Here is a 72,089-nt window from a genome sequence, read left to right on the forward strand (position 1 = left end):
TTAGGGTTTAGGATATATGTATTTATATAATTTATGTAAACCCTAATTTTGATATAAACTTCTTATGCAAGAAACTTGGGCAAAAAGATGTGCAAACACTTCTAGAATCTTCTTTCACGGGTTAGGCGGGCTTGATTAGCGGGCTCTCAGTCTATTTTATAAAAAATACAAACATCGACCCTCTTAACCTCTAACTTGTTGGGGGTTAAGTTTGTTTGTCCTTCTGCGTCGATCGCCGTTGACGTAACTTGCCCCCAAACGTGAGTAGAGATATTATAAAGTAACCTACAATAAACTTGCTCACGTGCTAGGCGAGATTTTTTGCCAAGTATTGGACTTGTGATGCTCGAGAGCTAGTTGAGTCTTGAATGGAATGTAGTGTGCTTGTGGTTGTGGCCGAAGGATTTTTGCTCGCAACATAAAAAGGATGTAGCGCTCGTTTCTCAGGTAGGTTTGTTGTTGTTTGTGTACGAATGCTTCGACCAATATCGGGCGTTAGGCTGTGGTTGAGACGAGACTTTGTGCCTACATCGGTGCAAGTATTTATACTCGTGTGCAAGGCGATATATTTTTCTTGCGATAAAAGAAAAACTTAAGTGCTCACGTGCAAGGTGAGGCTTTAGTTGCTTGCGATGTGATGTAAGGCTAAATATTGAATTGACTAAGCAATCCTGATCTCAAACTCGATCATTGATAGACACGTTTTTGTGTCTGATAAAAGCAAAACTTTAGTGCTTGATTTTATTCTTATTATGGTGTTTTTGTGTTTGTATAGGTGTTTTTAGAGAAATACACTTGTGTGGAAAAAGTTGCTCAAAAAGTGCTATTTGGACCCCCGTAGAAAATTATTAAAGGCACCCCAGAAATGCACCGGAGGCGTCCTAGAAATATGTTGGAAAAACACCAGAAAAAGTGTTAAAGGCACCCCATAAAAATGCGTTAAAGGCACCCTCATTTTGGATAAAGGCACCCCAGGCACCCAGAGGATAAAGGCACCCACGTTTTGGATTCAGGGCACTTCATCTTCAAACATTTAAGAAAATTGATTTTTTTGCGGGAAAACGAAAAACAATTCTGGCAGATTTTGGGTTTGATTTTTGAGCGATCTAGAAGGAGATTCAATGGATGATTTTTGGTGGATAGTTGTGATATGACCTAGTAAACATGTTGTGGGCTTTTGGTTCGACCAGAATTGGCTAGAAAATCCACGAGCAGGGAACAAAGCAGTACGTGCAGGAAAGAGTTGTTCACGTGATTTGGAGAAGTTTGAACGTGTTCTGCTCATGTCTGATGACTCGAGCAACATTATGGAACTTGCATAACCCTTTTAGAGTGTTCTGGCAGAAGAAAAACGCGTGGAGAAGCTAAAACAGGAAAGAAAATATCCAAAAATATTTTCTTTTACACCCGAGTTTTGGAGGATTGGGTGAGATTTTATGGGTCTGATGAGTATAAATAGGATGCTTAGACCATAGAGAAAGGGGTCGAGAGTTTTAGGAGAGAGTTTGGAGAGATTGGGACCAACAAAGCTGAGAGAAAAAAATCGCAGGAAAGTTCTCTGCTGCTGCAACAAGGAAGAACACGAAAAACGGACCAGCCGGAGCAGTCGTTTATGAACAGCGTAAACGACAAGGAGTGAGGTTCTTAAAACTAGCGTTAGCAACGATAACCTTTTATCGTTCTTGTAACAGTGTTATGCAACATTTATAAGCGTTGCAAACACCCGATTTTCTCAATTTTTCTCATTTCATCAGTTGTAGAACACCTTGAGCAATGAAATCATATTTTGAGTGTTTTTCCAACATGATGAGAGGCTAAATACCTGGTGACTGAGGCAATGGAGGAGCTATTCACTCATGGTTGATTGGTAACATGTTTTTCCAATTTCTTTAATTATTTATCTTATTCAATTCACTTGGATTAAAATTAAAAAAAATGATAAAAATGGTTTTCTTAATTAGTTGTGAATCAATTTGATGTTTTATGCATATAATTAATTCTTTGATAAATCATGCTTAACGATTACAATTCAATATTTGGACACCTTATAGATTAATAAGTGATTTAATGGAAAAAAGAGCTTAATAATAATTTCTGAAATATTATTTATAATCAATCAACTTGAAGTAATTGTGAATCCGGAGCCTTAGTCCATTTAAAACCTTGACCACACTTTTCAAATTAAATTTGCTTTAACTTATTAGTTTTATTAAATCTAATATTCTTATCTTCACAAGTCTATGGACGAACCTCTTACCACAATTACTACAACCATATTTTAAAAACCCATCAAATTTTGGCGACGCCGACGCGGATTTGTGTTTATGTAGAATTCCTTTTAGATTTATTTTCATTTGTTCTTTTTTACGTTTCTTTTGGTGTCTTTGCATTACAGGTTTGGAGTTGGATACTAAAGACTTGGAACAAAGATTAAAGCTAAAAGAAAAGAAAAAAAGAAGACAAATAATATTTTTTTTAGGATTTAATTTAATTTTTTTAATTTTTTTATTTTGAATTGTATTAGTAAATATTTGTAATTTTTTTTCTTTTTGCATTTAATTTGGACTTTTGGACTTAATTTTTTTTTAAAAACCCTACGGAAGGGTTATAATAATAATAAAAAAATAATTATTAAATTGTTTGCAGGGAAGGACAACGATTATGACATAGTCTTGGCCCCTCGGGTTCGCACACTGACACCAGAGTCAGTGGCCCGAGTCGACTACAGCGGTTCTCCGGCCGTATGGTACGGGAGGTAAGTCTTTCGAAACAACCGCGAGTCCCCTGCCAGCGGGTTTACTGTCTTCCTTAAGGTGAATATTTGTTGAGTACTGAACCGGCTATTTTAATTTCCTAGTTTAGGGAAAGGAATGGCCATATAAGATAAGGGTTCGGATTTCATCACCGTTCTCTTCTTTCCTGCCTTAGGAAAACGTTACCTAACGCGAATCCAAGCTTATAATTTGAATAAAACGATACCAATAGGGTAACGATCTTGACAGGAAACTCGTTCGAAAAATATTGGTTGCTCTTTAAGCATTTTTCGATGTTCATGAAGGTTTTTATAAGTTGAAACGTGCCGCCTTGTAATGCCGGTGAGACCTTGGGTATCAAAGCTCCATTGAGCTTCCCTTGTCTCTGTTTCACTTAGATTTGCTCGGATTGATTCCAGAGAGGTTTTCTCAGATTGTAACGAATTCCCATTCGAAAGATAAAAGCTGGTCTATAAACAATCTAATTGGAGCCATCATGCTTTTTGTTTGCTAGAAATATTTAGGTTTGATTTGGTGGAGTCATCCTGCTGTGTGTTTGTTAGAACAGCCTTCCTTGTTAGGATTTTTATTCTTTTTGATTATTTTTTTTAGTGTATGCCCGATTTTGTTAAAGAACGGGCTTGGAAAAGAGATAATCTAGGTCGTTTGATTAGTGAAAAACCTAGTAGTCTTTCTTGTAGAAGCGGGGAGCTCGAAGATTCTTCTTTTGAGAGCCCTGTTTTCTGAAATTTCAGCTTTGAAAACTTGACGCTTAGTGAAGAGAACACTCATATTTCTTTGGTAGTATCAGAAATGACAACTTTGAAAGCTTTGTTAAACCCAACTAGGACCCCTCGTCCGTCATGTACCAAGTTAGCTGAAACTGAGGCAACTTATGAATTAAAACCTGGGACCATACAGATGCTCCCAATCTTTTTAGGGAAAGAAAATGAAAACCCATATTTTCATATTAGGGATTTTGAGGAAATTTGTAGTACTTTATGAATTAGAAACCTAGATGATGATGCTTTGAAACTTAGGTTATTCCCTTTTTCCTTAAGAGATAAATCCAAATCTTGGCTATACAGCTTGCCTCCTGAGTCAATTGAAACCTATGACCAACTTACATTTTCCTTTTTACATAATTTTTTCCCTAGGCACAAAATATCGTCTATTAGGATGCAGATCTGTACTTTTTCTCAACAAGAGGGGGAATCTTTACATAGGTATTTGGAAAGGTTTAATGACTTGTTATCCCAAAGTCCTCAACATGGTTTAGGGACGGATAGGATAGTTCAGATCCTTTATGAGGGCTTAAATTATTCGACAACTACCATGGTTGAGTCTTTATGTACTGGTGGGTTAGAAAATAAAACTGTTGATCAGGCGATGACATTTTTGAATGAAATCGCGAAAAAGACCCAACAATGGGAAGATAATATGGAACCCAAGAAAACAATTCTTCTAAATAGAGGAAATGTGATAGACGCATTTATGTGTCTATTTTCATCTCTTTTTTGTATTTTGTTAGTACCCATTTTTTTCTTATTATGGTGTTTTTGTGTTTGTTTAGGTGTTTTTGGAGAAATACACTAGTGTAGAAAAAGTTGCTCGAAAAGTAGTGTTTTACACCCCCGGAGAAAATTACTAAGGGCACCCCATAAATGTATAGGAGGCACCCCAGAAATGCACCGGAAGCGTCCCAGAAATAGGCCATAGGAACCCAGAAAAATTACTATTTCCACCCCAATTGCTATTCGCACCCCAGTCATGGTTAAGGGGCACCCTTAATCCCTTTAAATTCAAAAACTGTTTTTTTGGCGGGAAAAAAATATTCAAGAACTGACAGATTTTTGATCGAGAAAATGAACGTGTTCTATTGCGCTTTAATCGCTGAAAATTTGTGGGAAGTTTTGATATGACATAAGTAAGCTAGTGTGAGTGTTCATTTAGCCCAGAATTGGATAGAAAATTCATGAACTCAAAACAGAGTTACACGTACAGGGAGAAGAAAATCACGGGTTCTGGAAGAATTGATGCGTGTTATGATGATGTGTAATGGCTCGAGCAACACTCTGGGGGATGACAAGATGATTTGGAGCGTGTTGGAAGAGATTTAGAGCGTGAAGAAGTTATTTTTGGAAATTATTTTCCGAAATAAGAAAAAAAATATTCCGAGTAAAGAAGGATTTTTACGAGTTATTGCGGGGATTTGATGATGCATGTGAGTATATAAAGGCTCCTTGGGTCGAGTATAACGTTCAGGAAGTGTTGGGAAATAGTTTAGTGCATCAGAGAGACCAGGAGAGGCGTGAGAAAAATTCCCAGAAAAAAATACTTTCTGCTACTGCAAGAACGAAGAACGCGAAGAATGGACTCGCAACAGCGTCAGCGACACTTCACCGTGGGTCGTATTCAACCAGAGAAAAACACTTCGCTTTTATCGCTATCGTAACAGCGGTTTGTAACGTTTATATGCATTGCGAACCCGGTTTTTATTATATTTTCTCTTCATTGTAAACACTATTTGAGCTTAATAAAATATTTTGAGAGGTATTTCAACATGATGAGCTAAACCCATTCTCTGGGGCTACGGATGAATCCATTCCGCCAATGAAAAAATGGTAATTTTTATTTTAATTATTTATGCAATTTAATATTTAATTATTTGCTTGAATAAAAAAAAATTCCAAGGATTTTTATTAAGTAATTGTTATTTTAATTGATGGTATATGCTTAACTTAGAGTTCTTGATATTCCATGCTTTCAACTTACAATTATTCTTTATAAAATCAATTTTTGCAATAATTAAAATTACTTAAAAGGAAAAACTTGCATATTAATAATAAAAATATCATTTTAAATTGGTAGAAAAGTGGAATTCTTAGCCCAGTTTCTCCAAAAATATTTCACATCACTTTGCTATTTTTGCTTCATTTCTAAAATTTATTTAAAACAAAACAAAAAAAATTATTCTCTTCACAAGTCTGAAAAGAACCCAGTTTTTGCCAATATTTACTACATCATTTGAAAATACACCAAATTTTTGGTGCCGCCGACGCGGACCTGTTCTTAGGTAGAATTTCTTTTTTTAGGTTTATTTTTTTATTATTATTTTTTTTTTGTGTCTTTGATTTACAGGTTCGAAGTGGAGTGCTAAGGACTTTGGAAAAAAAAAAGCTTAAAGCGAAAAGAGAAGAAAAGAAGACAAATAATTTTTTAGGATTTAATTTATTTTATTTTTTTTAATTTTTTTTTAGAAATGTATTAGGAAATATTGTAATTTTTCTTTATGAACTTTAATTTGGACATTTGGACTTTAATTTTTTAAACCCTACGGAAGTGTCATATTAATAAAAAAAAATACTATTAAATTGTGTGCAGGGAAGGAAGGCGATTACGATATCGTCTCAGCCCCTCGGGTTCGCACAATGACACAGGAGTCAGTGGCCCGAGTCGACTACAACGGTTCATCCCCTGTCTGGTACGGGAGGTAAGTCCAATCGAAACACCCGCGAATCTCCTGCAAGCGGGTTTACTGTCTTCCTTAAGGTGATTATTGATTGAGAACTGAACCGGACTGTTTTTAAATTCCTACTAAAGGGCAAGGCCTGGCCAATACAAGATAAGGGTTCGGATTTCATCACCGCTCCCTTCTTGCGCGCCTTAGGAAAACGAAAACTAACACGAACCCAAGCTTAAAACTTGACTAGAACGAGACTGATAGGGTAACGAGCTTGTTAGAAAATTTTTTTTGAAGGATATTGGTTACTATTTTAAGCCCACCTCAAATTTCATGATGGTTTCTGTGAGTTGAAACGTGCCACCTTGTAACGCCGGTGAGGCCTTGGGTATCAAAGCTCCTTTGAGCTTCCCTCGCCTCTGTTTCACTCACATTAGCTCGGATTGATTCCAGAGGGGTTTGCTCAAATTGTAACGAATTCCCTTTCGAGAGATAGAAGCTAGTCTAGAAACAATCTAAGTGGAGACATCATGCTTTTTGTTTGCTAGAAATCTTTAGGTTTGCTTTGGTGGAGTCAGCCTGCTGTGTGTTTTCTAGAACAACCTTCCTTGTTAGGATTTTGATTTCTTTTTGATTTTTTTAGTGTATGCCCGATTTTGCTAGGGCTTGGAAAAGAGATACTCTAGGTCGATTGATTAGCGAAAAAACTAGTAGTTCTTCTGGTATAAGCAGAGAGCTCAAAGATTCTTATTTTGAGAGCCCTGTTTTCGGAAATTTAAGCTTTGAGAACTTGAAAATTAGTGAAGAGAGCACTCATATTCCTTTGGTAGTATCAGAAATGATAACTTTGAAAGCTTTGCTAAACCCAACTAGGACCTCTCGTCCGTGATGTATCAAGTTAGATGAGACTGAGGCAACTTATGAATTAAAACCTGGGACCTTACAGATGCTCCCAGTCTTTTTAGGAAAAGAAAATGTAAACCCCTATTTTCATATTAGGGAATTTGAGGAAATTTGTAGTACTTTACGAATTAGAAACCTAGATGATGATGCTCTGAAACTTAGTTTATTCCCCTTTGCCTTCAAATTTAAAGCCAAATCTTGGTTATAAAGTTTGCCTCCTGAGTCAATAGAAACCTATGGCCAGCTTACATTTGCCTTTTTACAAAAGTTTTTCCCTAGGCACAAAATATCGTCTATTAGGACGCAGATATGTACTTTTTCTCAACAAGAGGGAGAATCTTTATATAGGTATTTGGAAAGGTTTAATGACTTGTTATCTCAAAGTCTCCAACATGGTTTAGGAATGGATAGGATAGTTCAGATCCTTTATGAGGGTTTAGATTATTCGACAACTACCATGGTTGAGTCTTTATGTAGTGGTGGATTAGAAAATAAAACTTATGAGCAGGCATGAACATTTTTTAATGAAATCGCTGAAAAAACCCAAGAATGGGAAAATAATAGGGATCCCAAGAAAATAATTCTTCTAAATAGAGTAAATGTTAACAGGGTAGAAGGATCTTATGAGTCTGATGCTAAAATTGCTGCTATAGCAAGGAGGTTAGAAGCCCTGGAATTAAATCAGCCTAAACATAAGTCTCATGTGGAACCTGATGATAGGAATAGAGTCTCTCAAGTCTCTAGTTGCGGAATAGAACCCAATAATTCTTTTTAGGAAGATCAGGTTAGTGAGGAGCAAGCCTATGCTACCTATAACAACTCTAGGTTTGAAAACCGTCAGAAGTTTGACCCGTACTTAGAAACCTATAATCCTGGTTGGAGAAACCATCCAAATTTCTCTTGGTCTAAGGGCCAATCTAGTAATTCTCAGCTTCCCCCAGGATTTTGTTTTAAGAACTCTTAAGATCAAACCCAGTTTCAGAACCCTTCAGATAAAAACATCACAAGTTTGGAAGACGCCCTCTTCTCGTTTATTAACAACTCTGAAAAGAACAACCAAGTGATTACTCAAGGAATAGAAGAGAGTGGTAGGGAAATAGTCAGACTCAGGTTAAAAATCCAGGTTAGCCAGATAAACGAGACTTTGAGAGAAAAGGGCAAGTTTCCTAGTCAGACTCAACCTAATCCTAGAGGAGTTCATGAAATAGGAGGAAGATCATCTGATCATGTGAATGCAATCAAAATCCTTAGGAGTGGTAGGGAAATAGACAACAAGGTTGCCATGCCTGATAGTGAACATGATGTAGTTCACCCTTCTGAACCAGAAAATGAAGAGACTGATAGAGTCTCTAAAGAGACCAATGAGGGTCCTGTTGAGCCTGGTTTTTCCGCCAGATCCCCATTCCCACAACTGCTAGTTCCCACTAAGAGGGAATCCAAATTTAATGATATAATGGAAGTGTTTAAGCAGGTCACTATCAACCTTCCATTATGAGATGCAATTAGGAAGATTCCCTCTTATGCCAAGTTCCTTAAGGACTTGTGTACGCGAAAGCGTAAGCTCAGTGTCCAGAAGAAAGCCTTCATAGCTAATCATGTGAGTTCTATTATTCAAAATACCACTAATCCTAAGTATAAAGACCCGGGGTCCCCTACCATTGCTTGTACAGTTGATAAGTACCGTGTCGAAAAAGCATTGCTTGACTTAGGAGCCAGTGTGAACTTACTGCCATACCATGTGTACCTTAATCTAGGACTTGGTGAGATGAAAACTACCCAGATAACACTCCAGTTTGCTGATAGGTCTGTTAAAATTCCTCGTGATGTTATCGAGGATGTTCTTATTGAGGTCGAAAACTTTATATATCCTGTGGATTTTGTTATCCTGGATACCCAACCTGTCCCTGACCCAGAGAACCAAATACCGGTGATTTTAGGTTGCCCATTTTTAGCTACATCCAATGCGATCATTAACTATCGAAACGGTATAATGAATCTGTCTTTTGGTAATATGACTATTGAGATGAACATTTTTAATATTAGTAAGCTACCCTCCGAGCTAGATGAATCGAGCGTATAAGAGGTAAACATGATAGGAACATTAGTCGAGGAGTCATTACCAAACACTTTATTAGAAGATCCATTAGGGAAATGCCTAGCTCACTTTTGGATTGATTTTGATGATGATAAGGTGATTGATGAGGTGAATGCTTTGTTAGATTCAACCCCTTTGTTAGACACTAGTAATGGATGGAAGCCTAGGTTCGAACCACTACAAGTTTCTAAGTCTACCCTAGTTCCTTCATTAGAAGAGCCTCCTAAGTTGGATCTTAAAAAACTCCCTGATACTCTGAAGTATGTGTTTTCAGGCCCATCTGAAACTTTACCTTTAATTGTAGCATCCGACTTGGATAGTGATCAGGAAAGTAGGTTACCAACCGTCCTTCAAAACAACAAGGAAGCTTTAGGGTGGACCATAGCAGACATTAAGGGTATAAATCCTACTATTTTTATGCATTAGATCTATTTAGAGAGTGACACCAAACCTTCTAGGGAGATGCAACGTCGACTGAACCCTAATATGAAAGAAGTAGTTCGAGCTGAGGTTCTTAAGTTGTTATATGCTGGCATTATCTATCCCATTTCAGACAGTAAGTGGATCAACCCCGTTCAGGTTATCCCCAAGAAATACGGTATTACTGTAGTCCGGAATGATGACAATGAGTTAATACCAACCCAAGTGACCATGGGTTGGCGTGTTTGTATTGACTATAGGAAATTGAACAAGGTCACTAGGAAGGACCACTTTCTCCTTCCCTTCTGATAGACGCATTTATGTGTCTATATTCATCTCGATTTTGTATATCCATCTCTTTATCTGTCCATATGATTTGTTGACTCTGAATATGATGTCCATTGTGAAACTATCTTAGTAGAGCTCTGTCACTTATATATGAATTTTAGTATGCTTGGGTGAAAACTCGTGTACAGCAATTTGAATTTCGCATCAGGGTTCTTCCTCCAATAATCAATAAGTATGCCAACCAAGGAGGTTCTTTAGTTCTTTCCAAGGTTCTGCGTAAATAGAGAGGGTCTGGAGTAAAGATTTTGTGGGTATGTCTCTGGTAAACCCTCCCAAGATTAACTCGGTCTTTAGGGACACCTAGTGAGTTAGGATTTTATTTTTTGATTTTCTCGGGACTACCAAATAATAAGTTTGGGGGTATTTGATAAACGCATTTATGTGTCTATTTTCATCTCGATTTTGTATAATTTTAGTACCCATTTTTGTATTTCTTATGGTGTTTTATTTATTTGTAGGTGTTTTTTGGAAAAATAAGGTTTTGCGGCGAAATTGGATAAAAATGTGGCATTTGGACCTCCGTTGATAACGTACCGGAAGCGCCCCAGAAGTGTACCGGAAGTACCCCAGAAATACCTCGTAGGAACCCCGAAAAAATGCGGAAAGTACCCCAGAAAAATCGCTAAAGGCACCCAAGAAAAATTGCTAAAGGCACCCATCATTTGGATAAGGGCATCCCAGGACAACCAACTGCTAAAGGCGCCCAACTTTTGGATTAGGGGCACCCCTTTCTTATTCGCAATTTTCAAACTGAAAAATGGCGGGAAAAAAGGGTACACAACGAGCAGATTGGAGTTGGATTTTGAGCGAGTTTTGAGGAGATTCAATGGGTGTATTTGGTATGTATTGACTCTAGAAGACATAAGGGGCCTGTTTCAATCGTCTAGACCCATCCAATTGGGATGGATAACTCGGAAAAATCACACAAAGTCCCAACAGAACACGGTTTCTCTGTTTAGGGTTCAAAGATATTTGGAGAGATTTTTAGGAGATTCTCTCGTGGGATATACATCTGTTCAGTTGAGTCCAAGTCATAGAAGATTTTGGTGACGAGAGAATAGCTAACAACACAAGCGTACGCAACAGAAAGGAAATTTATCTCCCAACTGCCCGAGAAGAATAATGGATTAATTCTCGAATTCAATCGAGTTTCTAGGGAGTTTGATGGCTATAAATAGTTGGGTTTATCTCAGAGAAGGGTTAGAAACCCTTAGGAGAGAGTTTGAAGTTCAGGAGAAACGAGAAGAAGAAGTTACAGGAGATGTTGTTGCTGCTGCTGCCGCCATTGAAGACCTTCAAGAACACGAAGAACAGACACTCAAAGGCAGTCGTTCTGCAACAGTTCTTACAGCAGTCAGTTTGTGTCGTTGTTCCACAGCGAGACACAACTATCGTTTATAAACAAAATTTTGAGCTTTGTAACAGTGACGTTGTAACACTTATACGGCGTTGCAAACTTCTTTTTATACCATTTTCATCAATAAAAACACATATTAAGCCATGGATACATCTTTTGATTATGTTTTTGGGATGAGGAGCTAAACCCATTAGCCGAGGCGACGGAGGAAGCCATTGTTCCTTATTGATTGGTATAATTCTAATTTTATTATTTATTTGCAATATTTTCATATGATTATTAGCATGGAATTGATATAGAAATATTAATTTTTATTGAGTAGTTGTGAATTATGTTGATGAAGCATGCTGGGTTTTAAAAACTTTTGATGTTTCATACTCTGTAGTTACAATTATTACTTCAAAAATTTATCAGAGGCAAATATTAGAATCATTTTAAAAGATAGAATTGTATGAATAATAGTTAGAGTTTATCATTTAATTGGTCAATGGTGGAATCCAAGTCTTGGTGATTTTCTCTATAACTTTGAACAACTTTATTTATTTGCCTGTTTAATTTAAATCTGAAAATTGTTTTCTTCACAAGTCTGAAAAGACCCCTTTTTACCACTACAACTACAATCATTATTGATAAAACATCAATTTTTGGCGTCGCCGACGCGGACCTGTGTTTAGTTAGCATTTTATATTTATTATTTTATTTTATTTATTTGTTCTTCTTTACGTTTCTGGGTTTTTGTCTTTTTCTTTCAGATTTTTGAAGTTGGAGCGAAAGAAAATTTTGCCAAAGTTTTTGGTGGATACTTAAAGACTTGGAGTAAAAGGGAAAAGCGAAAGGAGCGAAAGAAGAAGAGTTTTATTTTTATTCGATAAAAAAAAGAGAGAGAAAAAAAAGAGAGAGACATTTTTATTTATTTTTTGGACTTTAATTTTTCTTTTGCATTTTTTTTATGGACTTTGGACTTTAAATTTTGGGACATTATTTTTTTTTATACCCTACGGAAGGGTACCCTTAAATATAAACTGTGTGCAGGGAAGGACGACGATTACTATATTGTCTCGTCCTCTCGGGTTCGTACATGACATAGGAGTCGTGGCCCTAGTCAACTTCAGCGGTTCATCGCCCGTCTGGTATGGGAGGTAAGTCCAATCGAAACACTCATGAATCTTCTGCAAGCGAGTTACTGTATTCCTTAAGGTGATAATTGATTGAGGACTGAACCGGTTGCATTAAATTCCTAGTAAAGGGCAAGAAATTGGCCATATAAGATAAGGGTTCGGATTTCATCACCGTTCCCTTCTTGCCCGCCTTAGAAGAACGAAACCTAATGCGAACCCAAGCTTAAAACTTGACTAGAACGAGACCGATAGGGTAACGCGCTTATTAGGAAAAAATTTCGAAGGATATTGGTTACTCTCTTATGCACACCTCAAATTTCAAAAAGGTTTTTGCGAGTTGAAATGTACCGCAGTGACGCCGGTGAGGCCTTGGGTATCAAAGCTCCATTGAGCTTCCCTCGCCTCCGTTTCCTTACATTAGCTCGGATTGATTCCAGAGGGGTTTGCTCAAATTGTAACGAATTCAACTTCGAGAGATAAAAGCAAGTCTAGAAACAATCTAAGTGGAGCCATCATGCTTTTTGTTTGCTAGAAACCTTTAGGTTTGCTTTGGTAGAGTCGAGTCAGCCTGCTGTATGTTTGCTAGAACAACCTTCCTTGTTAGGATTTTTATTTTCATTTTTTGAATTTCTTGTAGTGTATGCCCGATTTTGTTAATAGGGCTTGGAAAAGAGATACTCTAGGTCGATTGATTAGCGATAAACCTAGTAGTTCTTCTGATATAAGCAGGGAGCTCGAAGATTCTTCTTTTGAGAGCCATGTTTTTGGAAACTTCAATTTTGAGAATTTATCTCTGAGTGACAAAATACCCCTAGTACTTCAGTCGTGCCAACGATGGCAACTTTGAAAGACTACATGTTTCCAACTAGGGCCAACCGACCTTCGTGCATTAAATTGCCTGCCACTACGGCACATTATGAGATAAAACCTAGTATTATTAACATGGTTCCTATAATTCTAGGAAAGGACGGTGAGAACCCTTATTTTCATATAAGGGACTTTGAGGAAATTTGTGGAACAATCAGAATTAAAGACCTTAGTTATGAAATCCTAAAACTTAGGATGTTCCCTTTTTCCTTAAAGGATAGAGCAAAGTCATGGTTGCATAATCTGCCGTATGAATCGATAGAAACTTAGGATGAACTCACTGCTGCATTCTACCTGAAATGGTACCCCAAGCATATAACTGCATCTGTTAGGAAGAAAATCAGTTATAGTATGCAACAAGAAGGAGAATCTCTTTATAGGTTTTTAGAGAGATTCAATGATCTCTTGTCACAATGTCCCCACCATGGGTTTGATAAAATGAAACTAGTAACCATCCTTTATGAAGGTTTAGACTATTCGACCAAATCCATGGTTGAATCTCTATGTGCTGGTGGGTTCACAAGTAAAAGTGCTGAAGATGCATATACCTTCTTAGAAGATGTAGCTGAAAAATCCCAACAGTGGGAATCTAGTGTTGAACCCCCTAGAAGACTCTTGGTCAATAAGAGTAGCACTAATGTGGTGGATACTAGCTATGGGCCAGAGGCTAAGTTTGTTGCTTTGTCTAGAAGGTTAAAGGCCCTGGAATTAAATCAGTCCAACCATAGCTCTCCTGTGGAAACTGATGGTAGGAATAAAGCCTCTCAAGTCTCTAGTTGTGGAATAGAACCAAATGATGCTTTTTGGGAAGGTCAGGATAGTGAGGAGCAAGCCCATGCTGTCTATAACAACTCTAGGTTTGAAAACCGTCAGAAGTTTGACCCGTACTCAGAAACCTACAATCCTGGTTGTAGGAACCATCCGAACTTCTCTTGGTCTAAGGGACAGAATCAAGGCCAATCTAGTAATTCTCAGCCTCCTCCAGGATTTGGTTTTAAGAACTCTTCAGGTCAAACTCAATTCCAGAACACTTCCGAGAAAAAGATCTCTACCTTAGAAGAGACTCTCACTATGTTAGAAAATAACCATCAAATTCTAACAAAGAACCACATGATCTTTCAACAAGAATAATTCCCAAAGTCTTGCCAAGTTGGAACTTCAAGTAGGACAAATAGCTAAGTTTATAAGTGAGAGAGAAGATGGAAGGTTCCCTAGTCATACTGATCCTAACCCTAAAGGAGATAAATCGTACAATCATGTGAATATCGTTACAACCCTTAGGAGTGGAAAGAAAGTTGACAACAAGGTTGCCATGCCTGATAGTGAACATGTTGTAGTTCACTCTTCTGAGCCAGAAAATAAAGATACTGATAGAGTCTCTAAAGAGACCAATGAGGGTCTTGTTGAGCCTGGTTTTGTCCCCAGAGCCCCATTCCCACAACTGCTAGTTCCCACTAAGAGGGAATCCAACTTTAATGATATAATGTAAGTGTTTAAGCAGGTCACTATCAACCTTCCATTATTAGATGCAATTAGGAAGATTCCCTCTTATGCCAAGTTCCTTAAGGACTTGTGTACGAGAAAGCGTAAGCTCAGTGTCCACTAGAAAGCCTTCATAGCTACTCATGTGAGTTCTATTATTCAAAATACTACTCCTCCTAAGTATAAAGACCCGGGGTCCCCTATCATTGCTTGCACAATTGGTAAGTACCGTGTCGAAAAAGCATTGCTTGACTTAGGAGCCAGTGTGAACTTACTTCCATACCATGTGTATCTTAAGCTAGGACTTGGTGAGATGAAACCTACCCAGATAACACTCCAGTTAGCTGATAGGTCTGTGAAAATTCCTCGTGGTGTTATCGAGGATATTCTTATTGAGTTAGATATGTTTATATATCCTGTGGATTTTGTTATCCTGGATACCCAACCTTTCCCTGACCCAGAGAACCAAATACCGGTGATTTTAGGTCGCCTATTTTTAGCTACATCAAATGCGATCATTAACTGTCGAAATCGTATACTGAATATGTCTTTTGGTAAAATGACTATTGAGCTGAACATTTTTAATATTAGTAAGCTACCCTCTGAGCTAGATGAATCGAGCGCAAAAGAGGTAAAAATGATAGGAACTTTAGTCGAGGAGTCATTACCAATCACCTTATTAGAAGATCCATTAGAAAAATGCCTATCTCACTATGGGATTGATTTTGATGATGATAAGGTGATTAATGAGGTGAATGCTTTGTTAGATTCAACCCCTTTGTTAGACACTAGTAATGGATGGAAACCTAGGTTTGAACCGTTACCATTTTCTAAGTCTACCCTAGTTACTTCGTTACAAGAGCCTCCTCATTTGGAACTTAAACAACTTCCCGATACTCTGAAGTATGTGTTTTTAGGCCCAGCTGAAACTTTACCTGTTATCATAGCATCCGACTTGGATAATGATCAGGAAAGTAGGCTAGTAACCGTCCTTCAAGACAACAAGGAAGCTTTAGGCTGGACCATAGAAGACATTAAGGGTATAAGTCCTACTGTTTGTATGCATCATATCTATTTAGAGAGTGACACCAAACCTTATAGGGAGATGCAACGTCGACTGAACCCTAATATGAAAGAAGTAGTTCGGGCTGAGGTTCTGAAATTGTTAGATGTTGGAATTATCTATCCCATTTCAGAAAGTAAGTGGGTCAGCCTTGTTCAGGTTTTCCCCAAGATATCCGGTATTACTGTAGTCCAGGATGATGACAATGAATTAATCCCAACCCGAGTGACCACGGGTTGGCGTGTCTGTATTGACTATAGGAAATTGAACAAGGTCACAAGGAAGGATCACTTCCCCCTTCCTTTTATCGACCAAATGCTAGAGCGATTAGCTGTACTTAGCCACTATTGCTTCTTAGATGGCTACTCTGGCTATAATCAGATCGTTATTGCCCAAGAATACCAAGAGAAAACCACTTTTACCTGTCCCTTTGGTACCTTTGCGTATAGACGCATGCCGTTTGGGCTTTGGAATGCCCCTGCAACTTTTCAACGTTGCATGATGAGCATATTTTCTGACATGGTAGAACGGTTCTTAGAGGTCTTTATGGATGACTTTTCTGTGTTTGGTTCGTCTTTCAATGAGTGCTTGCATCATTTGTCATTAGTTTTGACTAGGTGTAAGGAGAAAAATTTAGTGCTTAATTGGGAGAAGTGTCACTTCATGGTTCGTTCAGGAATTTTTTTAGGGCATGTCATATCTTCAAAGGGTATAGAGGTAGATAAAGCCAAAGTTGACCTTATTAAAACTCTACAGGCCCCAAAAACCGTAAGAGATATTAGGTCATTCTTAGGGCACGCAGGTTTTTATCGTCGATTCATCAAAGACTTCAGCTTAATTTCTAGACATATTTGCAATTTGCTTGCAAAAGATGTTAAGTTTGTCTTTGATGATGCGTGTTTAGAGGCTTTTGGAGAAGCTTAAGAATTTACTTACTACTGCCCCATAGTCCTGGCGCCCAACTGGAACCTACCCTTTGAGATCATGTGTGATGCTTCAGATTATGCTATTGGTGTTGTGTTAGGTTAGCGAGAAAACAAATTACTTCATGTGATTTACTATGCTAGAAAAACTCTGAACGAAGTCCAGTTAAACTATACTACTACAGAGAAGGAACTTTTAGCCATCGTGTTCGCTCTATACAAGTTTAGACCCTATCTCTTAGGTTCTAAGATCGTAACCTATATTGCTCATGCTGCTTTGAAATACATTTTGTCTAAGAAGAATGCCAAACACAGATTGATCAGACTGATCCTATTTTCCCCAGACATTAGAGACAAAAAGGACGCAGAAAATGTAGTAGCAGACCACTTGTCTAGGCTAGTTGTTAGTGCCCCTAATGACTCCCTTCCTATAAGGGATAATTTTCCTGATGAACAACTGTTGTTTGTTACCCAATCACCTTGGTACGCGAATATAGTGAATTATCTTGTTACTGGTCGAATGCCCCAACATTGGGGTAAACAAGATCGTTCTAGGTTTTTAGCCGAGGTTAAGCACTTCTTTTGGGATGATCCTTATTTTTTAAGTATTGTCCAGACCAGATAATTAGGAGATGTATACCTGAGAATGACCATTCCAGTATTATTTCCTTTTGTCATGATCATGCTTGTGAGGGTCACTTTAGTGCTAAGAAGACTGCTGCTAAGATATTGCAGTGTGGATTCTATTGGCCGTCGTTGTTTAAAGACTCCCACAATTACTGTGCCACTTGTGAGCGATGCCAGAAATTATGAACCATTTCCCGTAGGAACATGATTCCCTTGAACCCTATTTTGATAGTTGAGGTCTTTGATGTGTGGGGTATTGACTTTATGGGTTCGTTTCCTAATTCTTTTGGTAATCTATACATCCTTGTCGCTGTAGACTATGTATCTAAGTGGATTGAGGCAGTTGCGTGTAAGACCAATGACCATTGGGTTGTGATAGAGTTCTTGAAAGAAAACATACTTACACGTTTTGGTACACCGCGAGCTATAATTAGTGATGGAGGGTCACACTTTTATGATGGACCTTTTAGGCTTCTAATAAGGTAGCTACCCGATATCATCAATAGACTAGTGGTCAGGTTGAGGTTTCCAATAGGGAAATTAAAAGTATTTTAGAGAAAACAGTTAATCCTAATAGGAAAGATTGGTCGTCGAGGCTTACTGATGCCTTATGGGCTTACCGTACTGCGTTCAAGACACCCAATGGAATGTCACCTTATCGACTAATATTTGGAAAGGCATGTCACCTGCCTGTTGAGTTAGAGCATAGAGCCTATTGGGCTACTAAGCAGGTTAATTTTTCACTTGACAAGGAAGGAGCTCACAGAAAGCTCCAGCTCAATGAGTTGGACGAGATTCGTAGAGATGCATATGATAGTGCGAAGGAGTATAAGAACAAAATGAAACTTGTTCATGATAAGAATATTTTACGAAAGTTATTTTCTCCAGATCAAAAAGTTCTTCTGTATGACACTCGTTTGCATTTATTTCCCGGGAAGTTGCGCTCTCGGTGGACCGGTCCTTTTGTGGTCCGTACTGTTTTTCCTCATGGCGCTGTTGAGATTGAGTCACCAGATGGTAGTAGTTCTTCAAAGGTTAACGGTTAGAGATTGAAGCCCTTTTTAGAGCCTTTTCCTATAGGTGATGTTGAGGAGGTCCCTCTGGAGGACCCTGTTTACCTTGATTGACCATCGAGGCAGTTTGTATGTTGTATAATATTTCTGTTTTTGGTTCCACTCCTTTTTTTTTTAACCCAGGTACTATCTTTCCGAACTTCTCTATTTACTGATTCCTCATGTTATTTACATTTTTGCTACTATTCTTTCATTAGAAACATTGAGGACAATGTTAGATTTAAGTTTGGGGGTGGGGAAGAAACACTTTTTGGCTTTTAGTTGCAATAAATAAACTCCAGAACCTAGAAATTTATGCCTATTAAGGATAGCACTAACCAATCTAAGCGGATGGAAGCATTTTGGTTTTAGGAGTTGAGGGACCAATCTGACTAGATGGAAACATCTATAAGAGTCTATTCATAAAAGCATAGAGCTCATGTGTTAGAAATAACATGATATTTTCGCCATATCTCGTTGAGTCCTTTTCATTTTTGTTTCTATTTTATTTTTACACTATGTTTCTCTAGGTGATTAGGTGGGGCTCACGATTCAAGTTGTTACCATTGCTAGGGTGAAATAAAGTAATTGGGATACCCAAAAAAAAAAATTGAGACCAGACCAATAGACCAAAAGGAATAAATACTAACACTTGGATAGCATTAGGTGTGTGTTCTCCCTGTCTCCGTCGACTAAACAAGCGAGGAATGCAGGATCCACGGGAATTTCCATGTAATCTGCTGACAAGAATCATGCGCTTGGATCCACAAGATCTAATCATGTTGTTAGTTGTTAAATAAATAAAAAAATGTGTGTTCAATAAAATCGACCGCTGGTTCCCTTGTATATGCCAGACGAGTTGATCCAGAATTAGGATTATCGACCACTGGTTCCCTTGTATATGCCAGTGAGTTGATATTAGTCAGACTAGTATCTCAGTCATTTAGGATAGGTTATTCTGGCATCGGCCTTCATACAGATATGAGAAACACCGTTCACCTAGTTAGCATCAAAACGATCTATATTTTTCTATATCCATCTCTTTATCTATCCATATGATTTGTTGACTCCGAATATGATGTCCATTGTGAAACTATCTCAGTAGAGCTCTGTCACTTATATATGAATTTTAGTATGCTTGGGTGAAAACTCGTGTACAACAATTTGAATTTCGCATCAGGGTTCTTCCTCCAATAATCAATAAGTATGCCAACCAAGGAGGTTCTTTAGTGCTTTCCAAGGTTCTGCGTAAATAGATAGGGTATGGAGTAAATATTTTGTGGGTATATCTCTGGTAAACCCCCCCGAGATTAACTCGGTCATTAGGGACACCTAGTAATTTAGGATTTTATTTTTTGATTTTCTCGGGACTAGCAGATAATAAGTTTTGGGGTATTTGACTGGCGCATTTATGTGTCTATTTTAATCTCCATTTTATATAATGTTAGTACCCATTTTTGTATTTCTTATGGTATTTTATTTATTTGTAGGTGATTTTTGGAAAAATAAGGTTTTGCGGTGAAATTGGCTTAAAATGTGGCATTTGGACCTCCGTTGATAACGTACCGGAAGCGCCCCAGAAGTGTACCGCAAGTACCCCAGAAATACCCCGGAGGAACCCCGAAAAAGTGCGGAAAGTACCCCAGAAAAATCGCTAAAGGAACCCAAGAAAAATTGCTAAAGGCACCCATCATTTGGATAAGGGCATCCCAGGACACACCAGCTGCTATAGGCGCCCAACTTTTGGATTAGGGGCACCCCTTTCTTATTCGCAATTTTCAAACTGAAAAATGGCGGGAAAAAAGGGTACACAACGAGCAGATTGGAGTTGGATTTTGAGCGAGTTTTGAGGAGATTCAATGGGTGTATTTGGTATGTATGGACTCTAGAAGACATAAGGGGCCTGTTTCAATCGTCTAGACCCAGCCAATTGGGATGGATAACTCGGAAAAATCACACAAAGTCCCAACAGAACACGGTTTCTCTGTTTAGGGTTCAAAGATATTTGGAGAGATTTTTGGGAGATTCTCTCGTGGGATATACATCTGTTCAGTTGAGTCCAAGTTATAGAAGAGTTTGGTGACGAGAGAATAGCTAACAACACAAGCGTACGCAACAGAAAGGAAATTTCTCTCCCAACTGCCCGAGAAGAATAATGGATTAATTCTCGAATTCAATCGAGTTTCTAGGGAGTTTGATGGCTATAAATAGTGTTTATCTCAGAGAAGGGTTAGAAACCCTTAGGAGAGAGTTTGAAGTTCAGGAGAGACGAGAAGAAGAAGTTACAGGAGATATTGTTGTTGCTGCTGCCGCCATTGAAGACCTTCAAGAACACGAAGAACAGACACTTAAAGGCAGTCGTTCTTCAACAGTTCTTACAGCAGTCAGCTTGTGTCGTTGTTCCACAGCGAGACACAACTATTTATAAACAACATTTCTGAGCTTTGTAACAGTGACTCTGTAACACTTATACAGCGTTGCAAACTTCTTTTTACACCATTTTCATCAATAAAAACATATATTAAGCCATAGATACATCTTTTGATTATGTTTTTGGGATGAGGAGCTAAACCCATTAGCCGAGGCGACGGAGGAAGCCATTTTTCCTTATTGATTGGTATAGTTCTAATTTTATTATTTATTTGCAATATTCATATGATTATTTGCATGGAATTGGTATAGAAATATTAATTTTTATTGAGTAGTTGTGAATTATTTTGATGAAGCATACTGGGTTTTAAAAACTTTTGATGTTTCATACTCTGTAGTTACAATTATTACTTCAAAAATTTATCAGAGGAAAATATTAGAATCATTTTAAAAGATAGAATTGCATGAATAATAGTTAGAGTTTATCATTTAATTGGTCAATGGTGGAATCCAAGTCTTGGTGATTTTCTCTATAACTTTGAACAACTTTATTTATTTGCCTGTTTAATTTAAATCTGAAAATTGTTTTCTTCACAAGTCTGAAAAGACCCCTTTTTACCATTACAACTACAATCATTATTGATAAAACATTACCTTCATCGACCAAATCCTAGATAGATTAGCTGGACGTAGTCACTATTGCTTCTTAGATGGATACTATGGCTATAATCAGATCGTTATTTCCCCAGAATACCAAGAGAAAACCACTTTTACCTGTACCTTTGGTACCTTTGCATATAGGCGCATGCCGTTTGGGCTTTGGAATGCCCCTGCAACTTTTCAACGTTGCAAGATGAGCATATTTTCTGACATGGTAGAACGGTTCTTAGAGGTCTTTATGGATGACTTTTCTGTGTTTGGTTCGTCTTTCAATGAGTGCTTGCATCATTTGTCATTAGTTTTGACTAGGTGCAAGGAGAAAAAATTATGCTTAATTAGGAGAAGTGTCACTTTATGGTTCGTTCAGGAATTTTTTTTAGGGAATGTCATATCTTCAAAAGGTATAGAGGTAGATAAAGCCAAAGTTGACCTTATTAAAACTCTACAGTCCCCAAAAATCGTAAGAGATATTAGGTCATTCTTAGGGCACGCAGGTTTTTATCGCCGATTCATCAAAGATTTTAGCTTAATTTCTAGACCTCTTTGCAATTTGCTTGCAAAAGATGTTAAGTTTTTCTTTGATGATGCTTGTTTAGAGGCTTTTGAGAAGCTTAAGACTTTACTCACTACTGCCCCCATAGTCAAGGCACCCAACTGGAACCTACCCTTTGAGATCATTTGTGATGCTTCAGATTATGCTATTGGTGTTGTATTAGGTCAGCGAGAAAACAAATTACTTCATGTGATTTACTATGCTAGCAAAACTTTGAAAGAGGCCCAGTTAAACTATACCACTACAGAAAAGGAACTTTTAGCCATCGTGTTTGCTCTAGGAAAGTTTAGACCCTATCTCTTAGGTTCTAAGATCGTAATCTATACTGATCATGCTGCTTTGAAGTACCTTTTGTCTAAGAAGGATGCCAAACCGAGATTGATTAGATGGATCCTATTGTTGCAAGAATTTTCCCCAGACATTAGAGACAAAAAGGGCGCAGAAAATATAGTAGCAGACCACTTTTCTAGGCTAGTTGTTAGCTCCCCTAATGACTCCCTTCATATAAGGGATAGTTTTCCTGATGAACAACTGCTCTTTGTTACCCAATCACCTTGGTATGAGAATTTAGTGAACTATCTTGTTACTGGTCGAATGCCCCAACAGTGGGGTAAGAAAGATTGTTCTAGGTTTTTAGCCGAGGTCAAGCACTTCTTTCGGGATGATCCTTATTTGTTTAAGTATTGTCCAGACCAGATTATTAGGAGATGTATACCTGAGAATGACCAGTCCAGTATTATTTCCTTTTTTCATGATCATTCTTGTGGGGGTTACTTTAGTGCTAAGAAGACTGCTGCTAAGATATTGCAGTGTGGATTCTATTGACCGTCATTGTTTAAAGACTTCCACAATTAATATGTTACTTGTGTACGTTGCCAGATATTAGTAACCATTTCCCATAGGAACATGATGCCCTTGAACCCTATTTTAATAGTTGAGGTCTTTGATGTGTGGGGTATTGACTTTATGGGTTCGTTTCCTAATTCTTTTGGTAATTTATACATCCTTGTCGCTGTAGACTATGTCTCTAAGTGGATTAAGGCAGTTGCGCGTAAAACCAATGACCATAGGGTTGTGATAGAGTTCTTGAAATAAAATATACTTACACGTTTTGGTACACCGCGAGCTATAATTAGTGATGGAGGGTCGCACTTTTATAATGGACCTTTTAGGCTTTTGATGAAGAAATATGGTATTACACATAAGGTAGCTACCCCATATCACAGACTAGTGGTCAAGTTGAGGTTTCCAATAGAGAGATAAAACGTATATTAGAGAAAACAGTTAATCCTAATCGGAAAGACTGGTCGTCTAGGCTTACTGATGCCTTATGGCTTACCAAACTGCGTTTAAGACTCCCATTGGAATGTCGCCTTATCGTCTTGTTTATGGCAAGGAATGTCATTTACTTGTTGAGTTAGAACATATAGCTTATTGGGCTGTTAAGCAGCTAAATATTTTTCACTTGACAAGGCAGGAGCCCATAGGAAACTCCAACTCAATGAATTGGAAGAGATTCGTAGACATGCGTATGATAGTGCGAAGGAGTATAAGAACAAAATGAAACTTGTGCATGATAAAAATATTTTAAGAAAGTCATTTTCTCCAGGTCAAAAAGTTCTTCTGTATGATACCCGCTTACATCTTTTCCCTGGGAAGTTGCGTTCTCGGTGGACGGGTCCTTTTATTGTTCGCACTGTTTTTCCTCATGGAGCTATTGAAATTGAGTCACCGGATGGTAGTAGTTCTTCGAAGGTTAACGGTATGAGATTGAAACCCTTTTAGATTCCTTGCCTACATGTGATGTTGAGGAGGTCCCTCTGGAGGACCCTGTTTACCCTTGATTCACCATCGAGGCGGTTTGTATGTTTATATTACTTTCTTCCTTAGTCTCGGTAGAAGGATTGTTACGCTTTTCCCAGGTACTATCTTTCCGACTTCACTTTTACATTTTCCTCGTGTTACTATTCTTTTGGTATTGCTCTTTCATTAGAAACATTGAGGACAATGTTAGATTTAAGTTTGGGGGTGGGTAAGAAACTTTTTGTTAGCTTTTAATTGAAATAAATAAACTCCAGAGCCTAGAAATTTATGCTATTAAGGATAGCACTAAGCAATCTAAGTGGATGGAAGCATTTTTGCTTAGGAGTTGAGGAGGAACCATCTGGCTAGATGGAAACATCTATAGAGTCTATTCATAAAAGCACAGAGCTCAGGTGTTAGAAATAACATGATAGTTTCGCTATATCTCGTTGAGTCCTTTTCACTTTCTATTTTTATTTTTCTTTATTTAAGTGATTTAGTGGGGCACACAATTCAAGTTGTTACCACTGCTAGGGTGAAATAGAGTGACAGAGTTACCTTTTCAAAAAGAAAAAAAAAATTAGACCAGACCAGTAGACCAATCGGAATAAATACTAACACTTGGATAGCAATATGTGTGTGTTCTCCCTGTCTCCATCGCCTAAACAAGCGTGGAATGCAGAATCCACAGGAATTACGTGTAAACCTGCTGACAAGAAGCATGCGCTTGGATCCACAAGATCTAATCATGTTGTTAGTTCTTAAATAAATGTGTGTTTAATACTAGTACCCATGTATTTTCCAGTTGTGTTGACCTAGAGTTAGGATTATTGACCACTGGTTCCCTTGTATATGCCACTGTGTTGATATTAGTCAGACCGGTATCTCAGTCGATTAGGTTAGGCTCATCTTGGCAGAAGCCTTCAGACAGATATGGGAAACACCATTCACCTTTAAATCATCTACATTTTTCTTTATCCATCTTCTTGATTTTTTCATGTGATTAGTTTGAGTTCGAGTATGATGTCCATCGTGAAACTATCTTAGTAGAGCTCTCTCACTTATATGAATTTTAGTATGCTTGAGTGCAAACTCGTGTACAACAATTGGATTTTCGCATCATGGTTCTTCCTCTTAGAGTCGATAATTGTATGCCAACCAAGGAGATTCTTTAGTGCCTTCCAAGATTTTGTGTAGACGGCTAGGGTCTGGAGTAAAGGTTTTGGGGGTAAACCTCTGGTAAACCCTCCCGAGATTAACTCGGTCACTAGGGACACCTAGTGAGTTAGGATTTTATTTTGTAGTTTTGATTGGTATAGTTCTAATTTTATTATTTATTTGCAATATTCATATGATTATTTGCATGGAATTGATATAGAAATATTAATTTTTATTGAGTAGTTGTGAATTATTTTGATGAAGCATACTGGGTTTTAAAAACTTTTGATGTTTCATACTCTGTAGTTACAATTATTACTTCAAAAATTTATCAGAGGAAAATATTAGAATCATTTTAAAAGATAGAATTGCATGAATAATAGTTAGAGTTTATCATTTAATTGGTCAATGGTGGAATCCAAGTCTTGGTGATTTTCTCTATAACTTTGAACAACTTTATTTATTTGCCTGTTTAATTTAAATCTGAAAATTGTTTTCTTCACAAGTCTGAAAAGACCCCTTTTTACCATTACAACTACAATCATTATTGATAAAACATTACCTTCATCGACCAAATCCTAGATAGATTAGCTGGACGTAGTCACTATTGCTTCTTAGATGGATACTATGGCTATAATCAGATCGTTATTTCCCCAGAATACCAAGAGAAAACCACTTTTACCTGTACCTTTGGTACCTTTGCATATAGGCGCATGCCGTTTGGGCTTTGGAATGCCCCTGCAACTTTTCAACGTTGCAAGATGAGCATATTTTCTGACATGGTAGAACGGTTCTTAGAGGTCTTTATGGATGACTTTTCTGTGTTTGGTTCGTCTTTCAATGAGTGCTTGCATCATTTGTCATTAGTTTTGACTAGGTGCAAGGAGAAAAAATTATGCTTAATTGGGAGAAGTGTCACTTTATGGTTCGTTCAGGAATTTTTTTTAGGTAATGTCATATCTTCAAAAGGTATAGAGGTAGATAAAGCCAAAGTTGACCTTATTAAAACTCTACAGTCCCCAAAAATCGTAAGAGATATTAGGTCATTCTTAGGGCACGCAGGTTTTTATCGCCGATTCATCAAAGATTTTAGCTTAATTTCTAGACCTCTTTGCAATTTGCTTGCAAAAGATGTTAAGTTTTTCTTTGATGATGCTTGTTTAGAGGCTTTTGAGAAGCTTAAGACTTTACTCACTACTGCCCCCATAGTCAAGGCACCCAACTGGAACCTACCCTTTGAGATCATTTGTGATGCTTCAGATTATGCTATTGGTGTTGTATTAGGTCAGCGAGAAAACAAATTACTTCATGTGATTTACTATGCTAGCAAAACTTTGAAAGAGGCCCAGTTAAACTATACCACTACAGAAAAGGAACTTTTAGCCATCGTGTTTGCTCTAGGAAAGTTTAGACCCTATCTCTTAGGTTCTAAGATCGTAATCTATACTGATCATGCTGCTTTGAAGTACCTTTTGTCTAAGAAGGATGCCAAACCGAGATTGATTAGATGGATCCTATTGTTGCAAGAATTTTCCCCAGACATTAGAGACAAAAAGGGCGCAGAAAATATAGTAGCAGACCACTTTTCTAGGCTAGTTGTTAGCTCCCCTAATGACTCCCTTCATATAAGGGATAGTTTTCCTGATGAACAACTGCTCTTTGTTACCCAATCACCTTGGTATGAGAATTTAGTGAACTATCTTGTTACTGGTCGAATGCCCCAACAGTGGGGTAAGAAAGATTGTTCTAGGTTTTTAGCCGAGGTCAAGCACTTCTTTCGGGATGATCCTTATTTGTTTAAGTATTTTCCAGACCAGATTATTAGGAGATGTATACCTGAGAATGACCAGTCCAGTATTATTTCCTTTTTTCATGATCATTCTTGTGGGGGTTACTTTAGTGCTAAGAAGACTGCTGCTAAGATATTGCAGTGTGGATTCTATTGACCGTCATTGTTTAAAGACTTCCACAATTAATATGTTACTTGTGTACGTTGCCAGATATTAGTAACCATTTCCCATAGGAACATGATGCCCTTGAACCCTATTTTAATATTTGAGGTCTTTGATGTGTGGGGTATTGACTTTATGGGTTCGTTTCCTAATTCTTTTGGTAATTTATACATCCTTGTCGCTGTAGACTATGTCTCTAAGTGGATTAAGGCAGTTGCGCGTAAAACCAATGACCATAGGGTTGTGATAGAGTTCTTGAAATAAAATATACTTACACGTTTTGGTACACCGCGAGCTATAATTAGTGATGGAGGGTCGCACTTTTATAATGGACCTTTTAGGCTTTTGATGAAGAAATATGGTATTACACATAAGGTAGCTACCCCATATCATCCACAGACTAGTGGTCAAGTTGAGGTTTCCAATAGAGAGATAAAACGTATATTAGAGAAAACAGTTAATCCTAATCGGAAAGACTGGTCGTCTAGGCTTACTGATGCCTTATGGGCTTACCAAACTGCGTTTAAGACTCCCATTGGAATGTCGCCTTATCGTCTTGTTTATGGCAAGGAATGTCATTTACTTGTTGAGTTAGAACATATAGCTTATTGGGCTGTTAAGCAGCTAAATATTTTTCACTTGACAAGGCAGGAGCCCATAGGAAACTCCAACTCAATGAATTGGAAGAGATTCGTAGACATGCGTATGATAGTGCGAAGGAGTATAAGAACAAAATGAAACTTGTGCATGATAAAAATATTTTAAGAAAGTCATTTTCTCCAGGTCAAAAAGTTCTTCTGTATGATACCCGCTTACATCTTTTCCCTGGGAAGTTGCGTTCTCGGTGGCCGGGTCCTTTTATTGTTCGCATTGTTTTTCCTCATGGAGCTATTGAAATTGAGTCACCGGATGGTAGTAGTTCTTCGAAGGTTAACGGTATGAGATTGAAACCCTTTTAGATTCCTTGCCTACATGTGATGTTGAGGAGGTCCCTCTGGAGGACCCTGTTTACCCTTGATTCACCATCGAGGCGGTTTGTATGTTGTATATTACTTTCTTCCTTAGTCTCGGTAGAAGGATTGTTACGCTTTTCCCAGGTACTATCTTTCCGACTTCACTTTTTACATTTTCCTCGTGTTACTATTCTTTTGGTATTGCTCTTTCATTAGAAACATTGAGGACAATGTTAGATTTAAGTTTGGGGGTGGGTAAGAAACTTTTTGTTAGCTTTTAATTGAAATAAATAAACTCCAGAGCCTAGAAATTTATGCTTATTAAGGATAGCACTAAGCAATCTAAGTGGATGGAAGCATTTTTGCTTTAGGAGTTGAGGAACCAATCTGGCTAGATGGAAACATCTATAGAGTCTATTCATAAAAGCACAGAGCTCAGGTGTTAGAAATAACATGATAGTTTCGCTATATCTCGTTGAGTCCTTTTCACTTTCTATTTTTATTTTTCTTTTATTTTAAGTGATTTAGTGGGGCACACAATTCAAGTTGTTACCACTGCTAGGGTGAAATAGAGTGACAGAGTTACCTTTTCAAAAAGAAAAAAAAAATTAGACCAGACCAGTAGACCAATCGGAATAAATACTAACACTTGGATAGCAATATGTGTGTGTTCTCCCTGTCTCCATCGCCTAAACAAGCGTGGAATGCAGAATCCACAGGAATTACCGTGTAACCTGCTGACAAGAAGCATGCGCTTGGATCCACAAGATCTAATCATGTTGTTAGTTCTTAAATAAATGTGTGTTTAATACTAGTACCCATGTATTTTCCAGTTGTGTTGACCTAGAGTTAGGATTATTGACCACTGGTTCCCTTGTATATGCCACTGTGTTGATATTAGTCAGACCGGTATCTCAGTCGATTAGGTTAGGTTCATCTTGGCAGAAGCCTTCAGACAGATATGGGAAACACCATTCACCTTTAAATCATCTACATTTTTCTTTATCCATCTTCTTGATTTTTTCATGTGATTAGTTTGAGTTCGAGTATGATGTCCATCGTGAAACTATCTTAGTAGAGCTCACTTATATGAATTTTAGTATGCTTGAGTGCAAACTCGTGTACAACAATTGGATTTTCGCATCAGGGTTCTTCCTCTTAGAGTCGATAATTGTATGCCAACCAAGGAGATTCTTTAGTGCCTTCCAAGATTTTGTGTAGACGGCTAGGGTCTGGAGTAAAGGTTTTGGGGGTAAACCTCTGGTAAACCCTCCCGAGATTAACTCGGTCACTAGGGACACCTAGTGAGTTAGGATTTTATTTTGTAGTTTTGATTTTCTCGGGACTAGCAAATAATAAGTTTGGGGGTATTTGATAGACGCATTTATGTGTCTTTTTCATCTTTTTTTTGTATTTTGTTAGTACCTATTTTTTCTTATTATGGTGTTTTTTTGTTTGTTTAGGTGTTTTTGGAGAAATACACTTATGTAGAAAAAGTTGCTCGAAAAGTAGTGTTTTACACTCCGGAGAAAATTACTAAGCGCACCCCAGAAATGTACCGGAGGCACCCCAGAAATGCACCGAAAGCGTCCCAGAAATGTGCCGGAGGAACCCAGAAAAATTATTATTTCCACCCAAAAATTAATATTTCCACACCAATTTCTATTCGCACCCCAGCTATGGTTAAGGGGCACCTTCATCTCTTTAAATTCAAAAACTGTTTTTTTTGGCGGGAAAAAAAAATTCAAGAACTGGCATATTTTTGATCGAGAAAATGAACGTGTTCTAGTGCGATTCAATCGCTGAAAATTTGTGGGAAGTTGTAATATGACATAAGTAAGCTAGTGTGAGTGTTCGTTTAGCCTAGAATTGGCTAGACAATTCACGAACTCAAAACAGAGTTACACGTACAGGGAGAAGAAAATCACGGGTTCTGGAAGAATTGATGCGTGTTATGATGATGTGCAATGGCTCGAGCAACACTCTGGGGATGACAAGATGATTTGGAGCGTGTTGGAAGAGATTTAGAGCGTGAAGAAGTTATTTTTGGAAATTATTTTCCGAAATAAGAAAAAAAATATTCCGAGTAAAGAAGGATTTTTACGAGTTATTGCAGGGGATTTGATGATGCATGTGAGTATATAAAGGCTCCTTGGGTCGAGTATAATGTTTAGGAAGTGTTGGGAGATAGTTTAGTGCATCAGAGAGACCAGGAGAGGCGTGAGAAGAATTCCCAGAAAAAAATACTTTCTGCTGCTGCAAGAACGAAGAACGGACTCGCAACAGCAGTGTTCTTCGCCATCGTCAATGACACTTCACCGTGGGTCGTATTCAACCAGATAAAAACACTTCGCTTCTATCGCTCTTGTAACAGCGGTTTGTAACGTTTATATACGTTGCGAACCCAGTTTTTATTATAATTTCTCTTCGTTATAAACACTATTTGAGCTTAATAAAATATTTTGAGAGGTATTTCAATATGATTAGCTAAACCCATTCTTTGGGGAAACGGAGGAAGCTATTCTTCCAATGAAAAAATGGTAATTTTTATTTTAATTATTTATACAATTTAATATTTAATTATTTGCCTTGAATAAAAAAGTTTTTCCAAGGATTTTTATTCAGTAATTGTTATTTTAATTGATGGTATATGCTTAACTTAGAGTTCTTGATATTCCATGCTTTCAACTTACAATTGTTCTTTTATAAAATCAATTTTTGCAATAATTAAAATTACTTAAAAGGAAAAATTTGCATAATAATAATAAAAATATCATTTTAAATTGGTAGAAAAGTGGAATCCTTGCCCCATTTTCTCCAAAAATATTTCACATCACTTTGCTATTTTTGCTTCATTTCTAAAATTTATTTAAAACCAAAAAAAAATATTCCCTTCACAAGTCTGAAAAGAACCCAGTTTTTACCACTATTTACTACATCATTTGAAAATACACCAAAATGTTAATAAGGTAGAAGGATCTTATGAGTCTGATGCCAAAATTGATGTTATAGCAAAGACATTAGAAGCTTTAGAATTTGGTCACACTAGCGGTAGAGTGGAGCCTTTTTGGGAAGGCTAGAATATTGAAGAGAAAGCCAATATTCTTTATAATAACACTAGATTCGAGAACCGTCAGAGGTTTGACCCATACTCAGAAATCTACAACCCTGGTTGGAGAAACCATCCTAATTTCTCTTGGTCTAAGGGCCAAAGTCAAGGCCAGTCTAGTAATTCTCAGCCTCCCCCAGGTTTTGGTTATAATAAGAACTCTTCAGGTCAAGCCCAGTTCCAGAACCCTTTTGAGAATAGAATAACTAGCATAGAGGAAGCTCTTAGTATATTACAAAAGAGTCAGGAGATGTTCGCACAGAACCAACAAATGTTATTAAAGAACCAGGAGAAAACCAATCAGAATTTGCAAAATAATAACAAGGCTATTGCTAGGTTAGATCTTCAAGTTGGCCAAATGGCTAAAATTCTAAGTGAGAGAGATAATGGAAGTTTTCCTAGTCAGGCAGAACCTAATCCTAGAGGAGTTCATGAAATAGGAGGAAGATCATATGATCATGTGAATTTTGTTACAACCCTTAGGAGTGGAAAGAAAGTTGACAACAAGGTTTCCATACCTGATAGTGAACATGTTGTAGTTCACCCTTCTGAGCCAGAGAATGAAGAGACTGATAGAGTCTCTAAAGAGGCCAATGAGGGTCCTTTTGAGCCTGTCTTTATCCCCAGAGTCCCATTTCCCCAGCTATTAGTACCAACAAAAAGTGAATCCAACTTTAATGACATAATGGAGGTTTTTAAGAAAGTTACCATAAACCTTCCATTAATAAAAGCAATTAGGCAACTACCGGATTATGCCAAGTTTCTTAAGGATATGTAGCCGGAAGCGAAAGCTTAGTGTCCCTAAAGAAGCCTGTTTATCTAGCCATGTAAGTTCGATCATTCACAACACCACAAATCCTAAGTATAAAGACCCAGGTTCCCCTATGATTGCTTGCACAATAGGAAAATACCGGGTAGAAAAAGCTTTACTTGACTTAGGAGCCAGAGTGAATTTACTGCCATACCATGTGTACTTAAAACTAGAACTTAGTGAATTTAAACCTACCAAGATAACACTCCAGTTAGCTGATAGGTCTGTCAAAATTCCTCATGGTGTAATAGAGGATGTTCTTATTGAGGTCGACAAGTTTATTTATCCTGTGGATTTCGTTGTCCTAGATACCCAACCTGTCCTTGACCCAGAGAACCAGATACCTGTGATTTTAGGTCGCCCATTTTTAGCGACGTCTAATGCAATCATAAACTGTCAAAATGGTATCATGAATCTATCTTTTGGTAATATGACTATTGAGATGAATATTTTTTATGTAAATAAGCTACATTCTGAGCCATATAACACATGCATTCAAGAGGTGAACGTGATAGGAACCTTAGTTCAGGAGTCATTACCAACATCGTTTCGGAAAATCCGTTAGATATTTGTTTATCTCATTTTAGCCTGGATTTCGACGATAATAGTAACATTGGACAAGTAAATTCTCTGTTGGATTCTATTCCTGTGTTAGATATTAATATATGGAAATATAGGTTCGAAACATTACTAGCTTTTGAGTCTACCTTAATACCTTGTTTAAAAGAGCCTCCTGAGTTGGATCCTAATTATACATTTTTGGCCCACCCAAGTCTTTTCCTGTGATTATAGCTTCCGATTTGGATAGTGAACAGGAGAATAGGCCAGAGACCATGCTTCAAGAAAATAAGGAAGCTTTAGAGTGGACCATAGAAGATATGAAGCAAGTAGAGGATGAACCACCTGATTATAACTTAGAGAAATCAATTGACCTTTTTCAAGAACCCGATGGTCTAGAAATTAGGAATATTGTGACTAGTCTATGTAGAGGCACCCAAAATCCTAAGTTTGGGGGTAGAGAACTAGAATAATCTCTTGAGTATTTTAAGGACTGGGAAGATCCGGAAATTCAAGCAATAATTAGAGGTTTGTCTGAGAGAACTAGACCATGCTTTAACGACATTAATTTATCCTCCTTTAGGAATGTTCACTGTTTCGCGTTTAAGCTTTGCATCAAATGGAAGCTTCATTAAACCGTCACACTCTTCGATAAAAAACTACATATTATTCATTTTATCTACCAGAGAGTTGAACTCTCACTTTGTGCAACCTTCTATTGCTTCATACGTAGAGGTTTGCCATGCCGCCTGAAAGAATTTTTGATAGCATATTGCCAGTAGTTGTTTCTTATAGCTGTATGATTTACTAAAGCCAGGAAACTCTCTGTTGTTTTCTTCATCAAGGAAAAACTTGAATCTCTGGCCTGGATTTAATAACTCCAATTTGTTCCTTGTCTGGATTTAAAAAGAAATTTAATTTTTGAACTTTAGTTATTTATGTAAATTCTAAACAAGATATCACCTTCTGATTTTATTTTAATTTGGTTTTCTCTTGAACAAAGTATTTTTAATTTCAACCTCCTAATTCCTTGCCGCAATTATTAACCAGGTCAAGAATACCATTTCCCTGGAACACAGGTATATGATTGTCTCCAGTGTCCTCATATTGACGGCGCACCCATTTACCGTCAGGTATTAATGTCCCTTCTTCTTCTTCTCTTATATCGTTGCTGTATTCTGTTGAAATAGTAATCTCGGTAGTGTCCTGTGGGATTTTGTGTTCAACTTCTTTTGGTAATTTCAGAAACACGATACCATTAGAAGATGTGAGGTTACTAATATTTGTGTTTTTTGGTCTCTTTTTCGTTTGATGTTGTATGTATATAGTAGTGATTGTCAGTTTATGGAACTCCATTATATGATAGTCCTGGATAAGGTTAATGTCTGTTTAGATCAAGTGATTTTAAGCTTAGTGGGATAGGATTTTCAGCTTAGTGTGGGATACACATTTTCTTTATTGTATAGAAAATGAAAAACAAACCAATTTACTAGTTGTTCTATGGTGACATACACGGGACTGTTACAATACCAAATTGTGCGAGACAATGAGTCTCTTTATGGGGTAGAAGATTGCATGCATCAGACATGCATGTGGAAAATTATGCTTATCAGTTTTCTTATGCTGGAAAACGCATCTTGCATATGCTTGGCTAATTATGCTTATCAGTTCCTGTCTCAAAAACTCACTTATTATGTGCATATTTGATTGTTAGGATAAGAAATTAGGTTCATGTTAGGGCTGAGATGTCTGACAATTAGAAAAGCATGAAGATTTAAGGAACTCCATGGTAGCTGAAAATGGGGGGGTTGATGGAAATGAACATGAAATTGAAGTTACTGAGTGAACTCCAGATCTAGGGGTTTCATCTGAAGATGTTGATTCGGCAGCTGAGGAAGGAACAAATGGTTTTGCTACTAATCACAGTATTAATGCTGGGGACGCTGAAATGCAACCACCAGCTACCAAATTAGATCATCAGGTAGGTTACAATTGTTTGTTAATTTTAGAATTTTTAGGTTTTTTGCAGTTTATTTGTGGATTTTGAGGTCTGAATTGGATGGTATAGTGAAAATCCAGGAGAGTCTTAAGGAAGATATGTTTGTTGATGCTTCTGATGAGTTGGATTTGGATAATAACAGGAAGAATATTGATGTTGAACAAGAACGACCTGTTGTCTCCATCAATGAAACCCAGGACGAGAGTCATCACATCATGGTGGAAGCAGAAGAGGAGAAAGTTGGTACAGAGGAATCTGGTTCTTCGCCGGTGAGGATTGTGGACAAACTCGTGTGTTTTTTGATGAGGTTTCACAACTTCGGGCAATGTTGAATAAAGCTGTTGCTGAGAAAGACACAATGGCGCATGAGTATAAGGTCGGGAAGTTGAACTATGTGGGTATTTTTGTTTTCGTTTGGTTGGGAAATATATGATTCGAGTTTGTATTTCTGGTGCAGGTTGAAATAAATGGCTTCATAAGAGAACTTTTTACACTTCGTCAGAAGCTTGAGGTTATCACTAGTCAGCATTCGCCAGTTGAGACTGGTGAAGGGAAAGCTGAGAATCATCACCAGGAAGAAAAAGTGGAGGGGGTAAAAGGTAGTACCGATGAGTTGATTTCTCCATTGCAGAGAATGGTCAGTGACTGTTCCAGATTAACCATGCGTCTTGAAAGTGTTTTAGATGAAAAATTGCAGTCTGGGGATGTGGTGAAACAACTCCAAACTGTTATTTTCCAGAAGGATCAAGAGATTGATGATCTTAATACAAAAGTCAATGACCTTTCGGTTTCCAAAAGTGTTGTTGAATCTCACATGGAATCACTTCAACAGACGTTGAAAGAATCATTTGAAGTCCATAATGAGTCAAACCTACATGCGGAGGTTGTATTGAAGAGGTTATTAGTTTCTGTTGGTGCAATAGTCAAGCAAGAGGACTTGTTGGATGATTCTGCTAGTGACAAGTTATCTCTTGTTGAAAGGGGAATCTCTCTAATGATTGAGAACTATAATCAGTTTCTTGTTGAAATCGATGGCCTCAAACAATGTTTGAGTGAGGTTAGGTCGGATTTCAATGTACCGGAGGAAAATGATTTAGGGTTTGTTTTTGGTGTTGCCTGTGAAGAGCTTTTTTCCTGCAAAAGAAAGGAGGTTGATTTTGTATCAAAGTTAAATCAACTAGAAGCTGAAAATAGCAAACTGATGAAGGAACTAGACAAGGAGAAAGAGACGTTAGAAGTGGTGAAGGAAGAAGCCATCAGAACCAAAGGGGAACTTGAGCAGGAAAAGGTTAGGTCTGCTAATACAAAAGAAAAGCTTGGCATGGCCGTCACAAAAGGTAAGGCACTGGTTCAGCAGAGGGATTCACTGAAGCACTCAATTGCTGAGAAGACAAATGAACTTCAGGAATGTTTGCAGAAATTACAAGAGAAATCTGATTCCCTTGAGGCCGCTGAAGTTACTGCCGAGGAGTTGGTCAGAAGCCAAATTTTGGCAGTCTCACTTCAGGAATCGTTGGCTGAGAAAACGAATGAACTTCAGGAGTGTTTGCACCGATTACAAGAGAAATCGAATTCCCTAGAAGCTGTTGAAGGTCATTCCGAGGAGTTTGTGAGAAGTCAAAATCTGACAGCTAAACTCCAGGAATTACTCTCCGCGAAGGAATCAATTCTCAAGGAAATCGAAGACATCTTGCCTGAGGGTATGCTTGCTGAACATCAGTCCACGAATATATTAGAAAGAGTCAGATGGCTTGTGGATCATAAGAATAAGTTGGATGATATCTCTTTTGAATTTCACAAAGTGAAAGATGCTTTATCTGCAGCTAACCTCCCAGAAACAGTTCTCTCTTCCAACTTGGATTCGCAGATAAATGGGCTCAAGGAGTCATTTTCACAAGCTAAAATTGACAGAACAAAGTTGCACGCTGAAGTTGCTAGTGCTTGGGTGTCTGTTGGCTTACATGAATCTGAGTTGGCTGAAGCACGTAATGAGATTGACCTACTGAGTGTGTCTCTTTTTGCAGAGAAAGAGGAGAAGGCTACTCTTCAAATGGCATTGTATGACTTATCTCGCAAATATGAAGCAGTTTCTGAAAATGAGCACAAGGTTTCATCTGAAAAGGATGGACTAATAAGAAAGTTTCTAGAGGCTTCTGAGATGCAAAACCCGGAGGACTCTGATCAAGCTGACATTGCTATGCTTGTAGAAAAGTGCATTAAGAAGATCAAGGAGCAAAACAGTACCACTTCCGAGGTTTCTCTTTTTTGCACAGAACAATTTGAGAGAATGCAGAGTTTACTGTATATACAGAATCAGAAACTGGTGCTATGTGAGAACATACTAGAAGCAGAGATGGTGGACAAATTGAAACTGATGAACTTGGCAAGCGAGTTAGAGAGAGTGTCTCGAGAAAGTGATGCACTAAAGGATGAAAATAAGTCTCTGAAAAATGATCTCGAGCGAGCTGAGGGTAAAACTGCTTTGGTTAGGGAAAATCTATCAATGGCTGTAAAGAAAGGAAAGGGTATGGTCCAAGAAAGGGAAAACCTGAAACGTTCTATAGATGAGAGGAATATCGAAATTGAAAAACTCAAGCAAAAGTTGGAGCAGCAAGGGTCTGTTGTTTCTGAGTGCAGAGATCAAATTAATAAACTTTCACGTGATTTGGAAAGCATGTCTAATTTGGAATCTGATTTTGCGGCCATGAAAGAGCAGAGAGATCAATTCGAGCAGTCCTTACAAGAGAGCAATTATACTTTGCAGATAGTAGTTAAGTCAATTGATACTGTGGCCGTTACTGTTGATGCAATGTTAGAGGATCCTGTGGAAAAGGTGAAATGGCTTTTGCAGTGTTATCATGATTTTCAAGTTGCCAAGTCTCGTGCGGAACAAGAGTTAGAAACAGTAAAACAGGAAAACATTTCAATGTCCAGCAAATTGGAAGAGGCAGATGCAACTATTAAATCACTGGAAGATGAATTATCGAAGTGTAGTGAAGATCTCTCTCTTCTGACACAAGCAAAGCAAGACATCGAAGTCAGCAAGGCCTATGTTGAGGAGGAGTTAGAAAAATCAAAAGAAGAGTCTGGACTTAAAGCTACAAAATTCACAGAGGTTCTTGCAACTATTAAGTGAAGCAGTATCATCTGCTGAGCGAAGAATTTCTATTCTTGTTGAGGAGAAGGCTGCTGCAGAAAACGAGTTAGAGAAGGAAAAAGCAGGAGTGGAATCTCAAGTTAGTGAGTTAGCAGAGGCGACCCAAACCATAAAATCACTTGAAGAAGCACTATCAACTGCAAAGAGCAGAATCTCTATTTTTGCTGAGGAGAAGGCTGCTTCAGAGGCAAACCAAACTGTAAGATCACTTGAAGAAGCATTATCATCTGCGGAGAGTAGAATTTCTATCCTTTCTAAGGAAAAGGCTGCTGCAGAGTTACATATAACTAATGCGGAAAACGATCTAGAGAAGGCAAAAGCAGGAGTAGATTCTCAAGCTAGTGAGTTAGCAGAGGCGAACCGAAGTATAAAATCACTTGAAGATGCTCTATCTCGGGTGGAAAAGCATGCCTCCGTGCTTTCTAAAGAACTGAACGATTCCCAAGTTTCTAGAGATCTCTTGGAGAAGGAGCTAGAGGAAGCAAAAACTGAAGCCAACATTCAAGCTAGCAAGGTATCAGATGCATACACAACAATAAAATCACTGGAAGATGCATTAGCAAATGCAGAGAATGACATTGCGGTGCTTGTCAATGAAAAGAGAAATACTGAACAGGAAATAGCAACACTTAATGCAAAGTTAAGTTCCTCAGTGGAAGAATTGGCTGGAACTCGTGGAGCCTCAAAAGGGCAGTCTTTGGAGCTACTAGAGCACCCCAATCATCTGGAAATGTTAATGAAAGATAGCGGGCTTCTCTTTTTATTAACACGAGGCTTTAAGAAAAAACTTGAGAGCCTAAGAGATATGCACCTCCTTCTAGAAGGAATACGGGATCGGTTCGTTGACGAAGGCTCGGGACTATTGCCTGCTCGAGCTGGCACAGAGGTACAGTTTTGATATATGTCGTTGAGCACCTTAGTTTTTCATTGCAAAGTAATAAATGGCCCTATCTCGGAGTTCTAGTTTCAAATGAAATGAAGATTGAGACAATAGATTTTTGTGTTAGCCACTGACTATCATCACAGTTACTGATAACATGATCTTCGCTGGAATTTCCTTCCCTTGATCTTCTCACATGTTTTTCCCAAAGTTAATATGGCTTCTTGTTGTTTATATTTTAGATGGATCATCACCTGGAAAATCTCCCTCCACCAGACCTTGGAAACTTTCATATCGATACAATTGACAACAGTGAGAATAGTGCTGCGGACCCTGAGAATATCTCCTCTTATTTCACAGATATCATAGAAGGTTTCAATATGAAGAACAAATTGATAATAGATAGTTTTGTAGGGTTTTCTGGTTCTATGGATGAGTATGTTGCAGTCCTCACCGAAGCATTGCAGCAAACAATAGATGGAGTTGTTGTAACGCTTGAGACTATGGAATCTTTGAAGCAGCAGGTGAAAAACGTAGAAATTCACAACCGTGAGCAAGAGAGCATGATACATAAGTTGCAGAATGATGTGACTATGATGCTTTCTGCATGCAAGGATATTGTTGATGAGCTGAGTTTTGAAGATGAAAATTTGAACTCTAGCTTGTTCTCAAGTGAAAGAAAAGCTAGTGGTGATGCAGTGGAAGAGCAACGGGGCTTACTTGGCACTGAAGGTGTTAAAGCGGTAGAGAACGTTCTAAGTGCTGTTAAAAAATTTCAAAGTCAAAATAAACAGTTGGAGAGCTTAAATAGTGCATGAGAGGTGACCATTAAAGATTTACGAAATGAATTGGAAGGGACCAAATTAAACCTTGAAAGTGTCACGCAAGAAAGGGATCTTCATCAAAGCAGAGCCTCTGAGTTGGAGACTACTTTAGAAGAATTAAAGAGTTCCTGCAACTCGATGAATCTTAAACTGGATGAATGTCTTGCCATGGAAGATGTATTGAGGGAAAAAGAAGCAGAACTATCGTCCTTGCATGTTTCTTTTGCAATTAAAAGTCAAGGTATGTAAACTCAAGTTAACCTTAGATTTAAGCTGTAAATCATTATTGGTTTTGTCTAGTGACTTGTTTGATCCTCTTTGTGATTTCAGAAAAAGAAGGCCGCCTTCTTTCAGAAGGCCAAATTCAAACCCTTCTAGAGAAGATAAATGAAATTGAGATCCCTTTTAGGGTATCAGAACTGAAGAACACGGAATCTTTTGTGGCAGATCCTGTTAAGAAGCTCTTTTACGTTGTAGATACAGTTGCACAGATGCAGCATCAGTTTGAATTATCTGCTCATGACAAGGAAGAACTGCAATCTAGACTTTCAGAAAGTGTTCAGGAAATTGAGCATCTGAAAAAGGAAGCTGGAAATATTATTAGCATTAACCAAGAGCTAGAACATTCAAAGAGTGACTTAGCTAAGTTAGCATTTGATTTGGAGAAAATAATTCAGAAATTTGGAGGGGAAGAGTTAATTAAAGAACAAAAATCTGTTACCATAAGAAATTTATTTCCGGTTTTAGAAAAGCTGATCAAAGATCTAATCCTAGAATCTGAAAATTCAAAGGCTAGAGCCCAGGAACTGGGTGTCGAATTGCATGGGAACAAAAAGTTTATGGATGAGCTGTCAGCAAAAGTTGCATTACTTGAAGTTCCAGTTCGTAAGGGTCTGCCTCCATCAGATGCTGTCCAGGATAGGAGCATACTTGAAGGGCCTTCATTGGCATCTGGTTCAGAGATATCTGAAATTGAAACCATTGTAAGCAATTTTGACTTAGGTTTTAAGCTTCCCATACATGGTTGTTGATACACACATATACCTTGAATACGGTATCCAGTTTTAGTCTTGACAGTTGGTTGCTTATACAAATCACTCACTTTTGCTTATGTAGGGTCCAGCTGGAAGGAACTCCACATCCCCCGCTGCTTCTTCTGCGGCTCATGTGAGGTCCATGAGGAAGGGATAAAGTGACCATCTTGCTCTAACTATTGATTCCTAATCCGATCGGCTACTCAACCCCCCTGAAACTGATGATGATAAAGGTTTGAATGTGGTTTTATGTACTAGATGATCACTTTCTTAAAGTAGTTGTTTTGAGTAGCTTTGGGTGGATTTCATAGCTGTTTTCTTGCAGGTCATGTGTTCAAATCGCTAAATACATCTGGTCTCGTCCCCAAACAAGGAAAACTTTTAGCTGATCGGATCGACGGGATCTGGTACATTTTCAGTTTTCTTGTTCTTTTATTTCCACTTATTTTTGGGCACCACATGAAGTGTATGAATATCTTACAATTCACTTTTTTTTTCCCATCTCTAGCTAAGGATGTAAATATACTTAATCCCTTCACTAGTTGCTTACAATTATGTGACACACCTTTTAATTGCAGGGTATCTGGAGGTCGAATTTTGATGAGTCGTCCCAGAGCAAGAATAGGTGTCGTAGCTTAGTGTCTGTTGTTGCATATTTGGTTGTTAGCCAGCATTTTGTGATAGAATCATTCCACATGAAACGCTTCCATCAACTGTTTACATTACTGCAAGTTGTACTTGTATTATAGATGTATGTTGGCTCCGTCTTGTTTTTATTTCTATTTTCTTTTTCTTTATGAATCTCCGGAACAACATTTTATAGTTCTGGAGAATCCGAGCTTACATACAAGTAGAAGTTGTCTTAAATTGTTCCACATTTGATCATTGAATTATAATCCAAAGGAAATTTATATTGAATGAGCCCTTGTATCACTCTTGTACAATTATACCTTTTTGTGAATGTCACATTCTAGTTACTGTATTTTCCTTAGTTTTATCTATCACTGGTCATCATCCCAATAAGATCGCTCATTTCAGAATCTCGTAATGCACATATAAAGATGTTTGAAATTTAAGCTCTGTTGTTTCTAGACATCACAGATACACAATAGAATTTGGATATGCTGTTTTTTAACATTTTACCCGTTCCTTCAAAAATTCCTCTCTGTTTCTCTAGTGTTAAAAATAAAAAAAAATAAAAATAAAAACAAAAAACCCTAAAAACAGGGTTTGAACCTGTGACCTTGTGGTTAAGGGCCACACGCTCTAACCAGCTGAGCTATTCCAGCTTTGCGGTGTTTTTTGTATAATTTCATAAAATTTTACCAGTTCACTGCATGAGACAATAAATTTTTTTTTGCTTCCCGCAATATGGAACTTTTCAATTGCTCATGAATCATGATTATAATTTCATAGAGGATCTTTTTACCATTGGGTTGGGCTTAATTCAGTAAACAGTGAGGTTGAGCATTGTACAACATGTAAGTGTTTCAAAATAGGCCAGATGAACTATAGCGTAAAATGAATTTCGAAATTCTAGAGTTCATGAATGATGATTATAATTATTAAATTGATAACATTTGTAAAGAACTTAACATGATAATCTGTATGGTTGTTGTATGGTTTAGTTAGGATACATAAAAAAAAATAATTAAGCGTAAGGATCACAAGAGACTTTGTGGTTTGGTGAATATAGGCCTGGCGCAACAAATCAAGGTTTTCCTTACGAAAAATAAGTGTTACCAAAAAATAGAAGCTAATTTCCCTAACTAAGAAAAATGGTTACCCAAATGCAGTTATATAATGTGTTAGTGTTTTATCTAACTCTTTTACTCCATAAGGAAATTAAATATGCTAACACTCCAATTTCATTACTAGGTTTATCCTAACTATTGACATTTTACTCTTCTTATTTATTTTGTAATGTCAAAATTGTGTTATAATCTTTGCTAACTGTTTGTATAACTGTTGAATTAACAAATAAAGAGATGACATGTATCCTACTTTTCCACCTGGAATTTTCAGGTCCCGGCCACCTGGAATTTTCAGGTTACGGCCACCTGGAATTTTCAGGTAACGATATTCACAAATCAGATTCTGTAACTGGAAATTTATAACTATTTTTCTGTGAAACTAATATATTCATATTCATATCTAGTTCGTTTAAAACCAAAACCGGTAATTTACAAAGACACCATCCACTGAATTAGGATGCTGATACAATTTGGAAAAAAAACCAAAAAAAAACTACTTCTTAGTTATACTTGTCCACTGTAAATGTTACACATACATCAGACAACAAATATACACCACTTGGATAGAGTTGGGAGCAACAAGTTCTGAGTTTGAGAAACAAGAGCGGTATTTGTGCAGCTTCTTAACAGCACCAGTAGTAGGCGCAGACTTACAAGTATCCTTCAACGCATAAACTGCAGTTGCATCACATGGGATTCATGGACACAGCGTAACCAGTACTGTCTACAGAGGACCATGTATTTCATAAACTGAATGAGAAGTCTACATTATGGGTATGTGTTTGAAGTAACGAAATAAACATACGAAGAATTCCAGATTACAAACAAAAGGTTGGGGAGACAATTACCTTGCCACATGCCTTGTCGAATACACAGACCATTTCAAGCACATATGTTCTACACCTCTTTCCTAAGTTATATGTAGTACAACTGTATCAGTATTCTTGTTTATAACATATGCTCTACTATGCTTCAAAATAAAAACAACAATCTCATTTACAAGCGGGTAACTCGATACATGGTATTTTACAATAGAGAACCATCAACTCATACCATTATCATTCAATAATAAATTCATATTCTTAACAAATATATCCACTTACAAGCACATCAATAAGATGAGCTAATTGTATGTGGATAACCACAAGAGTTTCAAACATAATTATAATTAACAGGAATTAGAAATAAAGATGAGTTATTTGTACATCTTGCATGTCCGAAAAAAAGATATATCAGTACTGACCCAATACTATCTAATACCTAAAGAAATATATCAAAGTTTCATCATAACTTCACCTTGTAAAGCATTTTTAGAAGTCACTCTACCGTCCACTTCAATCCATGGGTTTGTCCCTGCATATGCACATCTAAGAAATGTCATAAACCAACAACTGACTTTCAACTTACAAACAAAATGAAGACATAATAAAATGTAGTAACAGCTTTTCCCTCTTAATACCTTCACAACATCCAATCTGCTCAAGTCAGAGTTCTTTTGGACTTCTGATTCACAGGAATCAGACACTTAGCAAAGAACATCACACCATTTTTTACAGAATTAAGATGTTGTTGGATACTTGGATCTCGTTCCCGTTTCAAACCCCAAAATATTATAAACTGAATACTACTCATTGACAAAGAAAAACAAAAACATGATGAAATGGTTTTGCATTAAGCTTTACCAAGTGATAATAAAAATCTCATCCAGACTGATTCCATGTGGTGGACAATGTCTACAAACCACAAATTAAAGAATAAAATCAGCAAACTGAGCTTTACGGCAGTGTTTTGCAAAGGGGGTGTGAAGGTATCAGACCCGAACATAAACAACATGGTAGTATCCTGACTAGAGTTCTCTCGACAAATGCCGTTACAACATGGTAGTATCCTGCACATGATAGTAGTCACAGGAACAACCTGCACATGATAGTAGTCACAGGAATTATTGTCTTGACGCATATATAGTAGGTGATGCAGAAAGCATTGAAGGCAATAAAGAGTCTCACCTGTCAGCATCGCTTAGGTCTCCAACTGTATGTGTTTCATCAATCATCTGAAAAAACTAAAAAACTTTGCGAAGCTTACAATAAAGGACTTGCTGCAGAACAAGAAAAATGAAGAGGTCAGAAAGTATAAAACCCGTTTTCATAAACAAAAAAAGAACCCCTAAACAAAGATTATAAATAGGCAAGACATACACAGTTTGTAATTGAGCAAGATAATCTAATAGAAAAGAGTTTCAAAGAATTTAATCTTGCTTCCACTTCTTAGATAATCTCCATGATCATCAAAAACATCAAAAAACCATCAGATTAAAATCCACAAAAATTACACACAGTAGATTCAGAGATAAACAAGTTGTATAAAAAAGGGAATTTTTTTTAAAAATCATAAAATCGAAAAAGCAAAAAATTCAGAGGTAGATCCACAAACCTTTGAACACAGCCACTCCTCCAAATGGACTTCCAAAATTACCCCTAAAAATAAAGTAGAATTAGAGAAAAATTAGTACCAAAATCTTAATATACAGAAACAGAAACCTAAAGTCTTAATATCAAAACCAATTTCCAAGAGAAACTGAAACCCTAATATCTTAATATCAAAAATTCATAAAATTATACTAAAACAAAAATAGTTTTCACCTTAAGAGAGGCAAAGACCGTGAGAATGATGTGATTGATAGAGAGATTTGAGAGAAAGAAACCCTAAGTTTGGAGAGAAAAAAATAGAATCAGGTCAGGAGATCAGATTATACAGAAAAGAGAGGAAGGGGGGAACTAAAACTTAGATTTGAATCCATTCTAAAATTTCAGAGTGATTTAGCGGAAGATTTAAGGTGATAGGGGAATTTTTTTTGGAGCGGGAGAAGAAAAGATGAGGGGAAAAATGGGGATTTCGTTTTTCACGAAGTTGATAAGGTTTTGTGATGCAGAGAAACAGATGTGGTCTAACGCGGTCCACGTTAACATTTTGATCACATTCATTTCTATTATCCTAATCGACGGTCATAAATCCTTTATTTTGCTCATACGGATCCAGTCAAAAATGAGGGTTAAAATCATTTTTTTTTCATACGGACCGCGCAATTGACAGTTCAAAATTAAAATCACTTATCAATTTCTGAGACACATTCGATTGAGATGCACTTGTCTAAACCAAATAGTAGATTTCGGATAATAAGGTCGGCCTGAATTATAATCGGGAATCCATCTTTAACATGAGATCGAATAAATAGAAGTAAATTCACAAATCGGTAGATTTTGAGTTCCTCATCAGTTTCTGATATTCAAATACGATTCGCTTATAAGCATCTGATATTTCGTTGGATAACAACACACAAACTTGTGTCTTGAAGACATTATCAGATTGAGATGCGCTTGTCAAAACCAAATAGTAGGTTTCAGATAACAAGGTCAGTCTAAATTATAATCGGGTATGCATCTTTAACACGAGAACGAATAAATAGAAGTAAGTGCACAAAATCGGCAGATTTCGAGTTCCTCATCAGTTTCTAAGACTCGGACCCGATTTTCTTATAAGCTTCAGATATTTCGTTGGATAACAACACTCAAACGTGTATCTAGAAGACATTATCAGATTGAGATGCACTTGCCTAAACCAAATAGTAGGTTTCGGATAACAAGGTCGGTCTAAATTATAATCGGGAATCCATCTTTAACATGAGACCGAATAAATAAAAGTAAATTCACAAATCGGTAGATTTTGAGTTCCTAATCAGTTTCTGATATTCGAATACGATTCTCTTATAAGCATCTGATATTTCGTTGGATAACAACACACAAACTTGTGTCTTGAAGACATTATCAGATTGAGATGCGCTTGTCACAACCAAATAGTAAGTTTCGGATAACAAGGTCGGTCTAAATTATAATCGGGTATGCATCTTTAACACGAGAACGAATAAATAGAAGTAAGTGCACAAAATCGGCAGATTTCGAGTTCCTCATCAGTTTCTAAGACTCGGACCCGATTTTCTTATAAGCTTCAGATATTTCGTTGGATAACAACACTCAAACGTGTATCTTGAAGACATTATCAGATTGAGATGCACTTGCCCAAACCAAATAGTAGGTTTCGGATAACAAGGTCGGTCTAAATTATAATCGGGAATCCATCTTTAACATGAGACCGAATAAATAGAAGTAAATTCACAAATCGGTAGATTTTGAGTTCCTCATCAGTTTCTGATATTCGAATACGATTCGCTTATAAGCATCTGATATTTCGTTGGATAACAACACATAAACTTGTGTCTTGAAGACATTATCAGATTGAGATGCGCTTGTCAAAACCAAATAGTAGGTTTCAGATAACAAGGTCGGTCTAAATTATAGTCGGGTATGCATCTTTAACACGAGAACGAATAAATAGAAGTAAGTGCACAAAATCGGCAGATTTCGAGTTCCTTATCAGTTTCTAAGACTCGGACCCGATTTTCTTATAAGCTTCAGATATTTCGTTGGATAACAACACTCAAACGTGTATCTTGAAGACATTATCAGATTGAGATGCACTTCCCTAAACCAAATAGTAGGTTTCGGATAACAAGGTAGGTCTAAATTATAATCGGGAATCCATCTTTAACATGAGACCGAATAAATAGAAGTAAATTCACAAATCGGTAGATTTTGAGTTCCTCATCAGTTTCTGATATTCGAATACGATTCGCTTATAAGCATCTGATATTTCGTTGGATAACAACACATAAACTTGTGTCTTGAAGACATTATCAGATTGAGATGCGCTTGTCAAAACCAAATAGTAGGTTTCGGATAACAAGGTCGGTCGAAATTATAATTGGGAATGCATCTTTAACACGAGAACGAATAAATAGAAGTAAGTGCACAAAATCGGCAGATTTCGAGTTCCTCATCAGTTTCTAAGACTCGGACCCGATTTTCTTATAAGCTTCAGATATTTCATTGGATAACAACACTCAAACGTGTATCTTGAAGACATTATCATATTGAGATGCACTTGCCTAAACCAAATAGTAGTTTTTGAGACAAGAATCAAATTTTGTTAATCAGAGATCGGTCAAGGCAAATTTTGGTCCACACTGCACACAAAATCGAAAGATTTCGAGTCACTAATCAATTTTTGAGACACTGATCCGATTTTGTTATAAACTCTGGATATTTCGTTGGATAACAACAGAAACTTGTGTCTTCAAGACATTATCAGAATGAGATGCACTTGTCTAAACCAAATAATAGGTTTGGAATAACAAGGCCAATCTAATTTCTATTCGGGAATCCATTTTTAAAACGAGATTGAGGAAATGGAAATAACTGCACAAAATTGGAAGATTATGAGTCACTAATCAATTTCTGAGACACGAATTACAAATTCATTTAAGGTTTGTGACAAAATGTATTTACTGAACTCTGTTTGAATGCATAAACTGGTTACATTTTTGGTTACAGTTGGTTCAATTAACAAAACTCAAAACTAGCTAGTAGAAGGTGCAGTGGTCAGTTCGACCTTGATCATGCGTGATGAAAGAGATTAGCACAAATAAATGAGTTCCAAAGCTTTCTCTACAACAACAGAAACCTAATCAATGATACTGAAACCAATGAAGTGGCAAAGGATGCAAGCAATTTCTACAAGTGATATCTCAACTGCTCACCTACCCTCGGGGTTTAACCCTGAGCGGAACCAATGAAAAAGCGTATCTTCTGCAAGCGCGTCCTGGTCACAGAGGTTTACTTCATCAGCTTGGTTTTTTTAACTCTTCATAGTATTGGATTAGACTTTGTAGATTATTTCAAACTGCAGCTTTTGAGTACAAAAGGCATTCACAAGCTTAGCCCACCTTTTCACCTGTAATGAGAAAATGAAATAAATTTCAACCATTTAAAACCAGCAGTCAAAACAGGAAATATGAAATATCCAACAAGGACAAATCCAAAGACCAAGGACAAATACAAAGACCAAGCTTATGAAAGAAAAATTCATCATACAAAGAATTCTGTAAGAAATCAGCAGACGTAAAACTGCATCCGAGCTTCATGTTAGTAACACCATTCTAAGATGTAATATTTGATTATGCAGGAATACTTGGATTACCACATACAATCAAAGTAGAACATCTAGTGCAGGAGATCTAGAATAATGATCTTTAGATGCCAACTCAGGAGCATGCCTCACATCACTGGATCAGCAAATGATACATTACAGTGAAAAGTGAGTCTCAGTTTCTCTAGTGACAAGCATGTATGCCCATCTCCTAACTAATCTTGCCCAAACTTAGAACAAATTATATAGTTTCTCCAGTAGTTACAAAACATAAATGAACAGAAACAAACCCTTTAAAATATTCTAACTAGACTTCATAACTTGTAAGTTCTGAAAACAGAGGAGGTTCTTCTGGCATCCACCCTTTTATCATTTTCAGCAATTTGGTCACACAATTACCTGAATTCCAAACTGTTTCTTTATATTCTGCAGCTCCACAATCGCAGGGAGTGTACTGACCTTGCGTTCACAAGTGGGATACAATTACTGTTCAGCCAATTTTTTGTAATTTTCGTGTCGCTTTTGTGCATCTTGTTCAAACTCAAATGGATCTTCATCACCATCCTGTGTCCCATTCACATCATCTACGCAAACACCACCGCCATTCCTTCCATGAACTTCAAATGCAGCATCAATAAGAGTACTCAAATATGGAAATGCATCTTCTATAATTTGATCATTAGACACATCCTCTACTGGAATACTCATCGCATTATTACCTGGCCGCTTCTCACCATGAAAGACCCAAGTCACATACGTCTTGTCGATACCATACAGGTACAAATGCTACTGCACTTCCTTAATAATGAGACTATCCCCATTTAAACATCTAGAACATGGGAAAGGACAAACGGTTTTCCAAAGACCATATGTAGATGCATATTGAATGAAGAATTTCACCCCATCTCTGTACACTTAACCAAATCTATTATTTTCGAACATCCAGGACTTATCCAATCCCCTCTGCATTCTGAAAAATCAAACTTGACCACATTAGCATCTCATCGGGTGTGAAATTAAGCAGTAAACAAAGCAAGCAATAGACAAACAAATAAATCAAAAGCAATTACTTCCCTGTAACTATTATGTTTAAGCACATCTAGTCAGTTCTAATGGTTTCCAATGATACAAGTAAATGGTGTGAGGCATCCTAGTACAGCAGCACTAAGAAAACCATAAACAAAAAAATCAATCAGTGCAAACATATTTTGGGCAATATCATGAATTAGGTCAGTTAATGTAAATACAATTTCTAAACCCAATGTTATAATAATCCAGAAAACACCCAATTCGCATAGCATAAAATCTGAGAGACTCAATATTAGACAATCTTAAAGCAACAAAAAAAGGAAGAAGAAAGAAACCCAACCTGTAATTGATCAAGTTTGGCAAAATTAGACGCTTTGGGAGATCAAAATTAAACACCTAATTCCTTGATTGACTGAGATTCAATCCTCTAATTCCTTCGACTATCGTTGTTACATGATTTGGGAGATCAAAATTAAACGGCTTTGTTAGTGAAGAAGATAATGGAGTTCTGTCGGAAAACTTAGATAAGATTTGGTTTGGTCCTCGAAGATATCGAGCTGTATTTAAGTTGTTGTTGTTCCAATATCATTTTGGTTCCAGGATATAAGTTGTTCTCAGGTTCTAGAACTGAAATTGATTCCAAAAAAAGATTTATAAAATTCTATAATTTTATTTTACATTTTCTAAATTTTAAAATAAATCAATTGTGTTAGCTTTGTAAAATTGTGTTACTACTAAAAATGACAAAGATCTATAACATGGGGTGGATTTTGGTATACATAGATTTTGGGTAGGAATATTAGTAATAGTAATTTAATATAGAATGTGTTAGGACTGTATAACTAATGATCTCACACTTTCAATAGTTATTTAGTTTTTATGAATTAATTCCAAATTATGGTAACTATTTTATAATATGATAACTCTTTGTATGAGTTACTAGATTTATAATGGATCATTTGAGTTACCAAAAAAATTTGGTTAGGAATCCCATTGTTACAAAAACCCAAATTTGGTGTAGCAAGGAAATCTAAGATTGTACTTTACCGAAAAAAGTAGCATGTATGACTGGTTACTAAAGAGGACACAAGATATTCCAATGCACCATGTGTGTAATTTCCTGTAATTATCTCTAAATTTGGTTCCTACATTCTCATTGTTCCTAATTCTTTTATGTTACTTTAATTCTAATATTTTCTATTCTTGATAATATTAAAATATTAAAAAATCAAAGGAAAAAAATAACCCATCAAGCTACCGAAGTAAATCTTTTTGTTCATTTTATATCTTAATAAAATACCAATGGAGTAACATAAAATAGTTGAGATATAAGAATTTATGAAGGAGTTAAGAGGTTGAACGAGATTTTCTTGAAAATATGATATATTTATATCATGATCTCGCTGACGTTTTTATTGATGAAGTAAGGCATATATCTAATAATTTGGTGGATCAAAAGAATAAAAAATATATAAAAAAACAAAGCATGAGCTATAAAAATTTAAAGAACATTGAAATTTGGAGAAATTCCAGAGGGTTCTAACTTCTTATCGATTTATTTATAGAGGAGATATAAGTTTTAAAAGCTCTGAAAATGTTGTATCGCATGCGCCTTAAGTTATAGTTGTTTTTCGTGTTCAATAATTTTTATTAATTTATTGAATGTTTTACATTACTTTTTAGGTCATGAGCTTATTTATTATTAGTTTCTTTCTGTGGTACCTTTTGTTTTAATAATGATAAAAGTAATTTCAAAACATGGATCCAATTTATCATACTAATTCATAAGCTACGCACGGAGTGAAAAAATGGTTTGTTCTAATATATAATGTCACTTGATGCTAGTATCTAATAACAAGAAAAAAGTTATTTTATAAAATATGTTAATCACATGTATCACATTTATCGTATATAATATTTAGTTAACTCACATCATCTCATGTGCAGAATTGTCAATATTATATCATATACATAATCGTGTAAGATTCGATTCTTTTAATTCGATAGGTCAATTTCACAGGATAATGGATGTTTTATTTTTTATAATATATTTATCAAAACTGCTAAAAAATTGACTTGATAGTGAGAATGATAATATACCCAGTATACTAATTAGTATAAAGAAAAATTACATATTTTGGTACCCTTCTAGTAGTCATCTAGGAGTCCTAGGCGGTTGTTACTCAAGTCTCTGTATGACTAGAAATGATGGGTTAGTTGAATTTGAGGTGGTGATGTTTTCTTGTTGTTTAGGCATCTTTTCATGCGGGAGACGATTGTAAACGAAAAATGCAGTTACGACATACAAAGATGGAATGGTGGATGAAAAACAGGAATTCCCCTCGGACCTCAAACAAAGGGTGCGTCGAGTTGAACTGGAGAGTTGGTAACTACAGAGTTACATATGAAATAGAACGGCTTAAAGACCTGCCCGTGGGACTTGGACGAGATATCAAATGGCATTTTTATTTAGATCAAATTCAAAAGATTTGGTTATTTAATTACTACATTTTTTTTGTTTTTCCTTTAAAAATACTTCTATCTTTTTTTTCCACGGGATCCAAAAGAAGTGTTTTAGTAATCTAGTGTCGTGACCGTCATCCTTATTTTTTTAGTCATAGGCCCTCGCTTGCCAAATTTGTTTTACCATATTTAGTTACCTTTATTCCGGGAGCTGGACGATTTAGTCTTGCAGAACCTCTGCGACAGGGTTAACCCCCTTGTTTTCAGAACGAATGAAATGGTAATACATTACACTCATCTTATCAGAGTTATTTTGTAAATGTCATTATGTTCTAACTCTAGTAAAAAACTTATCCGGGTATAACTACCAGACTCGACCAGAATTGCAATTGAACTGATGCCTAATCAAAGGATACAGTAAAATCAGCTCGGGTAAATAGAATGCGAAAAAAATAAAAAAAAACACCACAAATAACCGCCACCTTCACGACTTAGATATATTAAATCAGTACTAGGTGTTTTTGTTCACTATTTTCTCTTTAAAGGTTCTGATGGTTAGGAAGAAGAGTGTGGACATTACTTTGACTGGACATTCGATTCTTACAACTGAACTATTATTTTCCGAATTTTTCTCGAAGTTTTTGTATAGGTTGATATGATACATGAAATATAATGGTTTTCTGCAGAGGGTGTCTAATATATTTCTGAAATTCGAATTTATTGTTGGTTTTTCTTTAAAGTAATTTGAAAAAACATCCATTTTTTTCTTCAATTTAGCAGTTTGAATTAGTTTAATTTTTTTCGGAAAATAACAATGTCAAAGGATTTATTTTGAAATGCAAGAGGATATTAATTTGGGTATTTATGTTATGAGGGGTCGATTGGTACCGTTTATATTATGAATAATGGCAGTTGTGGTGGTTTTACAATATGGGTGGTGGAGGGTAAGGAGATGATGAAAGAGAAACAAGTATGTCATCCATTGGATGTGATGTATATGTCGTATGCAAACAATCCCGCAAGTTGAACATGTTAGCTAGGTAAAAGGACTCATCTTAACCAATGGTAAAACGCCCACCTAACTGTTGAATTTTCGGTATCTGATCAGTCAACGACCTAATGCATCGATACTATATGATCTAGAACCAAATGCATCACGGGAAACGTCGAAAAATAGCATAGGAGGGTAAGTTTACTCAAATGGAAAGGATATAAAAGGATGAGAGCGATATAAGTTTAACAGTATTATACCGTCAATGCTAGTCAACTGACGGTGAAGGTGCTTTGCAAAATAGAAATAGTCAACTAACTAATTTTTAGCGGTATTTGGTTAGTCTACGACCCTAACGCATGAACTGCATGTTTCATGACCCAAACCCTAATTAGACAATAAAGTTGCGACCCTTTTACACCACTCATGTTCACGGAAAATGAATTATACAGATCATTTTTTCTTCTATAAAGCTAAAAGTTCTGGTTTTGGTACATATTTTATGAAGTTCAGTATGTTAACAATATGGGTTGTTAAATTTGTTGCACCACTTTTGTTCAACGTTTACTCCGACTACTTATACAATTGCATTTCAGGTTTGAGGGGAATACTGTAAGTTTCTGTTACTTGTTTTTCTGTTGATTCACTGAATATAAGGGATTCTACTGATTGCTCGAAATATTTTGTTCACATTAACACTTATCAAAACCATTAAATACATGTTAGAAACCACTTCAAATAAATTTTCAAATCAAGTTTGTTTAATATCTTAACCATCACTTTTTTATTACAACTCTTCAATATCAGAATCGCCATTTTTCTATTACAGCTATTTACCAGTTTATAACACCTTATATACCTAGATTTAATTTTGTTTTCTAGACATTTTATCAGTTAACAACTTGAACACCACCACATTTTATCATTTAACCAACACTGAATATTTTATCTGTTAATCAACAAAGAAAACAACCATCATATTTTATATGTTATCCAACACTGAATACCATCATATTGTATACGTTACAAACAAAGATCCCACCATTTGAAGAGCAATAACACCGATTTTCTTATAATACTGGATTGAAGAAAAATTGAAGAATGAAAAATATTTTGTGTTAATTTCCTGTTTGAAAATTGATCTTTTTTGTATGGGAGATGGGCATAAATTTAAAGGGGAATATTAGGAACACCAACTTTCTCACATCCAATTAAAGAGGAATATTCAACTTTATCAAACAACATGAAGCACGAAGAATGAAGAATTTTATGTGCAATTTTTTTTATTTACTACTAATGTTACTTTAAGCAAACTAATGTATTTTCTTTGCTCCATACTTTAGTTTTAAGGGGGGGTGATAGAGTGATCATCTTTCTCTTATTTACTGTTTTACTATATTAGTTAAAAATATAATAAGGGTGTTAGTTTATGTTTACTTCTTCATGTGTTAAACTTGTATGCCTATATAAGAACAATCCCGTATCTTATCGAGAATCAATCAATACAACCACCTTTTACTTTTCCTAAAACTCTATCAATTTGCTTCCTGAAACCCACTTCATCCGAAAGCATGACACTATATTGCTATCCTCCTAGTGTTTCTGCTTTTCTGAACTATGTTCATAACCACCAGGTTGTGAAATTATGGTCTTTGGAGAAGCCAACAGAAGATAACTTTTATCTAGCATATGATGATGTTACAAAGAGAGAAACTCGCTATCTTGGTTTAGATCATTGTTACTCTCAACAACCTAAACGCCCGGTTATAAAGTACCAAGGTATTGGCAAGGTTTATCTTTTCATTGGATAAACCTTTGCCAACTTGCATAATAATAACAATAAAATGATGTTTATGTGATTCTTTGACCATAAGTAGATTTTAACACTATGGATTACATCGAAAAGGGACACAAGCATGATTTGCAATAGGCAAAGAATGTATGTCGCAAAATTTAACAACTAGCCTATCATAGAGATAAAGAAACTACAATCTATGGCGAAAAGTGTGTCGAAAGAAAGAAGAGATAGATATGATAATCTCGTAGATCTTAATTTTTAAATTTCCATAAAAAGTGTTACATAAGACCTTGAGGATTGGAGATGAACTTTAGCTAATTTTTTTTTTATCTTAATCATTTTTTGCCATTTAGCAATGATCCACAAGTAAAAAGGTGTAAATAATACCTCCACATTAGATTGATCCTTTGTTGTATCGTATGTGGCTCTTATAGTTGTTGTCGTGGAATCCCTACGGATGAACCCAGCTTCTGCAGGTCCTGAATGTCCTCTAGCTGCTTCCTTTGCATTAATTTTAATCCGTTCCGAGTTTCATTGACTACCTATCCCGTTGAAATCATTTTTTTAATACAATGGGAATGGAGCGGGTTCATGACATATACGTATGGTGTTGTAATACTCTCCCGGTCCCGCAAAAAGTGAGTTTTTTCCTTTTTATTTTTGTCCCAAAATAAGTGATAACATCCATTTATATATTATTTTTTAAATAAAAACTTACTAATAAATAATGATGTTAAATTATCTCTGAAATAACAAATAATCTGATATCGTGTATATACTCGATGTGTATGTCTATTAAAAAAACTTCACACGATATACATATATATCGACTTTTTATTTTGTGAGATAAGCCAATTCAACATTTTAATACATAAAGGTAAATAAGAAAAGGGTTTTCTTACGAGAGGGAATGATATTTTAGTCGAAAACCTATAAAAAAAAAAAGACTATAATACATAAAGCTTTAGAATTCACGACGTTCATCGATTGAAGACGAAGATCTACTGAGGATAGCTTGGAGGAACTTCATCAACATATGGTATGTGGAGACTGAAACTTATCTATTGAGGATAGCTATCACTCAGGATAGCTATATAGACTTTTATATTATACCCATTTGATATTTCGAGCTGAGTTTATCTCGCTTATCTATTTCTTGAAATATGTTGGAAGCTTTTTGCTTTAACTATGTTCATCATTATTCTTGACGAGTTTAGTTGGAAACAATTTATTTATTGGAAACTAAATATTAAGTCAAAAGATGATCATGTGGAAACTGCCTTGAAACATCTTACATGATTTGTGTAACACAATCATTTGATGTCGACTTGGAAAATTTCGTATTGATCATTCGATCACTTGACAATTACTTGAAGATAATAGTTTTTGTGAGACAACTATTGTCGCCTTCTAAGAATGTTTCAATGATTAAAATGGGAGTTTATAACAAGTAACCATGTTTGGATACAACACAGTATGCATACCTAGTATGCGAACTGTTTTGTAGTGATTTAGGTCCGGGAACCTGCATACCTAGTATGCAAACGATTTTAACTTTTAAATTATGGGAACCTTGTTTGTGTACCTAGTATGAGAACGATTCTACCCGAGTTGGGTCCGAGACAATTGGTCCCGTACCTGGTATGCGAACGGCTGGACATGCCAAGGTCCGGAGCTGTTTTTCGCGTACCTGGTTTGCGAACACAGTTGTTCAAGTTCTAAAATCAGTTAAGTACGTTTTTCATACTCATGAAAAAATACATTTATGAATTAAGGAATGCGACCTTTGCAAACCGTAGATTAATGTTCATGAATTGATTCTTGTAAAAGTACTTTGTACGATTACGAATCAATCCTATTTTGTTTCAGTTTGTTCATAAATATTTCTATGATATATTGAACAACTCTATGAAAAACACAATTAGATTCATTTGATTATCTTTCATGATTGATTGATCATCATATTTGATCTAGAAGTGTTAGATGAATATGGTTACGACAAAAGTATTCATATGGCTAATTTCGGTTAATTGTTATTGAGCCGACTCAATATACACGTTTAGGTACCGTTACCCATATATAAATGAAGGTATATTTCATTTGTGTTTAACCAGCTAAAACCATCTAACGGTGGAGATTAATTGCTTTATTTCTAAACATACTTAGCTTGAATCTTAAATCAGGATTTCATCTAACGGTGAATATTGAATGCTTTGTTACTAAGATATCTTAGCTTTGATTGTAAGAAAACCCTAATTGGAAAGACTATATAAGAGAGAACTCTAGCAACTACAGAATCTAATCCTTGCACTTTCCTGTGTCCTAGTTGCGACTAGAGTCGATTCTCCTTTAACCTAGGTTTTTCCAAAACCATATTAGGTTAACGACTTGAAGACTTCATTTGGGATTCGTGAATCCAGATCAAAATATTTTCTCTGTAGTTGCGTATTCTTATATTACTTTTTCTATCGTACTGAGTATTATCTTCTCTAAGAGAAAATCCTATAGGTAGTGTCACTCTTTCAAATGAAGGAGTGCACTACCAATTTGAGCAGATTAGAGGCTCCTATGGGTAGTATTTACCCCACTTTTACCCCAAACAATTTCATGTACTCGTTCAACTGAACGAGTGATTGGTAGTGAGACACTAGACGGGGGATGGTCCCCCGTCAAATTTTTTTTGGAAATTTTTGAACTAGACGGGGGGCCGTCCCCGTATAAGTAGTTCTTTTAGGTTTTATTTTTTTGATGGGGGAAAGTCCCCCGTCTAGTTTGGTTTTTAGTATCTCATGGGGGACTATCCCCCGTGAGTGTTTATTTTTAGTTTTTTTAAAATAAAATTTTCCATCCAGTTGTTATTTTATTATAAAATTTTCAAATTTTTTATAAACAGAGGATAGTTACCCGTATAGTGTTCTCTTTCATTTTTTCCCCGTAGTGGCTTCACTCATTCATAAGATTTTATCGAGATTTATCTCTGATAGGTAAGATATAAAAATTAATCACAAAGTTATTCGTCTTAGACTTTGTGGTTCTGCAGTAACTTCTTCTACCACCATATAGTTAAGTTATTATGAGGTGACTAATATTTATAGGCTGCTCTTCGGGAGTATAAGACCGAATTATTAGTTGGTTCTTGTTCACCTTTATTTATCATAAGACAGAACAAAACTTCTTAGGTACTTCTTTGGAAGACATATTTAGATATCAGAATAGACTTATCTTTGGAAGACACATTTGTTTATAAGTCTTCGACTTTGAGTCGTAGCAACTCTTAGTTGTGGGTGAGATCATCTAAGGGAATCAAGTACGCAGAATCCAGCGTGGTTATAGAGGAGTAAGGGACACGACTGTACCTTAATCGGTGTGAGACTTGGTTGTTGTTCAACTACATTCCAGTCTGAAGTTAACTTGTTGTAGGCTAGTGTCTGTAGCGGCTTAATACAGTGTGGTCAAATCTGGACTAGGTACCGAGATTTTTCTATATTTGTGGTTTCCTAGATAACAAAATTTCTGGTGTATGTGTTATTTCTTTTCCACGTTATATTTTTATATAATTGAAATATCAAAGGGTGTGCGTAGTTCAATCAATTTGTACATACGACCTTTGTTTGTTGGATATATATTGATTGACGCTTGGACATTGGTCTTTGGTACTGTCCAAGTATTTCTTATATCAATCAGGCTCATAGATTTCTATCTGTTTGATTTGTTGATTGAATTAAGAAAAAGAGATATAACTCTTTGATATCATTCTTGATAGTGCTCGTTTTATAAGATGTTGCTCTCGGAATAATATTGGAATTAGTCCATACAAATTGCCGAACGAATTATTGGTTGTGGTTGTTATATCCCCGTTTATTCAGGTTTTATTTGTATATAATTGCTATATTTTTCCATTCAGATGTGTACTTCGTAAATATAAATAAAATTCACTAATAGCAAATGCAAATATACTATCCAGACTAGTCGAAGGTGCATATCTTTTCTCCATAGTACGCCACCCAACTAAAAATCATGCTTCAATGAGTATATATATAAATACACGATAAGTAATATTTTATGGACCGAGAAACTAAATTATACTAAAATCGGATGATAAAATAAAATAGGGCCCAACTAAATCCACATTGGTTTTGGTGGAGTTTGGTTTTATCGGACTGTTTAGAACTCCTGATAAACGATTCATTATTATCTAATTGGACGAACTTTAGGGAGGCCTTCTATATGATGGTAAAATGTAGTTTTTCGGTCACAAAGTTTGTACAAAAAAATTGAAATTGGTTTCCTATAGTTCACAATTTCTTTACATGTAGACAATTTATTGAAGATCACCATGTAAGAAAGTATTACTAATGTCTAGTTGCTAGACTGACCAGTCATGATGAACAACTAAATAAAATACTAATCTTATTGTTGTTGGCTTTGCTACAGGACTGAAAGTTTCGCCATAGTCAATGCCCTCCTGCTGATGAAAACCCTTAACAAAAAATCTTTATTTTAATCTCTCAACTGAGCCATCAGGGTTGTGTTTTACTTTAAGAATCCATTTATAGCCAGCTAGATTATAATATGGATTAGATGGCACTAATGACCATGTACCAACATCTTTGAGAGATGTAAACTCATTCTTTAACTGTGGAATCCATTTAGGATATTTGATAGCTTGAGAGTAAGATGTTGTTAATGGTGGAGTGATATTGGTGAGGAAAGCAGCTGGTAAAGGATATTTAGGTGCAAAATACACTTTAGGTTTGAGAATTCCATGTTTTGATCTTGTTAGCATGTTGTGGGTGGAATCTGAAGCAGCACCAGAAGAGACATATGTGGAAGTTACACGTTTTGATGATAATGTGTTGCTTGTAGAAAAATATACTGGTTAAGACATGTCTATCACTAATGAAGTATCTTACAAAGTTGTAGCTGCATCGACAAAACTGTCAGAAGTTTGTTATTGAGTATCTTGACTTGCAGGTGGAGTATTGAAGTAAACTTCTCTGAAAAATATTTGAAATATCAATGATAGGCTTTAGGGATTGCCTATAAATAAAACCGCAATCGCACGGTGTCGAACTATTAGACAGAGACAAGTGCGGGTCGAACCCACAGGGAGTGGTGGAAATATCAATAACTAATATTCTTAATCGAATAACCAATCGAGATATGAATTTCTGATTTTCGAAAATAATAAAAACAAAGAAAATAAACCAAACTAATCGAACCGAATAAATCCAATGGAAAGGTCGTTAACCAGGGTTTTTATCATATCCACCACTATATTTATTCAATTACTGAAATGAAACATAACTCATGAATATTTGTTTATTGTTCGTTCTATTGACATCACCTATTATATATATTAGAGTCACAAATATCACTAGTATACCCTAAGCATGACACGTCAAAAGATTAAATCCAAGCATGAACCATCAAATTGCATCAGCGATAAAGTTAAATGAAACTAAATATAGGTTCATAAATTCTATATGCCTTTTCTAAGCATAACCCATCAAAGTTTTTAACGAAACATGGATCATCAAATAATAAGACAAATATATTTGTAATACAATCAATTACGCACATAAGTTTTTAAAACCGGTGAAGCAACAACTTATTTATTCGATCAATCAATAAACATTATTCAAGAATTAATCAATCTAAATCACAATGGTCTAATGCTATATAATCATTTAAAATTAGCCTAATATCCAAACTGGTTTCAACCCCAAAACCTTAGTTAGAAAAGTCTAGCCAAACATGGCTTTCTCAATATATATAAACAAATTAAAGAAAATCAATAGCAAATCGAAAAGGAAACGAGGTAATGAAACTTCAAACCGTCTTCTTCTCTATGGCTCTGTAGTCCGCCGTCGTCGCCTCCAAAGTAGTACCCCCAAAAGAAAACTCCAGACGGCCTCCTCTTTTTTGTTTCTGTTCGTCCCTCAAATAGAATGATTTTTTTGGGAATACTCCAAACAGGTGGGGGACTACTTTGTGATACAAATGTCCACCCTAAATTTTAAGTGGTGTCCTAAAAGATTAGGGAAGACTATTATCCTAATTAAGGTTATAAGTAATCCTAATAACCCACTAATTTAACCACTACCCACTAATCTAACCCTCTAAATTAAATCCGAAAATCAGTTTTAATAACAAATCTATTCCTATTCCTTTCTCTTCTTCTTCTTCGTAAACATCGTCGTTAATCGTCGATTTGAAAAAATTTCATCGTCGATTAATCAATCTTCTATTAAAATACATACCAAGAAAACTGCAAGAGCTCCAGGTTCCAGTCAGGGACTCTGAAAAACAACGAATCTGCCAAACTAAATTCAAAATTGATAAACAAGTTGAAGCAAAGTTGAGAAACCAAATCGAGCATCCAAAAGGAAAAAAGGAGTCTGATTCGCGTCAAATGGAAATCCGCGGGTAATTTCCTTCATACCCATTCCTTTTAATTCGTTATTTGTTGAACAAATCGATTTGAAATCATCAAAACCCATGGAAAATGTTGGTTACAATTGAAACTTCGGCTAGGAAAACCATAGATTTTGGTAATCAAACTTCTAGAAATAAGAACAGTTCGGTTAAGTAACCTGTTATCTGGTAACCGAACTTCATAATTCGGTGAGCTCGCAAAAACCCTTCTTAACCGAACTCATTGTTTCAAAGGAAAAAAATGAGTTCGGTTTTGTTGATATATTTTTTTGGTAACCGAATTTTGGTAATATGTAGTTCGATTACCTAGCAAGTTTTATCTGGTAACCGAACTTTGGTAATATGTAGTTCGATTACCTAGCAAGTTTTATCTGGTAACCGAACTTTAGTCTGGCAGTAGCTAAATAGTTTGTTCGGTTACCTCGTAATTTATACCAGGTAACCGAACTTATGTCTGTTGACACCAAATATTGTGTTAACTTCATTCTTTAGTTCTATTTTATTTGATAACACAATATTCTATTCTGTATAGCTAATACTTTGGTTTTTGTTCATTAGGAGCAAAGGAAAAAGATTAAATCCACACCTAGATGAGGATTTAAAAACTCCCACCCCTCGTGATAGAATACATTTAGATTTTCGAAACCGTGGTGCCAAAAAAGCTAAACATAGAGGGGGATTATTACAAGATGTCAATCAAGAGGTGATTGAGAATACAATTGATAATGTTTTTGAAGAAGAGGATGATGACGAAGAAGAGCAAGGAAATGAAGACCAGGGAAATGAAATGGTTGAACAACAAATAGAACACGTTGAAAATGTAGAGGAAGAAGAACAAGGACAGGGCAAATAAGGAGAAGGACAAGATGAAGAGAATGATGAGGAAGGAGAGGAAGAAGAGGAGGAAGATGAGGGAGAGGATGAATAGGAAGAATAGGAGGACGAGGAGGAAGAGGAAGAAGAGCAACAAATTGTTCCTGCTAAAGAGAAAAAGATGCCGAAGCTGCCTTGTGATAGATACTCACACATTCCCCCTGATAATTTGTGCTTTCCACAAATGAACCCAACTTATGGTACTCCAAATGATGGAGGGGCAACATTGCTTGGCTACAAACACTCATGGGATGCAAAGATCTATGCGACAAAGGTATTCTTTAAGATCATTGTTAACTAACAAAATGAAAATTTTTTCTGGGACATGTTTCGTCAAGTATTAATAGTGTTATGTTGTTTTCGTAGGATCATAAAGATGCAGTTCGTCTTATTCGTCGTCAAAAGGCGTCGAAATGAGATATTTCTTTGGAGTGTGACGAGTTTCAAACAAAGGTTAAAGAATGTGTGTTATGGAGAGCTATTGAGTACGTATTTTTGGATTTTGACGTTGTTGCCGTATCCGCATTTCTCGAGAGGTATTATCCCGAGACATATACAATGCATCTTCCATTTGGCGAGATGGGAATTACTCCCGATGATTTCAACATAATAACCGGGTTACCAATGGAAGGTAAATGTCTTCGATAAGGCTACAACCCCTCGATGCGTTATGAATCTCTTTAAGAATTGGCTATAAAATGTCTAGGATGGGATGCGAGAAAGGCTCAATGTGAGTTTAGACATTCTGTGAGGTCCCCTCAACGTGGCGATGAATATAATCCAAAAGAAAGAAATGGAACAGTGAAGAAGATGGTGAAGAAATTCAAGTTGGTAAAGTTGAAGGAAGCATTTGGAGGGACAAGAAAGAAGGTGGAGAAAGGAAAGTTGGTGATGGACCAGGAGACCCTTAGGAATCATGTCACCGCTTATTGGTTATATCGGCTTGGCACCGTCATTTTCCCCGACACTTCTGAAAATAGGGTGGATGCACATTATCTACAGCTTTTGGAGAATCTCGATGAGATTAACAATTACTCTTGGGCCACTGGGGTGCTTGCTTTTGTTATAGGAGAGATGAGCAAAGGGTCGAGGATTAAGACAACTCAAATTGGAGGTTACTTAACTCTTATTCAGGTGACCATCTACATTGTTAATTAGCAAATTATTCCCTAAAATTTTCTGCTTCCAAATCAATTTTCATGTGTGTTTAATATTTTCGTATTTTCGCATAGGTTTGGATTTATTACCACTTCCCTTCATTGTGATTGGCTAAGGAAAAGACACCTTATCCCTATGACGAACCTACAACAGGAAACTGTTTTTTTTATGCAAAAAAGAAGTCTAAAGAAGAGCAGTTGACTTCGTTAAGGGAGGAATTGGATAAACTTACAGTGAACGATGTGGTATTTCACCCATACGCCGTACCCGATGATGTCTCTGTAGATGAATAAGATCTGAATGGTTTCTCTACCTTCTCGGCTTACTACGGACCAATTTGATATCCTAATGGCTATGCAATATATAATTCAAGGAGAATACTAAGACAACTTTGTTGTTTCCAAATGGTTCCCAACGTGGAGAAAGAAAATTTCAATTTGGTGGTTCAAGGAACAAAGAACACCGAGAAATATTTTGTTCCAAAACATGAACCAACTCCTACGTTAGGACATTGGAATGCAAATATTAACTACTACTTACCTTTAGGTGATTGTGTACCTTGTGGTGAAGATGTAAATGCATGTGATGAAGATTATATGTCGTTTTATCAAGAAATTAGTCATCCTTTTGTGATAAATAGAGAACAACAAGGTAAGACTGATAAGGTGAAGGCAAAGGCAAAGGATAGTGTGGCTAAGAGAGGTCAGAAGGAGATGCCTATTTGTGGAGAAGAAGCAAAAATGTTATGGGATATTGTGGTAAGAAAATGTCTTCTCTTATACTTACTTGTTTTTTGAAAGTATTGAAAATATATTTACTTATGCTTAAATTAGAATCAGGTGAAGAAGAGTACGAAATTTTTGAAGAAATTGATGGCTACACTCCGTAGTGGAAAGTCGTTGTTGACTAAGGAACAAACCTACTACTACAGCGAGTGGGAGGGTCTTATAACTAAAAGAATGATGGAGCTAAGCAGGTCTAACCAACTGAAGAGGGGTTGACAACAAGGAGAAGGTTTAAGTCGCGCCGTGGAGGAAACCGGTCGAGGAGATGAAACCTCAAGTGATGAGGAAGTTCAACCTAAAACTCGTGGTAAACAAGGAAGTGGGAAAAGGGTTCGTCGTAGTGGTCGTTAGTGATGGTTTTAGTTTCAAAAAACATCTTAGTTATAGATTCCGTATGGTTTAATTTCGTATGTTTGTGTGTCTTAAAAAATTAGTTAAGGATTTTTTGTTTTTAATTTTAATTGGGTTTGTGTTTTCAATTTTATAAGGCAAAAATTTTGAATACAAGTTGTTTTTCGGCAATCTGAAATTTTTATACATCTAACCGAACTTTTAGTTCGGTAACCTTTCACAAAATCAAGGTAACCGAACCTTTTTTCGGCGAACATATAAATCCTAATAGGTTTCCGAAGACATTGTTCGGTTACCTCGCACATTTTCACTGGTTGCCGAACTCTTCCCTGAATATTCAAAATTTTGCTTCTGCACAAGTTGGAAAAATCATTCTATTGATGCAGAAATCACAAAACTACACTCGTAGGTTTGTTTTATAGTGGTTTGTGTATCATATATATGTTCAGTTTGTGACTGAACCTTCAAATAAAAGTTCGGTTACCTAAATTTTTACTGGTTTCCGAACTCTTCTCTGAAGACTCAAAATTTTGCTTTTGCACAAGTTGGAAAATCCATTCTATTGATGCAGAAATCACAAAACTTCACTCTTAGGTTTGTTTTATACTGCTTTGTGTGTCATACATATGTTTAGTTTGTGACTCAGCCTTCCAGAAAAAGTTCGGTTACCTTTTTCTGAACCATCTAACCGAACTTTGTAGTTTGGTTGTCTCGTAATTTTTTTTTATAACCGAACTTTGAATTTTGAAATTACAATGTTCTTTATCTGACACAAATATAAATTAACGACTATTTATTTTGAAAATATAGCCATTATACACCTCAATGGTATATATATGTATCTCATAGTTAACATTTTGTTTCAAATCTTCCTAAAAATGACAGCTACTAGTCATTTACTCTAGATGAAGATCTTTCTCTTTGCAGAAACTACATACTATACTATCCAAAGAGGGGTAAAGAACGAAGAATGAATGGCATTATGAGTCAATGCTATTGGGGGAAAATTCTTGATAAATTCTGCTCCGACACAACAAACCCTCATAACCGTGAATATATATCTTTGTTCATTCGATTTGATAAGATAAGAGCTAGAGTTGTGGAATTTATGGCTTTATTTCAGATTGTAAGGCGACATCGAAATAGGGGAAAAACATTCGACGAAGTCATTTTAACATCCAAAAATGAATGGCGAAGATGAAAGAGAAAGAATTTCAAATATGAAGATCATTTCCGCATCCTTAAAGACTTTTTCATAACACGTTTAGGATATTAAATGTTAAGTAATTTCATTTCGGAAAGTCCTATCATAGTTCGACATTGTCCTGAAATTTCATTTCCTAACCGAACTTATATTCTGTAATGGTTCGGCAACCTGTAATATTTACGCAGACAACCGAACTTAAGTTCGGCAATGTCGACAGTCATTTGTGCTAAACGAACTATTATCTGTCAACTCAATAAAATACTAACATTAACTCGATAATGAATACCAGACTTCAAAAAACATAGTATTAGATTGATAAGCATACTTAGTTCCATTACATGTGTCATTTAATCATCCTCAAGTGAAATTTGACCTTTATGAACAATTTCGTCCGATTTCTTCAAAGACTTCCACATCTCCATGTTATGCTCATACATAATACACCAACCCAACATTATATCGGGGTTAAATGAAGGGCATGAAGAGTTCCCGGATATTGGAGGCAGTGGACAATTAGGTTTTAAACGGAGGCCTATAAAATGGTTGTTGTTAGTCAATTCCATGACACATCTTCTTTGTTTGAGTTGCTACATACGGTTGTTTTCGGGGTGAAGGTGAAACTAGCATACTTTGAGAAATAATAAACCACACAATTAAAAGCCTCGACGATTAAGTGTCTGCATATCGGCATGCTCATCCAATAATCCGTTGTGATCGGATGGCCCCCATGAAGACGACGTTGATACTTAACCAATTGCTCATTGATACTACCCATCCTATCGGACAACATTGTCTTGTAAAAGGCCGGATTCTCCTTTAGTTTGGACAACAACCTTTGTCTTATATGAGTGATTTCACACCCATTATTTAGCTCGGCACCTTCGATGAAAGGCCCAAGTTGTTGATTGACAACATGAAAACCACAATTACCATCTGGAGGAACGTCGTCGATGGATATAACATATTATCCAATGTGTAGAGGTAGCTCATGGTGTATTTAGTTGTGATGAACACATCGTACCTTTTTTCTTCAAATCTCGCTCACTTGTTTCGCCTTTATCCTCAATACTCCTACCCCGTTTCTTAGTTTGCTCCAAGTACATTGCCGCTGTATACTCATGGGACGAAGGATCTCTAGTAAATGGGGTTTGCTCACTTTTCTTCTTACATAACACCTTTGCATATTCTCTTGGTTGTTTTTAGTTTCATTTTTTCTTGGCCTACCTTTGTGTTTTCCTTTTGACGGTTCATAAACATTCTCCAAAGTTTCTGGATATATGATTTTCCTCATGTCATCCCAAAGTATTTGTTTTTGGAGCTTGTTCATGCCACGATACATCTCTAGTACGGTTCTACCCATTTCTTTATCACCAAACTCCTATCCGGCTTCTTCTCCCTTTGGAGGAGGGATGAAACTTAGATGCTTCCAGTATGGATCAATGTCGCTTAAAGGGATTACGCCATGCTCGTAGTTGATTATCATATGCCGACAAGGGAGTCCCATAAACTTCTTCATGTTACATACACACACCTCATCCCTCTTGGTTTCCCACTTATCAGTCAACTCGATTTCTATAATAAACAACTTCATACATTGCCGAGATACGTTGTAATGGATTCCCTTGAACAATGGGTGGTCGACATATTTTCCGGTCATTTTGAATATACGGCTTTTTTGGAACTTCTTTTTAATTCTATCAATGTTGCGCTTAAAGTAATTTTCCATAGCATTCCACACGATTAGGAAATTATCAACACATCCAAATAGATTCTTCTTCAACCGATGGTGAGCCGACTCTACTAAACTTGTCGCTTGATTTCCCAAGTGTTTATATTATTTGGTATAGGCATTAATAAACTTATACCAACCATTAACAAACCTCTATTTGTGTGGTTCCAACCATTGGCGAATGATGAGTGCCGATTATCGTATATATTTGCACCTTTTTATTGGCATTTAACTCATCTTTTGTGCGCTAACTCTTCATTTTATCCCATATTCTGTATTTTCATTGTTTTCAAGAATAAATACTTATATCACTTAATTTTGTATTTTTAGGTTCTAAATAAAGAGTTGATGAGTTGCGGAGCAAAAAGAGCAAAGGAACGACAGAATATCCGGCAGAAAGATAGCGCAGAATGTGGTATGGAAGACTCAAGGATAGAAGTGGGCTTGAAGAGGAAGAATTGTTCGTAAAGAAGAAGTTGGCTCCGCATTCCCTAAGCCCAAACTCATTTCTCAAACCCAAATTCTAAACCTAAAGCCTAAAACCCAAACCCAAAACCGCTTCCATTCTAAGCCGTCAGATTGGATCCATCAGATCATCCAACGGACGCTTCATCATCGTGCATCAAACTCCGAAGTTCATGTCAAACACCATAGCACCTAACTCCCATCTGAATCGTTAGATTTGTTGTATCACTCATCCAACGGTATCTTCAAGCCTGCTCTATATTAGCCGTTAGATCTAATCTGAAGTTGATAATCCAACGCTTTTTTTTTGCTGTTCATCAGATTTTGATGTTCCGATCCACAATCTAGCATCAGATATCATCCCATTCACCAAACACCCCCTAATCCCATTTCCCATCGACTTCTTCTTCTCCTCTTCTTCCCAAATTTGCAGAACTCTGCAAATCCCTCACCTCCATGTCCACTGCCACCATCACCTTCACCCCATACCCCGACCATCACAGGAGAATCTCGTGTAACCCCTAGTCTCTCTATCTCGGTTAGAGCTTCCCCTTAGATGCTACAACCAAGAGAGACAGACTAGGGTTCACAGTGCAGAGAAGACGAAGGCTTGGAGATTTCGAGTAAATAACAGCATGGTGTGTCGATGAAGGACAAGGAGACAACAAATCAGAGGAAAATGGTGAGTTTTAATTTCGATTTTCAAGAAACCGTAAATTCAAAATTAGGGTTTGTAAAATTTGGGAATTGTTGTAATATAAGTAGAGGGTGTTGTAGAGGATGCTGAGGGTGTGCTTGGGTTAGCCGAGTTTCCCCCAATTAAGGTTACTGTTAGCTTAATTTTAATTTTAAGAATTCAATTTCAATTTTAGGGTTTGTTCTAATTCTGATACCCTTTTTAATTTGCTGATTCAATGTTAATTTCTGTATGATACATGTTTACTTATGTTAGTGTAATGTTTAATGCCTGTTTTGATTGCTTCATTTTAATTTATAATTTCAAACTTTACTTTAATGTTCACTGTTCTTTTCTCCTGTTCTTCGAATTTTAGGTTTATGTTCAATTTAATGTTTCAACTGATGTGTAATGTTTAATACCACTTATTCATGTTCTCCTGTCCATTTTAAAGTCCATGTCCTGCTCCTGTTGTGTTAGAACTGTTAGTGTTTAAGTTTTTGTAATGTTGTTTTGCTTTCCTTTCGAAGTCAGTATCTAGTTTTCATGTTCTGTTACAATCTACTGTCAGTTTTGAATTTCAATTTCATGTCACTACTTTGATGTTCATATTGTTTATCATGTTCTAGTTCACTAAGCTAGGGTTGTGATGAAACCTTAAATCACTGAGCTACTGTGTAACTGTGTTTGTGGTTGTAATTGGATCTTGTAGGTTTTAATGCTCAAGATGATTAGAAGCATTTAGGCTTTAAACCACATTGAGTTGAACTTTAAGTAGTTAACTAATGCTAGGATTGGAGAACTCTAAGTGTCATTCTAATCATTCTACTTTTAGGATCCCTGGAACAAATGAAGGCTAGAACCTTCATCCCTGTCTAATACCAAAGGGACAAGAACATTAGGAACTAGGATGCTTTAGTTAAGAGTTAGAGGTGGATTCAAGACCCTAGTGTCCCCCAAATCATTGTCTAGTTAGCTTTTATTCACTGCAACTTTGGAACTCAGTTAGGAAAACAATTAGAAGCAATTACACCCTCCTTGTCCCTGTGGAACTGACCCTCTCTTGCACACTGGCTACAACAACCCTGTGCACTTGCAGGTTTAGATAAACACAGAGTTTAGGTACATTCCCTTCTCTACCAGCGAAGAACATACGATACAACACCGGGATAATCGGGAGTATCCCAATGGGCGATAAACTCCGCAAGATTTAGATGATACTCTTCCTGGTTAACAGACCAACACAATGATTCCCATTCACCGTTGAAAGCAATACATTTAGAATAATTCATAGAGTATTGTTGACTTCCTCTTTTGTATCCGCTCGTTCATGTTCCGATAGCATCTTAATCTCTTCATATCCTTTTTTCTTGAGTGGAAAAATTATTGGCTTGCACCTATTTATCAAATTACACCATATATGGAACATACAAAGCATATTGTGTGCTAATGGAAACACTACCTCTATTGCATTCATCAATGCGACTTCATTTTCTGTGACTATACCCCCGGGAATATCATCACCTCGGAAGATTGCCTTAACTTGTTGTAGTGCCCAAATGTAACTAGGTTCTTGCTCGTCCCTTAAGAAACAAAACGCCATGGTAAACGGTGACTTCGTCGAAGTACGCACAATAATGTTCAACAATGGCATCTCGTACTTGTTCGTCTTATAAGTACAATCCATTATGAGAACTTCATGAAAACACTGAGCCAATTGAACACTCGTTGGATGCGCAATGATGAAACGTGTTATCTCTCCGTAAGAATCCACATCCTTTTGAACCACGTAGTCTTTCTCTTTGGCAAAAATAAAATAATTGTTGCATCACTTGTCTATCTCCCTATTCCTTCTTTCTAATCGTCTCAATTGCATTGTAAATGGTGGACGTAGATGAGTGGTTATCCATGTTATCCTCCTTTAGTATTTGGAGCATTTGAACGGTGAAAGACCCATTTTCCTCATTTTAGCTGCCTTGTCCATCTCTTGAGGAGTTAGCTTGGCCTCCATGAAATGTCCTTCAAGATGCTCCGGACAAGGGTGGTTGTGAGAACCTTCCATAACCTTGTAGAGTACCCATCCACCCAATTCTTCGTTGTAATTAAATGCAAGCTTGAATTGGTATTTAATCTTCTTTGATAAAGTTTTGTTCTTCCTGTTTGTCTTTCCTTTATAAACATAACCCTTCCTCTTGTGGCTTTTATCCAGATTACCGCGTCTCTCACAAACCATTTCAAAGCGGGTTTTGCTTTCTCTCCCATTCAATACTAATACGCACATGTATTTAGTGCATGTTATCTAGCCCAACTCTTTGCCTCTAAAGGACATTTGAATACCAAGTCATCCATGTAGTGATGGGACGTGTCATCGTACAAAATATTAACAGGGGTAGGTTGATTTTCCATTGGTTCTAGATCAGATGCAACCTACGAGTAATAGAACAACGTCAATACCAACATAAATTAAGTAATACTTAAATTTTCGGCAATGTAAAAATAATATAAGATCCCGCCGAATAAAAGGTTCGGTTATGAAAATAAAATTGCGATCTTGCTGAACAGAAAGTTCGGTTATGAAAAAAAATTGCGATCTTGCCGAACAGAAAGTTCGGTTATGAACAAAAAATTGCGATCTTGCCGAACTTGTTCTTTGGAATTTTCTATGGTATGGTTCGGCAACATAATTACTACACTCGACTAAACCGAACTACAAAGTTCAGTTAGCTATTCAATGAACATGATTTGCGATCTTTCCGAACAAAATATTCGGTAACAAAGGGACTAAACTCGACTAAACCGAACTATTAACTGTATACTCTCTAAAATTAGTTCGACAACGTTTTCTGGAAAAATATAACCGAACTCTCAAAAAACCCCATTAAAACAGAGTTCGGTTACCTGCGTATGCTGAAATGAGTAACCGAATTGCACATACAGAAGAGTTCGGCTACCTGTTCTGCAGAATTGCTAACCGAACTACTTCATCCTAGCCGAAATTTCTTCCTGAAATTTTCGATTTTGCCAATGTTTTTCACAATTCAAGATACATTAACTAAATTTGAACCATACCTGAGTACCCACAACTTCATCTTCTGGTTGTGGCTGATATAATTCATCATTTGGGTCGTTTGCTTGAGTTTGGGGAAAAAACATTCATTATCTAACAAATAACTCCTACCCGGATTGTTACAAGTACTGACAAATACTTTAGAAGATGAAGGAGGTTCTGATTCTGAGGAGGAGTTATCATCACAAGAATCACTCATATAATATTTAGAAAACTCAAAATAAGAATTTTTGGGTTCAAACCTATTTTTCTTCGTCTTCTTCTCTCTCAATAATCCTCATTCTAACAAAACTATCCTATTAATCACCAGCTAATCACTAACTAATCAATAATTAATCATTACACTACCACTAACTAATCAATAAACAAGGATAAATTTGGTATTAAAAATTTTTTAGGTAAGGGGTGACCCTAAACTACTTCAAATGTCATAAGCAAAAATGGAAGAGTAGTCCCCCACCTTTTTTAAGTAGTCCCAAAAAATCATTCCCCAAATAATCTGTTGCGACAGTCTAAAACTAAGACCTAGCAAATCCGCTAAGGCCCAGTCCAACAACTGACCTAACATCCAAATCCAACTCCTTTCCATTGACCTTTCAAAATCTGGCCACAGCAAACATCGTCCGTTTCTCTTCGATTCACATTCATAGATCTGTTGACAACCACCACTTCCTCAATGGATGAAATCATGAAACCCATTACTACCAGTCGAACACAATCACATATTTGCTTCCACGTTCAGGACCATGGCAGCAACATCCATTTCTTCTCTTCATCATCGTCTGAATGTATTTTGTTTACTGCCGAGTCATTTTCCATTCGACTGCTCTTCTTTGTCCTCCTAGAATCCATCTTCAAGTAGTTTGTAAAGCTATTCCAGACAGATCCCAATACCACCATCACTGCACAACTCACTCAACGATCCATTCTCCCTCCTATCATCGAGTCCCTATCCGAGTAACCATTGTCAT

The 72,089-nt window shown here is 36.5% G+C and overlaps 2 protein-coding genes and 1 non-coding gene across 4 annotated transcripts; 2 read left to right on the top strand and 1 right to left on the bottom strand.

The window, feature by feature from the left end:
• The first annotated feature begins 34,346 nt into the window (after positions 1-34,346).
• LOC113296407 (putative leucine-rich repeat-containing protein DDB_G0290503) lies at positions 34,347-41,042 on the top strand. The gene is made up of 10 exons (XM_026544719.1): positions 34,347-34,379; positions 34,478-34,666; positions 34,855-37,434; positions 37,466-38,440; positions 38,677-39,198; positions 39,256-39,499; positions 39,589-40,241; positions 40,375-40,525; positions 40,618-40,699; positions 40,871-41,042. Exons 1-8 carry the CDS (start codon positions 34,347-34,349, stop codon positions 40,447-40,449), a joined length of 5,271 nt encoding a protein of 1,756 aa, XP_026400504.1. The 3' UTR covers positions 40,450-40,525; positions 40,618-40,699; positions 40,871-41,042.
• On the top strand, positions 38,060-39,317 carry LOC113300163. Of its 2 annotated transcripts, none has more exons than XM_026549361.1 (2): positions 38,060-38,440; positions 38,849-39,317. In XM_026549361.1, the coding sequence occupies exon 2, from the start codon at positions 38,863-38,865 to the stop codon at positions 39,250-39,252; it is 390 nt and encodes a 129-aa protein (XP_026405146.1). In that variant the 5' UTR covers positions 38,060-38,440; positions 38,849-38,862; the 3' UTR covers positions 39,253-39,317. The 2 variants fall into 2 exon arrangements, with proteins under 2 accessions (XP_026405146.1, XP_026405145.1); XM_026549360.1 differs by having other exon boundaries at positions 38,795-39,269.
• A 465-nt stretch (positions 41,043-41,507) lies between the features above and the next one.
• TRNAK-CUU lies at positions 41,508-41,581 on the bottom strand. Its single transcript has one exon. It is a non-coding gene; the product is annotated as a tRNA-Lys (tRNA).
• Between the last annotated feature and the right edge of the window lie 30,508 nt (positions 41,582-72,089).

Source organism: Papaver somniferum, chromosome 7 (genome assembly GCF_003573695.1).
Source record: "Papaver somniferum cultivar HN1 chromosome 7, ASM357369v1, whole genome shotgun sequence".
Lineage (NCBI taxonomy): Eukaryota > Viridiplantae > Streptophyta > Magnoliopsida > Ranunculales > Papaveraceae > Papaver > Papaver somniferum.

Bases quoted from the DNA above. Each gene is read 5' to 3' on its own strand.
- LOC113296407 (XM_026544719.1), top strand. From the start codon at position 34,347: ATGCAACCACCAGCTACCAAATTAGATCATCAG. The intron at 34,667-34,854 runs GTGAGGATTGTG...TTTCTGGTGCAG, and splicing joins AGGAATCTGGTTCTTCGCCG to GTTGAAATAAATGGCTTCAT. The intron at 39,199-39,255 runs GTTAAAAAATTT...AGTGCATGAGAG, and splicing joins TAGAGAACGTTCTAAGTGCT to GTGACCATTAAAGATTTACG.
- LOC113300163 (XM_026549360.1), top strand. From the start codon at position 38,815: ATGAAGAACAAATTGATAATAGATAGTTTTGTAGGGTTTTCTGGTTCT.